Source organism: Miscanthus floridulus, chromosome 5, assembly GCF_019320115.1.
Source record: "Miscanthus floridulus cultivar M001 chromosome 5, ASM1932011v1, whole genome shotgun sequence".
Classification (NCBI taxonomy): Eukaryota; Viridiplantae; Streptophyta; class Magnoliopsida; order Poales; family Poaceae; genus Miscanthus; species Miscanthus floridulus.
The window spans coordinates 118908456-118980204 of NC_089584.1; the positions used below are offsets into that span (position 1 = coordinate 118908456).

The window sequence follows — 71749 nt, forward strand, 5'->3', positions numbered from 1 at the left end:
GCGGTCAACAGCATCGTCTCCTTGTTGGTTCTGAACACATCGGTATGATATGGGTCTTTTTCCCTCCACTGGGGTGTTTATCCGTGGACTAAGGATCTGTTTAGTTTCAAATAAGTCACCTACTTATAAGTTAAAAAGTAAAATAAGTGACTGATTTTGTCAAACACCATTAATTTATAAGGACAGTCCTAATAAAAAAAACTAGTAGTTTCTATAACATAGGATACCGCACCAAAAAAAAATACTGCTTTCCAACCTATGGTTTCTATAAGTAGTAATAATTATTTTCTCTTTGTCTCTCCCAACTCTATTTTCTTCCTCCAATGAAAGTGCGGCACGAGCCCCCTAGAAACTGGTGGTTTCTTTTCAATGACGATTTCATGGTTTCTTGGTGCATTGGGTCAAGAGAAGACCTGATTTCTTCATGAGGAAACCATTTCTAGGATTTTTGCTCTTTCTTCATTAATTACGTTGCCATGTCAGCGTTTTGCCTACGTGGCAAGTCATTTAACGAGGATAGAAACCATCATCAATACACCATTGGGACTGCCCTAAGTCACCTCTGCTTATAAGAAATTAGCTAGTTCACCCCTGCTGGTTCACCCCTGCTTAAAACTTATAAGCCACCCTTTTTCGCGTGTGGCCCACACCTTTCACTTAATAGGCATGAGCTTATAAGTCATCTACAACCAAACAGGCATGACTTATAAGTCACTGGTTTTTAGTCACCTGACTTAATAAGTCACCTGACTTATGGAAACCAAACAGGACCTAAAGTTTAGGAGATGTCACGTCGGATATCATATCTATTGTTGCATCGGATGTTCGGATATTAATAATAGAACTAATTACAGAAGCCCTGACTAATTCGTGAAACGAATCTATTAAGCCTAATTAATCTATCATAGCACATGTTACCGTAGCATCATATTATCAAATCATAGACTAATTAGATTTAATATATTCGTCTAATAAATTAGTCTCAATCTATATAATTAGTTTTATAATTAGTCTACGTTTAATACTTCAAATAGTATCAAACATGTTTACTATAGTCGATACGATAGAAACTAAATTTTAGATGATGGGAACCAAACACCCCCTCACACACACTCTCTCATCCAGTCATCTGTGCTGGGCTGGGCAGGCTGCTAGCGCTGCGAAGAGAAGGAAAGTGACCTGTTCGGCTTGTTCGGCTAGAGGGTTTTTTTTTTAAGGAAAGTGAAGGAAAATGGATAAAAAACACCGTTCCGAATAAAATGTTGCGAGAGGGAAACACTGTTTTGGATTAAAAAAAACGGATCCGGGTTAAGGGCACGCGATCGGGGCCAATGCATGCCGTGAGCTCCATCTGCAGAGCATCAGCACTCCGTCGTCACCTTTTCCCAGGATTCCAGGAATGTGAGGACGCTGAGCAAGCAGTGAGCACCGACTCCCTCCCGGGGATCCGAGTTAAGGACTGGACAGGACAGGAGTGCATGGGATCGCTGATCGTGATCGCATCACATTCAGTTGAGCACGCACGCTGAGTATGCAACCTTACCTTCCCCTGCTGTTACATTACACCTTTTTTACACACATCTGCAAGGTCCAAGGTAAGCTAGTAGCTAAAGCCAAGCTTTTAGTAGGAAACAGCAGAAGAAGGAAACAGACGAGCTAGACACAGAGAAAAGGAAAGAAAACAGAAGCCATTTCCATGTCGTCCTCCATCCATCCATCCATCAATCCATACCCACTTTGGTGTTTTTGCGTAAGCTTGAAGAACGTACAAACAAGGCAGCCTTCCCACCTCATCACTAGCAACTTACGCAAGTCAAACCACCCTACTTACTAGCTCTCTATCCGATTCCGAGGGGCCTGCCTGCGCTCGATCAATCGGATCGTCACGTCAGGATCAGGACTAGCTCAGAACCGGCGGTCGGGGCAGACCGGCCACCGCTCGCCGTAGACGGCCGGTGACGGCGACGTCGGGGAGGAAGGGTGCTGGCCGGGGAAGGCGAGGACGAAGCCCGCCGCCGCTTGAGCGGGGTGCAGGTGGTGGTGGGCTGGCACGGGCACGGGCACGGCGCCGGCGGGGCCGAGGGGCCGGTTCTTGCGGCGGCCGGCGCCGACGGGGACGTTGCGGAGCGCGCCGCCCGCGGTCCAGTAGCGGTGGCAGTCCTTGCAGAAGTGGCGCGGCTGGTTGACGTTGTAGTTGTTGAAGTAGCAGAACTTGGTGTTGCGGCTCCGGCACCGCGGGCACGGCAGCGGCGGCGCCGACGACGCGGCCGCCGCGGCGCGCGCCTCCGCGGTGTCCTGATGCTGCTGCTGATGATGATGCCGCGGGCGCGGCTGCTGCTGCTGCTGCTGGCCTTTGCTGTCGTCGCTCTCGGCCGCCTGCGCCGGCCCGCCGCCGGCGCCGGCGGAGTGTTGCTGCTTGTCCGCGACGACGAAGTCGTGGTCCGCCGCCGCCGCCTCCCGCTTCACCATCGGCTGGTCGCGCTCGTCCGGATCGTCCCTCTCCCGCGCGAAGGCGGCCGTGCTCCTCGACGCCGCCGCGGCAGCAGCCTCCTGCGCCGGCGGGGCGGTGTCGGCGCACAGCTGCGTGATGACCTTGCCGAAGAGCTTGAACCCGCCGGGCGCGGGGGCCATCTCGACGTGGGACAACATTTGGTGCTGCTTTGTCAAAGCAAGGAAACACCAGTAAATGGAAGTGCTAGTAGTAGCTAGAGAGAGGATAGGGATAGGGAAGGGGCGCCCGGACTCCGGAGCGAGAGCGAGAGGCTCGGCGGTGGTGACAGACCAGGGAGCTAGGGGGCGGGTACGAAGGGGTCGTTGCTACTTAAATGCCCTCTCGGCCTCGGCTAGGCCCGTCCAGGCACAAGACCAAGACAGACGGAAGCCGCAGCAGATGCATGCACGGATACACACATGACTGTCGGTCCGTTCGTTTGGCTGTGGCTTATCATAAATGATCGTAAATTTCTAGTCAAAATAGTATTTTTCTCTCACACAAACCAGTCAGCAATACTTCTTCATGAACCAGCAACGATACGAACCAGCCAACCGAACAGGCTGTGAGTTGGGTTTGGGTCGGGTTGGGTCGGCCTGCGGGGTGGTGAAAGTGAAACCAAAAAAAGGTTACGGTGCGGGTGGCGCGGGCGAGGGTTCGACTCGACTTCTGTGATCAAAGTCACTTCCTGTGATTTGGTTTGGTTTGAGGCTTGGCTTTGCGAGATGATGATCGATACCGATGGAGGCCCGGGCGAAGCTACGTGAAGGCATTGGGGTCGGCAGACACCGAGGACTTTGCCGTAGCCTGTTATAGCCAGCGATTTTTCACCACGTTGACCTCAGCTCAGTAGAAAAATATGTCGGACCCCAGCAAGTTGGTAGCCCAGCAGTTCAGCCCATCTTCTGCTTCCTATACCTGGAACGTGATTACAGTACGTGAATATAAATTGCAACCAGATACTGTACAGGCAGCAGCCTAGAAGGGCGAACGTTTGCCTTCAGCCTCCGCTACAGCTGTAACACCCCAGGTGTTTACCACCAGTTAAGCAATGTGTTTGAGCTCAAACATGGCATATTAAGTGATGATGAAAATGTTAAGGTCAAACCTATGAAAATGAGCCCCAACCTAAACTTGGATATTGCACCCTTGCTTTACATATAGGCCCTTTTCAAGATATATGCTTGGCTGGTATTATTGGAATATCTTCATGTTTCTCACATCAATACCCATCTATATTGATCCATGGAAAAGTTTCGTGAAGTTTGGAATCAAGAAGTCATATGAAATGACGAGTTATGTCCTTGCTTGAATTGTTTTATAAAGTGAATGGAATTCTCGATCGTCAACCAAATCTTGCAACCATGCCCAAATGATTCTAGATGAACTCTACAACAAAAGTCATGAAAGGTTCATGTTGGGCAAATGCCAAGAAAATGCTCCAATGGATCAAAAAGGATAATTTAAGCTTCATCGTGATCCTACTTTGGTCAAAGTAGAACAGTAGGTTCTATACTAGTTTTGAGGTTGGACCTTAAATGAAAGTTGTAGTCCATATCATGTAGAACAAACTTTGTTTTTAGACCAAGAGCTAGATCATCTTGGAAGTAAGTCAAATCGAGGTCACAAGATCGAATTTGCTGCTGATTTCAGCACTTAGAAATATTCTAAGTCTAGAAATTCATCGACATCGGCATTGACGTCTCGCGTTCTCCAAATTTTGTTAAGCAACTTGACTTGACCCCAAAATGGAAGTTGGTGCTAAGTTCATGGAGAAGAGCATGTAAAAAGATGGCACCAGTTTGACCTCGTTTTCACCATCAATTTGAATGTTTGCTTGTCGCTGTCAATACGCTGACACTAGCAGTTTGTGGCTTAATTACCCGCTGTTGAAGAGCTCTAATGACCTTGGTCTCTAAATGAAAAATGAAGAGCAGTTCGCGGGCTTCAAACTTCGTTTTAGGCCCAATGTCCAATTCGCACCCGAGACGGCCGAAATCGGCTCCCCACCATGTCAACTCCCCCGCGCGCCACGTGCTCGACAGTTTGTCTTCGTGGACGCCATGCATCGGAGCGCGTCCCGCCATGGCCGACGCGCGTCCTACCTCGTGCCACGCGCTGCTGAACGCCCTTCTCCTCCATAACAGAGCGCCAGGGCTGCCCCATCCCTCGCCCGTCCCTTCTCGCTCTCTCGCTCACGCTCTGGCCGCACCAGAGCGATGCCGCCATGGCCGCCGTCGCCGAACTTCCTTGCCGTCGCTGCTCCCTCTCCTGCAGCCCCTCCAGCGCTGCCACCGAGCATTCCTATGGCTCCACGACCGCCTCTCCAAGCCCTAGTCGTAGCCGAGCCCCACCGCGCGCTCGCTGCCGCCCTGCGCCCTCGCTGCTGCCGGCAGTGCCATCCTGGCACTGCTCAGCTGATGCGCTGCTGCTACTTGCTGCTTGGCCGGCCAAGGCTAGGCGCGGCCACGGCTGGCCGCGGCCAAGCCCCAACGCGTCCCCTCCTTGCCTCCGCCGGCCGCTGCCCCGCTGGCCGAGCCCTCCGTTTCCTCGACTGGCTGCTGCTCCGCTGTTTTCTGATGGAGGAAGAAGAAGGACCTCGTGCGGAAATAAGGGAAAAGGCAGGGGGTTATGTGAAGAACTAGTGACTCTGATGAATAGCGCAGTAAGGATATATTTGTCGAGTTTAATTTGTGTAAATTCTAGGGACCTCGATGCAAGATTTCCTTTCCCTGATTTTTACAAATTTGAATGCTCCACTTTGAAAATTCATAGTAATTCGCACAAAAATCGTAAAATAGAAAATGAGGACTTTTTGGAATCCTTGTGAAATTGTCTATGCATTAGATCTATAATGTGACATGTTTTAGTTTAAATATTTCTCTGTAAAAATAGATCTATGCAGCTAGGTTCCTGTTACTTGCCATGTCTTGTCTTTTTCATAACTGTAGTTTTTATGCTCAAATAAATGTGAATTTTTTGTGGAGTTCTACTAAGCTGATTGTTGTTGTCTAGTAAAAATTTCAGGAGTTTAGGATTTATAGTTTAAGAGTTATAAAAATAACAAATGCCCTGTATTGCTTTGCTTCTACTCTGAACAGTTCTGCCTGTTTGAATTAATTGGCTCAGTTAAGTTATGAATCAGGACTTGATGAAAATACATGAGTTGTGGTACTTTTCTTAAGCTTTCCAAAAAGTTAAATATTATGATTTTTGGCTAAGTAGATCTTGAGTTATACTTGCTTAAATCTCTGTGACTGTTTCTGCCCAAAACCAGAGAGGGTTTCCTTGTTCTTACTGTGGGGCCTTCTTAATAGTATAATTAGCTTTAGGTGTTTACAACAAAGTTGTTTAGAATTTTCTAAGATTTCTAAAAAGTCTAGAACCACATTAATTGGACATGTATAACTCTATTTATAGCTGTTTAAAGTGGCATGTCAGTTTCTATCTATATTTTGGATAGACATGCAATTATTGAATTAATTGACCCTTCTAACTATATAATCATTTCAATATGAGAATAAGAAAGTTGTAGGTAACTTCCTAAGCTTTTCAAAAAAGTTATGGTTCATGTTTGTTGGAGATCTAGAACTCCAGTTATGCTTCTCTGAAGTTCCTATCAGTTTTCTGTACCACTGCTGTTGGATTGCATTTGCAGTTTTGCTTGTGCAATTATTTTCGTGGTGTAAATGATGTTTGCTATGGTGGTAGTAAATACAAAAGTTGTAGCAAATTCCAGGGTCTTGCTTGTGTTCAAATTGTAAGGCCATAGGCCTGATAGTGTAGGAGTTACATGACTTTCAAGCCTCCTGTCAGGTTTTGATTGTATTCTAAGCAGATCTGAAAGATGCCAGTGTTTGATCTAGTTAGGATTTGAATGAGCTTTTGGTGATAATAACAAAGTTGTAGAAAATTCCATAAGCTTTCCAGAATGTCTTCTTGTAAGTCATTTGGACTTGTGTAACTCCAGTTATAGCTAAATCTTGTAGCTGCTGTTTGCATGTCCAGAAATTGACAGATTCCAATTATAGTTGTTTGCTTGTATATTGCTCAGTGTGGCTCATACCTTTGATGATGGTTGAGTTAGAGTACCTAAGATCTTGGGAAACTTGTGTCATGCTTGGTGTTGTCGTCTTCTTTGCTATCGTGGGATGATAAATTGTGCGATATTTAAAGCAGGCAATGCGAAGTGCTTGTGCATGTTAATGTAACCTTGTGCTTGTCTTACTTACTGCCTGCGATACATTGTCTATTGCACTTCCATGTATTCATACACTTGCATATTGCGTCTCATCTAGGTACGCTAGATGAACCACGTGAAGGATGTGATATTGGAGCCGAACCCGAAGACAGCGTTTGATGGATGTATCCCGAAGATGGAAGGACTAAGCAAGTGCTAGGACCGGAGATGTCACCAGGACGGTGCAAGCTAACTGAACTAACTTGTGACGGATCCCAGGCAAGCCCCGGAGCATTATAAGTCTCCTAATTTATAAACGCAATTCTTTCTATATATATGAGTTTATATATTGTTGCATTAAGTTGTAGGAGTTGATTGAAACCGTTGATACATTTATTACTATCCTTGCCTACCTTATTACCTTATTACCCTGTTAGGTCGGGATCAAATAACTGCTTAGCCTTGCTTAGACCGGTAGCGATCGGTGATATCCGGTCACCTACATTATAGGTGGTTACTGAAAGAATTTAGCTATGGAAAGAATGATATCCTGGAATTAACCATGTGTGATGGATAATTGGAGACCGGACGGAAAAAGTTGGAGGCAACCAGACAGGGTTCTGGGGTGCTGTTAGTTTCCATTTGTGTCGATTAAGGACCGACCGTTGTTGGCCCTCGAGTCATGTTGAACGCATGCCTTACATTTAGCTGGCCGGATAAAGTACCTTCCGACCGCGAAGCTAGGAGATTATTCGGGCCGAGTAGATTGCCCGCAGCGCACTGTGCCGGAGCAGGTGTGGTAGGACACGGGGGCGAGATGATAAGACCAAAATGCAGTCGGTCGGTCCCCGGGTACATGTGGTTCCTGGCAAACTCGAGATTCCTGGATAGTTGACTCGGTGATCAATATCTCACTTTAGCGGGTGAGTGAGGTTTGTGTAAGGAATAAATCACCAGCTGGTTAGGAATCGATTCGAATCGCCATCGCTCCTGGATAGTGAGCACTTGACTCGAGTTACGGCATCGTAGTAATTATTATGGAACAATGATGGTTATCTGGATGGTATGGGATATGCTAAATCTAAATTGGTAACTGGATGTTATTGGTTAATCAAGTGATTGCTATAGTACAGGTGCTTACCTAGATGGATAGGTCATAATAAAGATGATGCAAAGTACTTAAAATGGTTTCTTCATGATAGCTTATGCTTTTCGCAAATAAGTCAGCTAGCCCACTAAAGAAAGCCATGCATAATCCTTGGTGTCGCTTTATTTTGGTTTAAGACGGGTAAGTCTGGCTGAGTACATTCGAGTACTCAGGGTTTATCCCACCTTGTTGCAGGTGATGTTCTCGACCTGTTGATGATGGTGGCTAACCGCCGGTGGGCTCGGTGATTCTATACTTACTTCTCATCTATATGCTTTTGTCGGATGATGTCACTTATGCTAGCAATATATTTGGAACTTATATTAATGTAATCATTTGAAAGCTATGTTGTTTTCACTAAGCGGTTTTGAAACCCAAACTGGTACTTTTATTTGTGAACCCATTTATAATATTATTTCCGCTGCAACCCTGTGTATGTGATGTGTATTTGCTTAATCACGCGATCTTGGTTGTGATGTTGATTTATCGAGGTCTTTCGAGACACTCGGCGGACTACCGGGTTTATATGAGTGAAAGTATGGGTGTGTCAACGTGTTAGCGGGGACAACCGTACTTGATCTTGTATAAATTGGGCGGTTCTGTCACAGCAGCCTGGAGCCCTGGACTGAGTAGTCGTCGTTTCATCTTCCGATCTCCATTGTTCTAGCATTTGGCAAGCGGCGCTGGTGCCCAGCACCCAGCGGCCGCTCGTCCGTTCTCTGTCTCGCGTCTCAAAGACGCTTGGCGCAAATCACAATGACGACCCAGCGATGATAAACTCTCTGCCCATCTTCTGTCTACCTAAACAGGTACCCAAATACCCTATTCCGCAATTGCTAATTAAAACAATCTAGTCCGAAATATGAGGTCTTAAGGCTTTCCATGAAAGAGCGTGCTCTTTCATTCCGGCGAAATATCAGGTAACTATCTACTTTAGTATAGCTTGCATAGTTGTATTTCAATTATCACTAGTGACTTTTAATAGTAGGCTACTTGCACGTTAGTAATTTAGTATCTATTTGCTTTAATTTTTATTATGTGACTAATTTCATAGGTAATCAAAGCACGTTGAAAAGATTTTTTTAAAAGAAAATTACCCACAACTAGTGATAATGAGAATAATGATGAAGATACTTCAACATGAATAGTTCACTAAATATGATTGCCTAGAGTATAGTGAAAACGTGGATATGTGTTTTTGTTTATATTGTTACTTGTTTAGGGATTGCAATAAGGGATAAGGTGGGAATGATGCATTTGTAGTAGATGGCTAGAATATCTGATAGGTTTAGAGACCATGTAGGCAACAAGGGTAATTGTTTTTATAACAGCTACGAAAAGATATGATAAATTGTTAAAGCCCGAACAATCCATTAGTGTATTATATTATTACAACTTATAAACTACTTATATGAGACGGTGACCATTTATTCTGGCTTCGCCTGTGACGAGGCCTCGAGAGTGCGTGCATGTGGAGCTTGTGATTCGAGGAGAATCTGCCGGTTTTTATAAAGCACTGTTGCGCGCGTGTGGGGTTGGGACAGCAAGGGAGAGGGAGTGGACCGGGAGTAATCTGTTGCGGAGAAGCGAAGGCATGGGGGCGCTTCGCCCGAGCGTGGGTGGCGTGCCCTGATTCTCTACGCGCTTCGCTACTGCGGACTTCCTGGTAAGCTGCGGAGCGGTATAGGAGAGGAGTCTATCTACGGTGGCTCCTACCCCTGTAGTGATGGCGGTAGCACAGTAGCAGGGAGGAAAAAATCGACCCTCCATGACTCTTGTTAGCATGTTAGATATATGTCTGTGCGTTGTAACATGGGTCAAATTTTTTTTGAATTGAAGCTTGGTAATCGAACGTGAACGCGTGAGTTCTGAGGCCTTCGTATCGGACGACGTGGATATGTGGATCTGCTCTTGGTATCAGAACCGTATAAGATGTGGACATGTAAACTCCAAATAGAGTATAATTCATATCAGGCACGGACGCGTGAGTAGGATCAGGTTTCGGTATCTCACCGTGTAGATGAGAGATTGAGATAGAGATCAACAAACAACTTCAATAGATCTAGCATGGGGGATCCAGCCCCTCTTATTTCCTCCTCTAGCTCCATTGATATCAAAAGAGGAGAAGGAAGAAAAACACATGATAATGTTAAACAATGAACTTTTGGCTTTTTTATAGGGAGTGTAACTTTGTTTCATAGCCTGCGTGCATTATATATACAATCTGTTGCAGGCATTCCCATCCTTCTTCTTTGGTTGTTCGTCTGCCTCTTCCCTTTATTAATAGGCGACCTACTGTATCTTTCTAGCCAAACTTATCTACAAGCTTTCTGAGAAATTGCAGAAGTGCAGGGGAGCTATAAGACACGCTGAAAGTGATGGTCCTGTTCTGCAGCACTACTTCAGCAATCATTTTCAGCGAATGAACGGTGTTTTCATCTCGCACAAATCAGCATAAGCATTGGTATAGGCTAAATTTCAGCGAAACGAATAAGATATGCTTTTCAAATGCACTTTGAATTTTTTTTACTTACTCCTACCTTCTCGCGACCATCGGTGTCTAATTGGCCGGCCTGAGTGATATATGGATCACTTCCGTACCAGTATTGATCGTGCTGCAACATAGGAGTATTTCGCCAGCGCCGGCGCCTAATATAAACTTCTGCCCAAAACCCGCTCCCAAAAAAGCATCAGGAGGAAACGTACGTGTAACCAACCCAAAAGGAACGGGTGGTGGGCACTCCTGCGAGTACATGCTGTTTCCTTGCTTTTAACAAAGACTCCTCCTCTCATTGGGCCGCTCTGGGCGATGCAGTGATGATCATATGCAAAAGGCTGCCAGACCTCGGCTTGGCTTAAGAAATCTGCAGGGACAGTGCAGGAAAAGCAAATCCGAAAAGTACTTTAGAGAAAGCCTTGTTCCGGGAAAAAAAAAAGGAACTTCAGTGAAAGTCCACCAACTAATGGCAACTTCAAAAGGCTGTGGCCATATCACCTTTTGGCTCGGAAAGTGAGTTGAAGCATAGATTCTCTACAACAACCAGCACACATGAACCGTGACTCTCGCCGTTCTGGTGAAACGCGGCTACTACACGCCTGCAGCTTTTCATCACTGAAGCCTGGTGAAGGAGCTTTTCATGCCAGCATTCATTTCAATCATTCATCTGTGTACAGTGTCGCAACCATGCAGTACTACTCTTTAAACCTTTTCACACTGTCTTCTCTCCTACTCCCTCTATTTTTTTATATAAAAAATACAGTTAAAACTTGTACTGTCAAACAAGCTCAAATTTAACCAAATATATAATATATAATAAATAATATTAATATTTATGTCTTCAAATAAAATTATCTAGTAATAGATACTAACTATTAATTAGCTAATTATTAGCAGAGGCTATTTGGAACCACCTCTAATATATTGGTAATTGCTAATAGGTGGTTGGCACATCATCTATTAGCAATCTCAAAGTTGCTAGTGCAACTAGCTAATAGTTACTAGTTAGGGCCTGTTTGAGACCACTCCACGAACTTTACTCCACAAGCTCCACTGTGGAGCAGCTCCACGAAAAATCTGGAGTTTGTAGAGCACTTTTTAGGTGCTCTCATAACTCCACCTTTTTTGACTGAAACAAAGTTGTGTGGAGCTGAACTTGTTTAACTGAACGTAGAACGAGGCTAAAAAATGTGAAGTGGAGCGGTCCTAGACACCGCTTATAGTCCTGTTTGAACCTACTACTATTAATTTTAGTTACTAATTATTAACATCAATAGGTTCAAAAACACCCTTAAACTAGTCTCCTGGTTAGAATAAAGCAAAAGAGCGAGCACGTCAGTGCCCTTTCCCTGTCCCTTTTCTTTCTTTCTTTTTTCTAGGTTCCTCCATCCCACTTCCACCGTATCCAAGCATGTGCCACTATTTTACCCAAAAGTCCATGGATGCCCATCCAACTTTTTGGTCTTGTTTAAGCTTTTGGAATAATTTCAATGCGGGGTGCATGTTTAGCTCCGGGATTGTCCACGACTTATCTATCATCTTATCATCAGGGCATGTGTGATGCATCAATTTTTCTTCCTTTGGTACATTCTTATTAGCTCCTAGCTAAGAAACTTTTTTTCCTTCTAAAATGGCTTCATTTAACTAATTGAATGTGTCAACGAAGTCTAGCGTTAATTCTCATGAGAAACACTAGAGAAAATGACAAATCCTAAAAGTTTTTTTTAATCAAAAAATCTAACCATCATTTCGATAGACTCTAACCATCGTTGATAATAATAGCCACCATGTCTATTTTGATTTTCTAAAATTTACTCACCTCTGCTCCAAATCTATAGCCAAATTACCGGCCCATGCCATTATAAAACATAATACATATAAACTAACCACATAAATTATCCATCATGCCATTATGATAGATAATTTTAGTAATCCTCACAATTTGCATATGAATTACCATTTTATACCATTATGAAACGTAGACTAAAGTATCCCCTCAAAGTAAATTTTAAAGTATATCTAAGTACTAATATATGCTAATATGAAAATAGTTAAATAACCATAAATTATGATTATACGTGTTTCTAAATTACCCACTTCTATTACTATCAAAAATTTTAAAAAAGCTAACTTAAACCATATATAATGTTGTAACTCAAACATTACGCCATAGATGTATTAATAGTACAAATGTAAGCACTACTTTAAAAAAAAGATGACACACATAATCTTTGATAAGAAGATTCGATATCTTGAGCAATGGAGGTGGTTAATAGGCCCAAGATGGCTATTGCCCCCGTGCATGGTTTTAAGTATCCAAACATATTCAGTACCATTTCCACAAAGTCCTGCAAAAGAATACTATGTCTGGTTTATATATGCTTCCGTCTAACTAAAATGTAAAGCCTATATATTCTGTTTTGGCCAGAACGTTGGCTTCAAGTGTCAACGCGAACGCGACTTGTTTACTAAGAAACCGACCTACTAAAAAAATGCAAAGGCACCTTCCACACTTTCCAATGGATGGCTGCCTTTACGACATAAAACAATCCAAAACAAGAATCTATATATCTTTTTTCTTTATCGTGGAAAGAGAGAAGCTTTTGCCGTGCATTTTGCACTACCTTTGGCCCTATAAAAACGGCAGTGTAGTTTTTTTTTTTTTTTTTGGTGAGGACAAAAGAAGGTGTTGCTTAGTTGGAAATAAAAAGCCAAACCATGTTGCCTGTTTCTTGTTAGTCCAAAAGGCAAAAGCGATGCTATAGGGTTTTGCACTTTGGTTATGGAGAAGAATAAAACAGCGGCCAAGGCGGAACAAGTGAACAACCCCTGAACCCCAACGCTTAAACCTTTCAAATCTTCTTTTTCTTTCAACCATGGACTTGTTCCTTGCGTTCAAAAACCTTGGACTAAACTTGTGTGATGCAGTTGGTAGATTATTGTGTAAATGGGGTTAGATGCTAACATTCTCTTTTTAGGAACGCCCCGTCTGTGCAAGCTTCAGCTTGTATGTAAGACTAGACTAGAATCCACAACCCGAAGTTAAAAGACATGCCGTTAATTTTTGCAAACAATTCAACAGGTCACAAATGTAACAGTACTAGTACTTCTTTTGATCAGTCGCACATGCATGTCATCATTATATAACTGTCGGTGTTTCGGACCGGAGGTCCTCAACCAACTAGTAAATTTGTACTGCGTGTTTTCGATCCCGGATGGTGATGCAAAGAGACACAAGGCTTATACTGGTTCAGGCAATCGATGCCCTACGTCCAGTCTGAGAGATCGATCTTGTATTCCTTGCACCGAAGTGCTTGTAGTAGGGGGTTACAAGCTGGTGAGAGAGGGAGCTAATCCCAAGTCTCGGCGTGGAGCGGTGCGGGCTGCTTGAGACGTTGCTCTCAGGCAGCGGGGGAGTGTGTGTGTTACAGGGTGTTGCTTGTGTGCGCGTGTCCCCTAGAAATGGCCCAGGTCCTTTCCTTTTATAGTTGAAGGGGGGACAAGGGTAGTACGTGTGCTAACTACACGGCGTCGTGCGAACGGAGGCGGCGTGTCCGAGCCCTGTAGCCTATTCCTGTGGCGGCGTGGCCGTCGGAGTGGTCCGTCCTTGAAGTACTGGGGCGACGTGCTAGTCACATTCGATCCTGTGCGTCATGGGAGCTCCAGTGCTACCTCGAAGCGGGCGTGGCGTGCGGCGTGCGGGTCACTGTAGGTTGACTGCGCGCGAAGCCGAGGCTCGGTTGGTGCCTAGGCCGAACCGTGGTGGGGGGTCTCGGCAGACGTGAATCTCGAGATAGCCGAGGCCCTGACGTAGAGCGCCGAGGCTCGGAGGGAGCGGTTGATCTTGTACGCTGATTCTGAGACGATGATGACCCTGACTAGACTTCCCATGCCGCGTTGTCTTCGGAGCGGGGGTTACGGGGCATAGTGTAGTGCAGGCGCTGATCGTGGGCACAGCGCCAGAACACAGTGGCCGGTAATCCCCGCCGCACCTTGTCCTAGCCGATATGGCATTGATACGATTCCTTGTCCCGTCGGCCACTCCGTGGTGTCGAGCCGTCGTCCAGCTGAGATTGCGGGAGTGGTTGACGCATTAATGGAACGTGACGCGCTGTCGGGAAGACTGGTCGAGGCGGGAGCGACGGGTTATTGCCAAGCCAGCCTCGAGCGATACGGAGCATCGCTGTCTCGTTCGAGGCTGTACGCACGGGGCCTCGGGCGAGACGGAGATTGGGCTCCTTGTCGAGGCCTCCCGCAACAGGCCTCGCGCGAGGCAGAGATTCGTCAGGGCATCGAGACCTCCCGTGCGAGGCCTAAGGCGAGGCGGAGAGCCGGTGGGCTCGGACGGGGCCGATGGTTAACCCACGACTCACCTTCTGGCTTTGTTGTTGATGGGGTTTAAGTGACTCTTTTGGTGCATGCTCGGGGTACCCCGTTTTATGGTACTCGACAGTAGCCCCCGAGCCTTAGGGGGAGTGCGAGCATTCTCCCTGAGGGTTTGTCGAGACTTGGCTTGCGGCCACCGCTGTAGGGATTGTTTTTTGTTTTTTGAGGTTTCGGTGGGTACGCGCGAGCGCACCCGTCGGGTGTAGCCTCCGAGGCCCTGGAGGAGTGGATTCACTCCTCTAGGGGCTTTTTCCGTATTGAGTGAGAAGTTTTTATCGTATTTGCCGAGCCCACAAGTGCGAGTTCGGGTCGCGGGGTTTCGGCAAGGTCGCAGGAAGAGCCTCCGAGCCTATGCACGGAGCAAGAGGGCGATCAGGGGTTCCCCTGACTTTTTGTGTGACCCTCATGCTTTCTTTTCGCTCGGAAGGAGGGGGGGATATGCCAGGCTACCCTCGGTAGGTGCGAGCGATGACATCTCCGGTGAGCTGTTATCGGGTAAGTCCGAGTGGAGGCCCGTGCCCTGTTCGCTAGGGGTCGGCTAGTGGTCCGGAGACGCACTCCAAGAGTACCAGAGGGTTTCTCTAGTGGGTGCCGAGGCCGTTCGCTGGGCCTCGGTGGCTCGGTGCCTCCCTACGGTGGGATCCCATTCGGAGACCTCCCTGCCGGTCTCGGACGCGACTTAGGACGTCCCGAGCGATCATTCGCTCGAGCCTTGGCCATATGAGGGCTCACCCATAGTCGTCCCTGACTTTGTTGCCTTGGGGCGGCTGTCGAAACCCTAAGGGGCCCAGCCTTCGAACCCCTGGACCGTAACTGGCTCGGTGTCCTTTATCGTGTTTGTAACGAAACTTCTAGCGCGGGCTTAGGTCACTTGTCTTTGTCTTGGGCGCAGGAGGAGCCCCCAAGCCTCCGCACGGAGCGAGAGGGCGGTCAGGGGTCCCCCTGACTTTTTTGTTCGACCCTCACACATCCTTTTCGTTTGGACGGAGGGGTTGTTTGCCGAGCCCATTCGGGTGCGAGCCTGGGTTGCTGGGTTTCGGCAAGGTTGCAGGAAGAGCCCCTAGCCTCTACACAGAGCGAGAAGGCCGTCGGGAGTTCCCCTGGCTTTTTGTACGCCCCTCGCGCATGAGGGTTTGTTTGTCGAGCCCCCCTCGGGTGCGAGCCTGGGTCGCGGGGTCTCGGCATATCTGCAGGAAGAGCTCCCTAGCCTCTGCATGGAGTGAGAGGGCCGTCAGGAGTTCCTCTGACTTTTTGAATCGACCCTCGTGCGTCCTTTTTGTTCGGAAGGAGGGGTTGTTTTGCCGAGCCCCCTCGTGCGCGAGCCTAGGTCGCTGGGTCTCGGCAAGATTGCAGGAGGAGCCTCCTAGCCTCTGCATGGAGCAAGAGGGCCATCAGGGGTTCCCTTGGCTTTTCGTATGACCCTCGCGCTTCCTTTTTGTTCGGAAGGAGGGGTGGAATATGCCAAGCTACCCTCGATGGGCGTGAGCGGTGGCATTTCCGGTGAGCTGTTATCGGGTGAGTCCGAGTGGAGACCCGTGCCCCGTTCGCTAGGGGCCGGCTAGTGGTCCATAGACGCACTCCAAGAGTACCAGAGGGTTTCTCTAGTGGGTGCCGAGGCCGTTCGCTGGGCCCCGGTGGCTCGGTGCCTCCCTACGGTGGGATCCCATTCGGAGACTTCCCTACCGGTCTCGGACACGACTTAGGGCATCCCAAGCGTTTCGCTTGCTTGGGCCTTGAAAGGATCAAGATGCCCAAGAGGGGGGGTGAATTGGGCTAATTCTAAATTCTCTTGCAATAATCAAATCCTACGTATAGCCCAATTTACCCCTTGTGCCTAGAAAAATGTTTCTATCAAATTAACGCACAAAAGACTTGCAACCTATGTTCCAAACTTACTCTAGCATAGCAATTCTATGAATGTAAAGACAAGTATTGAATTGCTCAAAGTAAATACTTAAAGTAAATGCTCAAAGTAAATGGAGAGAGGAACGCGGCGATGTTTTGCCAAGGTATCGGAGAGTCGCCACTCTCCACTAGTCCTCGTTGGAGCACCCGCGCAAGGGTGTAGCTCCCCCTTATCCGCGCAAGGATCAAGTGCTCTCTACGAGTTGATTCTTCGACACTCCGTCACGGCGAATCACCCAAAGCCGCTCACAACTTGAGTTGGGTCACCCACAAGCTCCGCTGGGTGATCACCAAGCTCCCAATCACCACCAAGCCGTCTAGGTGATGGCGATCACCAAGAGTAACAAGCATGAACTCTCACTTGACCACGCGAAGCCTAATGAGAAGATGGATGCACACTTGTCTACTCTTGATTCACTAATGAGGTTTCACTCTTGGATTCTCAAATCACAAACACCTCACTAGGACCTTGCTCTTCTTGGCACTCACAAACGTGTTTCTCAGCTGTTGGAATGAGCAAAAGTGACTCCACACACGAGTGGAGCTTCTATTTATAAGGCAGCCTGAAAAACGAACCGTTATGAGCTTCTGCGGGATGACCGGACGCTCCGATCGTTTTGACCGGATGCTCCGGTCAGTTCAACCCGCACAACAGTTTTCAAGTGATGACCGGACGCTGTCAGGGTCCGGTCAGTACTGACCGGACGCGTCCGGTCGCTCTTGGATGCTTACTGTACTCGACCGGACGCTAGATACTCAGGGTCCGGTCAGCACTGACCGGACACGTCCGGTCACACTTTCTCAAGTATGGACCCTTACTGGAGTCGACCGGACGCTGGCTTTCAGCGTCCGGTCACATTGACCTTCCAGCGTCTGGTCACACCAGACATATTCTCCTCGGTCAAATGAACTGACCGGACCCTGTGGCCAGCGTCCGGTCGCACTAGAGCCAGCGTCCGGTCAGTATTTGACCCTTCATTCACTTCTAACTCTCGATCATATGTGAATGAAGTTTGCTCCAAGGGATCTAAGGCATTCATAGGAGCTACCTAGAGCTAGTTTTAACAAGTGTGCACCACACCTAACTCACTAGACTCAACTAGGTCAAGCTACCCGTCCATACCCCCCTTAATAGTACGGCCAAAGGAAAAAATAAAGTCCTAAACTACTCTAAGTGTCTCTCCAACTCCAATCGACACTTAGAACTAGTCATCCTTAACCTTGTCGTCCATCCTTTAAAAACCGAAATGATTTCCATCGTGGGGGCATGACAACTTTGATTTGCCCAATCGATCTTCATTACCATTACCATGACCTAACTTAATTGCCTCTGCAAAACACACGTTAGTCATAGTAATCTTGTATTGTCATTAATCACCGAAATCCAACTAGGGGCCTAGATGCTTTCAATCTCCCCCTTTTTGGTGATTGATGACAATACCACCTCGAGTATGTGAAAGAGTGAGGTTTTGGACGGGCTTGATTCATATAAGCTTTTGTCGATAAGAACAAAAGTGTTAGTCAAGCTTATATGACCCAAGCCAACACAATGTACTCAAAGGATGTGAATTAAGCATGAGTACGATTAACAGAGCTCATTTGTATCAGAGTATAAACGTGGAAGCAAAGGCAAATGAGCAATAAGACAAGTGGTATGCCATATAAATAAAGAAAAGTAGAGAGCACACATGTCATATATCACAATCACATAGATAACACTATCACATAGATAGAATGATATGCGTGAATGTAAACACACGTATGCAAAAGTAATAGTGTATCACACAAATGAACCTCCAAATGTATATAATAAGCTAATACTATATAACTAGCTCCCCCTAAATGTCGCTCCCCCTGAGTCTACATACTCGAACCCTCTCCCCCTTTGGCGTCAAACACCAAAACCTAGGGGTCAGTTGGTAGGGCTGCAGCGGACGAGCCGAGCGCTGAGGTGCGAGGAGCAAGCTAAAACTGAGTGCCATCATCATCTGACCCTGAGCTCTAAACTGACTGACCCTCTGTGGCAGGAAGTGTCGCTGAAGCGGTCTGGGTCTGAGCTAGGACAGGTGCTGCCTGTGGAGCTGCTAGTATGTCTGTCGTAGGATCTGATGAGGCGACAGACGAGGGGAGCCTCTGAGTAGTCACAGCGACTGGGGCTGCTGTAGATGGACCGGCGGTATGCATGTGAGGCAGAGTAGGCATGCCGGTCAACTCACTGTAAGATGCTCCAAGACTCCTGGAGACTGACGTGTCAGGCACGAATAGCGAGGAAGAATGCTCTGGTGTGAAGCCCGTCTGAAGTGGAGTGAACTACGGGGCTACCACGGGTGAGGCTAACCACTGGGACACCTGTACAAGAGGTGAAGCAAACTGAGCTGGAGGCTATCCCTGACCCTAAAGCCCGCTGGGCTATATAGCTGGAGTCGTCGTGGTGGAAGCAGGCTGAGCAAGCTGGGGCAAAGTCTGTGGCTGTGGGGCCCCAAGAGCTGTCACTATGTGCTGCATGAAACCCATAAGCTGCTGCTGCAAGAGTATCTGCTACTGATGCATCTGCTGCTGCTGCTGCTGCATGGCCTACTACTGCATCTAGAACTCGTCCTATCGAGTCTGAAACTAGGCAAAAGTAGCAGCTGTCTCCTGTGCCTGTCTATCCTGTGTCTGCTGCATCCGCTCAAGAATAGCAATGAGAGCAGGGTCTGTTTGCGGAGCAGGTGGAGCAAAACTGGAGCTACCGGCCTCTGCATCATGTCTGTGTGGAGGCATCTGAGGAATAGGCAGATAGTCATCATCAGAGCTGTCACTGTACTCGCTCACCTCTTGCTTTGCCTCTAGCTCCTCCTCCTCAGTGGCTGCAATCTCTCTGATGATCTCATCCTACTGAGCTGCGGATTTTGGCACGTTGGGACAATGGCTAGGCTGTCTGGATGCCTGAGGAGTGGTGTGTCTGATCCTCTATGACAGGTTGTAAGCTGGGAACTCTGTGGTGGCACCTCTATACTCATCCATCATACCAGGGGGCTTATCAAGCACTACTCTGTGGATGAGGAACATGATCCAATGAGCATAGGGAAGCTGCCTGCGACCCTTGAATCCCTCAGCTATAGTATCCTCCATCTCTAAAAGAAGGAGGTCCCAGATATCAAATACTGTCTGCTGCATCAGGACATTAAGAAGCCAAAGCTATAAGCGAGTCAAGCCCTCTCTATATCCCAACCTGGGAAGCAGTGTCCTCCTAATAATGGCCTCTAGCACTCTCGCTGTAGGAGTCAAGTCACTAGGGTTCCTGCTCGACCCCTTTCCAAAAGGCTCCTTGAAGCAATGTCGCACTAAATCTGTAGGAGGCACCAACCCTCCATGAGGACGCCTGGGAGGCTCCTGCTGTCCAAAACAAACCTCATGCATCTTGACAGGCTGCTCTTGTAGCCTCAGTATCTCTCTGACCTTGCCACTCGTCACTCTGTAGTCTTTGCCTCTGAAAGCAAAGTGAATGAATCTGTGATGTGGATCAATGAAGAGTGAAGCATAAAACTGACGAACCCAAGATGGTACATATATCTCCGTCTGTCCAATCAAATCTGTCAGTCCTGGAAAATATGATAAGTAAGGCCGAATGTGCTCTCCGGCTGCTGCCACAATAGACTCTATCCGACAGACTCTCTGAGATCGAAACACTGCCCCACTGTTGAGATAAGCATTGTAGAAATCCTCCTGCAGTGGCGTGTAGAAACCCTCAGCTGCTCTCTCATCCCTCCTCGGAGGAAACCAAACCTCAAACTCAATAAAACACAGCTGCTGAACCTGCCTAGCTGTAGCGGCCCTCAAGTCGAGGTGTACCACTGGAGGTGGACCCTGTGGTCTAGGTGGAGGACGTGATCCCCTCCGTTGTGTCGATGGCCTCGGCGAGACTGGTACACGGGTCCATCCAGAGCGGCAAAGCTAGGGTGCCGGCTCTGTCTCCTTGGCCTCCTGAGTCTGCTGGGCCTGCTCATCCTCCTGAGTCTGTTGAACTGGCTCCTGCTCTATTGACGGGCCTTCCTCAATGGCAACTCGTCGTCCTGCAAACGTGGCAGTCCCAGCTGGACTATCGTGACGACGCTCAACCTCCTCAATCGCAGCTCTGACTGCTGGTGAAACCGGCTGATCTACAATGACAACTCCGCTGTGGGCACCACCTCTCTCGGCACGCTCTGCAGCCTCTGCAACAGCTGCTGCTCTCGCTGTCTCTGCGTCGGGGTACTTCCGCTTCTTGGATGTCACCTGCTTGGTTGACTTGCCCTTCGATCCGGCTGGCTGGCGAGGCAGGGGCCTCGGATCATCATCACCTGGGCCACCACCAACATTCTTGGTGTGAGCCATCTGAACTGACAAGATGATGAACTACCGCTGATGAAGATCAACTGTCAAACTGCCGCTTTCGAGGCTTGGCCTCGGTCTGTACTTGCGAGCTTGGCTCCGAGTTGACTGCCAACTACCACAAGAACCACAACAGAACCGACTCGCTGCACGATAGAATAAATGGATATACAAATAAATACAATATGTCTAATAGATGTGAAACCCTAATAGAGAAAGCAATGTAGATGCGAACTTGAATCGAATGGCTTTCTACCTGACGATCAGCGATCTGAGAAAAGATAAGATGCGACACGCGGGGGGAATCCTCGGAACCGGTAAGGGCTAGGGTTACAAGGAGCAGTGATGAACTGGTGGCCCTAGAATTTTTGAAATCAGCGCATTGTATTGCAATTTGATCTAAGCAAATTGAAATTGAAACAAGGAGCTAGCCTTACCGAGAGGAGATGGGGCTAGAGCACACGGCGCTTCGCGGTGACGAGAGGGCCGGTCGAATGCAGTGGCACAGTGGCGCGCGGGGAAGCACAGTGGCGCGGCGAGCTATGGTGGCGCGCGGTTGGCACAGGGGCCGGGCAAACGCGGGCAAGGGAGGCGCGGGCTATGCTGGCGCAGTGGTGCTGGCGTGGGTGAACAACGGTGGTGCGGCGAGGCAGGAGCACGGCGGCGCGCGGCTGGCGAGCTGTGGAGGTGGCGGCAAGGACTAGGGCTAGGTCACGGGGAATCAAAAACGAAGGAACGGCCGAATTAAATAGATCCCCCGACGCGACAGAGAAGGAAACGGAAAAGAGTCCTGAAAACGCGCGAGATCCATTGACCGGACGCTCCGGTGGTAGCAACCGGACGCTACCACCCAGCGTCCGGTCGATTCCAGAGAGGTCCAATTCCTCTGGAATCGGGACCGGACGCGTCCGGTGGGCCATGACCGGATGCAGGCAGGGTCCGGTCAGTACAACTTGGTCTTCCTCCGATCGACCGGATGCTGAACCCTTCCTGACCGGACGCACAGACGCAGCGTCCGATCACTCCTTCACCAGTAGTCCACCTCCTGTGAACTGACCGGACGCTGGACAGCAGCGTCCGATGCAGCGTCCGGTGCACCTTTTCCAGCAAATCTTCAAACTTCCTCTGCGCTGTCTGTTCCCAATCAAGTCCCAACTTGAATAAGATCCAAATAAACATCAATTGGGACTGATGTGAGTGACCTCTCTCAAACCCTCATACTTTTCAAAATATTTTGCCTTAGGCTATAATTCTTTTTAAGAAAATAGGCAACAAGAGGGCAAATTGAACAAAACGACAAAACAACATTCATGCATATGCAATACTTGTAAGTAAATCTAGTTGCTTGTCAAGTTTGATCCAAGGTTAAGCTTCTTCACACGCTTTTCGGCGGTTATCTTAACCATGTTAGACAAGCCCTATATGCATTGCCACAAATTAAACATGTTGTATATTACAATGAATGCAAGGGACAACACAAGCTCAATTTTTAGTGAAGTTACTAAAATCAAGTACATTGAGCTCATTCCGCAATCTACAAAATGTAGCCTCATCTAGCGGTTTCGTGAAGATATCCGCTAATTGATCTTCGGATCTTACACCTTCTAGTAATATATCATTTTTAGCCATATGATCTCTTAGAAGGTGATGGCGGATATCTATATGCTTGGTGCGAGAGTGTTGAATCGGATTATTTGCAAGTTTTACCGCACTTTCATTATCGCACAAAAGAGGTACTTTCTCTAGAACTACTCCATAGTCTAGCAAAGTTTGTTTCATGTATAATATTTGTGCACAACAAGCACCCGCGGTAATGTATTCCGCTTCGGCGGTGGACAAAGCCACACTATTTTGTTTCTTGGAGGACCAAGACACAAGTGATCTACCAAGCAAATGGCACCCTCTAGATGTGCTCTTTCTATCAACTTTGCATCCGGTGTAATCCGAATCGAAATAGCCAATTAATTCAAATAAAGCTCCTTTGGGATACCAAAGGCCAATGCTTGGTGTGTGCTTAAGATACCTAAGGATTCTTTTTACGGCAATTAAATGAGTTTCCTTAGGACTAGCTTGAAATCTAGCACACATACACACACTAAACATGATGTCAGGCCTAGATGCGGTTAAATATAACAAGCTACCAATCATAGAACGGTAGAGAGTTTGATCAACCGGGTTATCTCCCTCATCTAGGTCGAGATGTCCATTTGTAGGCATTGGTGTCTTGATTGGCTTACATTCATCCATCTTGAATCTCTTGAGAAGATCTTTTGTATATTTCTCTTGAGAGATGAAGATGCCTTCTTTCATTTGCTTGACTTGAAAACCAAGAAAGAATGTAAGCTCACCAATCATTGACATCTCGAACTCCTTCGACATCAATTCACCAAATTCTTTGCATGAGTCTTCATTTGATGATCCAAAGATGATATCATCAACATATACTTGACAAATGAAGATATGCCCATCAAGCTTCTTGGTGAATAATATGGTGTTGACCTTCCCAATGGTGAAGCCCTTCTCAATGAGGAAGTCCCGAAGGCGCTCATACCAAGCTCTTGGGGCTTGCTTAAGCCCATATAGTGCCTTGGACAACCTATAAACATGATTAGGATATCTAGGGTCTTCAAACCCAGGAGATTGATCAACATAGACTAGTTCATTAATAAAGCCATTTAAAAATGCACTTTTCACATCCATTTGATATAGTTTCATTTCATGATGTGATGCATATGCAAGAAGGATACGGATGGCTTCTAATCTTGCAACCGGTGCAAAGGTCTCTCCAAAATCCAAACCTTTAACTTGAGAGAACCCCTTTGCAACTAGTCTTGCCTTGTTCCTCACAACAACACCTTGATCATCTTGCTTGTTGCGGAACACCCACTTCGTTCCAATGACTCTTGCACCTTTTGATTGCTCTTCAAGAGTCCAAACTTCATTGCGAGTGAAGTTGTTCAACTCTTCATGCATGGCATTGATCCAATCCGGATCTTTAAGTGCTTCTTCTACCTTGGTAGGCTCATAGCAAGAGACAAAAGAGTGATGAGCAATAAATGACGTAAGTTTTTGAGATCGAGTCATTACACCCTTTGACGGACTCCCTATGATGAGATCTTGAGGATGATCTTGTAGGAGAGGTGTATTTCTTCTATTGACCACTTGAGGAGGAGGTTGTGGAGCATCAACATCTTGTGCTTGTACCACCATTTGCTCATGGGAGATATGAGTATCTTCATTTTCTACTCTCCTATCTTTTTCACTATCTTGTGGTATATTTGATGAAGAAGGTTGGTTAATGACTTGTACATCATCTTCATCATCTTTTGGCTTGATGTCTCCCACCGGAATATTCTTCATAGCCTCCCTCAATGGTTCATCACCTACATCATCAAGATTCTCATGTGCTCCTTGGGAGCCGTTAGATTCATTAAATTCAACATCATATGTTTCTTCAACCAAGCCGGTGGCATGATTAAATACTCTATATGCTTTGGACTTCAATGAGTAACCAACAAGAAAACCTATATCACAACGTCTTTGAAACTTTCCTAGGTGTTGCTGCTTCTTGTAGATGTAGCACTTGCAACCAAACACCCTAAAGAAGGAGACGTCCGGCTTCTTCCCATTGAGCAACTCATACGGTGTCTTGACAAGGAACTTTTGAAGAAATAGGTGGTTGGATGCATAACATGCGGTGTTGATTGCTTCCACCCATAGAGGTTCGGGGGTGTTGTACTCATCTAGCATTGTCCTTGCAAGAGTGATCAAAGTCTGGTTCTTTCTCTCAACTACACCATTTTGTTGAGGAGTATAGGTTGCAGAGACTTCATGTTTGATTCCAACTTCATCACAATAAGCTTCTATGTTTGTGTTGTCAAACTCTTTGCTATTGTCACTTCTTATCTTCTTGAGCTTCACTTCAAATTCATTTTGAGCTCTCTTGGCAAACTTCTTGAAACAAGATGCAACTTCGGATTTGTCATGAAGGAAGAACACCCATGTATACCTTGAATAGTCATCCACAATCACAAGACAATAGAGATTTTCTCCCAAACTCTTGTATGTTGTTGGTCCAAATAAATCCATGTGTAGGAGTTCTAGCACTCTTGTGGTTGACATGAAAGCTTTGGTTGGATGAGTGTTTGCAACTTGCTTGCCGGCTTGACATGCACTACAAAGCTTGTCATTCTCAAACTTCACATCCTTCAACCCTCTCACCAAATCATTCTTCATAAGCTTCTTGAGTGAGCTCATCCCAACATGAGCAAGTCTTCTATGCCATAGCCACACAAGTGTTGTTTTGGTGAATAGGCACGTCTTCAAGTTTGCATCTTCGGAGGTGAAGTCAACTAGATATAAGTTGTTGTATCTAAATCCATTGAATATCACTTGATTGTCATCTACCTTGGATACAACAACCTCCTTCTCGGTGAATAAGCATTGAAAGCCAAGATCACACAATTGCCCAATGGATAGCAAGTTGAAGCTCAATGATGCAACATAGAGTACATTGGAGATGGAATGATCATTTGATATTGCCACTTTGCCCAATCCTTTAACCTTGCCCTTTGAATTATCTCCAAATGTTATTTTCTCTTGTCCATCTACCTCTTCATCTAGTGAGGTGAACATACGAGGATCACCGGTCATATGTTGAGTGCAACCACTATCAATAACCCAATGACTTCCACCAGTCTTGTAGTTCACCTACACATAAGAGATTCAAGCTTTAGGGATCCAAACTTGTTAAGGGCCCTTCACCTTCTCAACAAGTGACTTAGCCATCCAAATCTTCTTAGGCCTACTCTTGTTGGGGGGTCCTAAGAACATGACTTTCATCTTTCCACTAGAATCTTTTCTAAGCATATAGTGAGCATTGAAAGCAAAGGGTCTAGCATGCTTGGACAAGGGTTGTGGTGGTGGAGTTTGACACTCATGAGCAAAGTGGCCTTCTTGTCCACACTTAAAACATCTCTTTGGCTTTAGCTTTGGCTTTGATTGTTGGTGTTGAGCTTGAGCCTTCTTCTTCTCTACACTTGCCATATATCCAATGCCACTTCTATCCATCTTCATAATGGTATTCATGAGTAGCTCACTTTGGAGATGCTTGCCTCTAGCAAACTTGCTCAATCCCACCTTGAGATGCTCTTTCTCCATCTTGAGCTTCTTGTTTTCTTCCTTGAGAATATCATTGTTCTTCTCTTCCTTAAGTTTCTTGTTTTCTTCTTTGAGCTTCTCATTCTCAAAGATCAACTCTTTGTCATGATCAAGAGTTTCTAGCACAATGGTGTTGTGACTTTTCATCTCTTCAAGATCTTTCTTGAGCTTCTCATGGTCACTCTTGAGCTTGACATACTCATCATAGTCATTGCACTCAACCACTTGCTTGCCTTTGCTACTAGATCCATGCTCAATGCTCTCATCAATTAAATCATCACATGAGGTAGCTATATCAATCTTAACAACATGGTTAGTAGCAACATGTGGCTCATTTGGTAAGAATTCTTGTGCAATAACACGGGCATCATAATTGATCTTTAGAGTTGTATATTCATTTTTTAGCTTGTTGTGACTAGTGATAAGCTCATTGTGCACCCACTCAAGTTTATCATGTTTATCTTTAAGCTCTTTCTTAGAAGATTTGAGCTCCTTGAGTTTGGATGATATAGAGTCATTTGTTTCTTTGAGCTCATCATTAGCCTTTTCTAATGTATCACACTTAGCTAAGAGTGAATCATTTTTAGCATCAAGTTTTTCATTTGTAGCTCTACTCTTTCTAATGATCTTAGTGTATTTTCTTAATATTTTGACAAGATCATCATATATGGGTGAATCATCATCGCTATCGCTATCATCATCACTAGCTTGCTCATCATCACTACTATCATCACTCTTAGTTACCTTGCGTTCACCCTTGGCCATAAGACAGGTGTGTAGAGGATGATAGTGATGGTGGTGGTGAGGATGCAAGATCAATAGCAATGGCGGCCACCTTCTCATTGTCACTCTCATCATCGGATGATCCACTTGAAGAATCAATGTCTGTGAGCGAATCACCGACAATATAGGCCTTGCCACTCTTCTTCTTCTTGTAGAAGTCTCTCTTTTTGCCATCTCTCTTCTTGTATGGCTTGTTCTTTTTCTTTTCATCTTCATCACTTGAATCATCTTTCTTGCCCTTGTTCTTGAACTTGTCTTTCTTGGGCTTTGTGCATTGATGAGCTAGGTGGCCAAGTTCGCCACAATTGTAGCAATCCATCTCAGAGATTGGCTTTCTTCTTGAGCTAGTGAAGAACTTCTTCTTCTTGCCGTCAAACTTGATGCCACTCTTGTTTAGCTTCTTTAGCATCTTGGCGGTCTTCTTCACCATGAGAGCAAGACTTTCTTCATCATCTTCATCACTTGAGCTCTCATACTCAAGTCTTGCCTTGCCCTTATCTTGGCTAGCTTTGAATGCTAAGTCTTTCTCCCTTCTTCTTCCCGGCGCTCGCTGCTCTAGCAATAGCTCAATGGGGGCAGAGCTAACGTAGGCATGGTAAGGTGGGGAGGGGCGAGGCTCGTTGTGTATTTATGCAGGGTAAAGGCAAAACGGATGGGCGACGAAATCGGGGAAGTTTCCCCCAGATCCGGTACGGTTAACCCTGATCTGATTTTACCGCCCACGTGCCCATCTTTTCCTCATTAATCGCGGGAATAGACTCACCGCCGCATTTGAACCCTCCACCGCACTCATGGCCGGCGACATCGTTGTCATCGAGGCGGACCTATGAGATGCATCCGACATCACCATGGAGATGCTTCAGTCGCTCGTCGACGGCGGGCTCCTTCGTCCGGTGACTAACCCCAATAGGCCAGAGTGGATCGCTCCGTCGGGCGAGCCAGAGCCGAGGCCTCGCAACGGTTACGTCATGAGCTTCGTGTCCTTTCATGAGCGCGGCCTTGGTGTTCCGGTGAACCGGTTCATGTGGGCGCTCCCACACTACTATGGCGTGGAGCTCCACAACTTCAACCCCAATTCCATCGTGCAGGCGGCCATCTTCGTCGCTGTATGCGAGGGGTATTTGGGGATTGCTCCCCATTGGGAGTTGTGGCTCCATCTCTTCCGAGCGGGGCATACCACCAAGCCGACGGGCACGTCGGGCATGAGGAAGGCGGTGAGGGCCGGCGGCTGCACTCTCCAAGTGCGCCAGGACCGCCAGCACCTCTACATCCTGGCCCAGCTCACGTCATCCAATCGTCGATGGTACACGAGCTGGTTCTATCTCCGCAACAACGATGGCGGACTTCCCGCCTACACTGGGCGGATTGTGGGGAGCTGCCCGGAGAGATGGAAGTACGGCGTCCCGAGGGAGGATCAGCCCAAGCTGCAGCCGCTCCTAGAGGGGCTGGAGAGGCTACGGGGCCGTGGCCTTACTGCGGCCGTGGTCGTGGCCGCCTTCCACCATCGGAGGGTGCTGCCACTGATGGCTCGGCAGCAGCACCTGTTCGAGATGAGGTCGGATGAGCCAAACGAGGGCATCCGGATGTCCTCCTCCACCCTTTCCAACGAGGAAATTCTTCACCGGGTGGGGGAGACGGTGGAGGCAAAGCTGAGGGGCAGTAACCTGACCCCCTTCGCGATGCGCCCGTCGCGGGGGGTTCTCTCGCTGGTAAGTCACGTACTACTATAACCCCCGGGGCGTCCACATTTCTCATTGCTTGTTGTTCCCTTATCTGTGTTCGCCGTACCTACAGGGGATGAGGGACGTGCGAGCCTCCCCGCCGCCCGTTCTTGAGGACGCAAGGCGGCGGGCGGCTAACCGGGCGCATGCCGAGGCACAGAAAAGGAGGAAGGACGCCAAGGTGGCGAAGCGCACGAAGAAGATCCTTGCGCACGAGGAACTGGATAAGCGTCGCCGGCAGCAAAGGAAGGACGACCTCCCGTTGGAGGAGTCCCCGTCGCCGTCGCTATCGATGGATGCCTCGGACGGAGATGACGGGGGCGAGATGGGGCGGGGTCCCCTGGATCATCTCCCTGACGTAGGGGAGACAGTGCTCGGGGCGTCGGCAAGCAGCCCGGTGCTCCCAGGAGGTGGAGGAGGAGGAGCCGCCCTGGGGTTGGTGGTTGCCCGCCTCGGGGCCGAGGCCGACACGCCCGAGGAGCAGGTGTTGGGCAAGCGTGTCGTCAGCCTGGTGGGCTCGGTGGCAGCGGTGGAGCAGGTGGTGGCGGGGGCGACACAACTACCCCGCAGAGGACCGAGGGGGCGCCGGGGTCCGTCGAGGACCAACCGGCGTCGATGAATATGGAGGCCGTGCCTCTGCCGCCGCCACCGCCTTTGCAGACAAGGGTCGCCGTGCCAAAGCGGTTGCAGCCCCGCTCGAGGTAGGTGTATTTTTGGTGGAGCCACAGTGCTTTCCGTTCGTTCTTTTGTCTCGTGCTGACCCTATAAACGTTTTGTCCTTAGCCGGAAGCGACCTGCCGAGGTGCCTACCTTGGCGCCCCTCAAAGCGCTCAAGGTTAACCCCGGCTCCACTGCCCACTGGGTGGCGGAGGCGCAAGCCGCCCTACAACGTGGCGCAGCGTCGGCGAGGGCCGACCCAAAGGAGCCGGCCACCCAAGGAGGGGCTACCGAGGCAGCCCCAACACATGCAGGGGAGGGAGCGCCTCCGCCCTGTGATGGCAAGGCCCGTGGGTCAGATGGGGCCAAGGTTCCCTTGGCTACCGAGGCCACCGGGATCGAGGTCCCCAGGGTTTCATAGGCCGGGGCCGAGGCAGCGGAGCCCGGGGCGCCCAGGACCATCGAGGCCGTTGCGGCGGGCGTTGGAGCCCCCGCGACCACCGAGGCCATGATGGTGGAGGCCGGAGCCCCCAGGACCATCGAGGCCACGATGGCGGGGAGGCCATCGGCCCAGGAAGTGGAGACGAAGGCGGCGGAGGCCTCTATGGCACCCTTGGTTCAAGGCCCGCCGTCGTTGCGGGAGAGCGCCCGAAAGGTGGAGGTCCTTCCGATCTCCTCCGATGATGTTTCTCAGGCGCAGGAGATGGCCGACACCGAGGTGGTCGGTGTGGTGGAACAGCCGGTTCTGACCCCAGGCGAGGGAAGCTTGGCCCTCGCACGGGTATGACCCAAGCCCCATAGATAGGATCACCCACGTGTCCTATGGCAGAGCCGAGACGACCCTGAGGCGGAGCCTCTGTTTGCCCTTGAGGACGCAGCCGAGGGTGGGCGCTGGGACACGTTCGAGCAGTACCGCCAGCTGGCGGAGCGGTCACTACGGACGGCGCTGTCCGTGGTGGTCGACGATCTGCCCGGAGTCGCCTAGGTTCATGCTTTCTTTTCTCATGCGGTGGTCTTTTTCCGAGTTTTCTTTGTAGGGATTGACCCCTGCTCTGTTTCCCCTAGGAGCTCGAGACCCAGTCCCTTGGGAAGTCGGTCTTTCTCTGACGGGAGAGGGACGTCTGGGACCAGCTTCGGCAGCAAAAGGGCCTTCTTACCGGTGCCAACGAGCTCCTGTCGGCGCGGAGCGCAGAGGTGGAGGACCTCCGCCTTCATTGTGCCAATGCAAAGGTCGAGGCGGTCACGGCCCAGGAGCAGGTCACCCGTCTGGCGGCGTGGGTCAAGGAGTTGGAGGAGGAGCTGACCCGTGTGGCCGGTGAGCGGGACGCCTTTAGGTCCTGGGCTGGAGAGCCCACGACCTCGGGCAAGGTCCTTGCTGGGTAGCTAGGGGCGGAGCAGAGTGCGCACTAGCTGACGAAAAGCACCTTGGATGAGGCCCTTATGGTGGCCGAGGCCTCGCAAACCGAGGCTATGGTTTGGAGGGGAAAGACCAAGGGTGAGTCCTATTCCCCTTATTTTATTCGCTTTTTCTTATGTGTCGCTCCCTAACTCCTTGGTGTAATGCAAAGCTGGGGAGTGAAGCTTCCAGGGCGGCCGAGGCTTCTCGGGTCGAGACCCAGCGCCTAAAGGAGGAGGCCAACGTTTCCCAGGCCGAAGCCCTGCGCTGGAAGGAGAAAGCCGAGGCCCCTCGGGTGGAGGCCCGACGCTGGGAGCAGAAGGCCAAGGGTGAGTCCCATAGGCTTCCGTCCCTATTTGGCTTGTTTTCCCTCACGCTCAACCCCATTTTTGTTTCATGTGGTGCAGAGTCGGAGGCGGAGGTCACCCGGGCAGCCGAGGCTTCCGTCGCGGTGCAGACGGTGCTCGAGACCGAGATAAGGGAGCACGACGCGCTGAAGGGTGCCGCCCGTACTGCCTGCAAGGCCCTGGAGGTCGAGGGGGTTCAGTCAGGCAGCTCCCTTGGGAGCCGTCTGATTGCACTGAGCGGTCAAGTGCGTGAGCGGCTCCGAGGAGCGCTGCATACGGGCGTCAAGCGCGCACTGGCTGTCATCGCCTCGCACTACGTCGGTGTTGACCTCCAAGCCATCAGCGATGGCTACATCTTGCCTGATGATGACGAGGAGGCCAACGAGGCGGTGACAAAGCTGTTAGAGGTGGCGGAAGGCCCCGGCACGGCGCTGGCAACGTTGTTTGAAGAGGAGGTGGTCCCTCCCCCGCCGTCTGCCAATGCTGGAGGTCCTGAGCCTTGACCTGGGCCCAAGCGGCCATGTAAATAGAATAGGAATTAACTTTGTATCGTAACACTTGTGGCCGTCGAGGCCTTTCTTTTAAAGTACTCGTGTTTCTTAATCGTTTGTCTTGTATTTCCGAGCCTCTGCCCTCTTGTTGTCTCTGATCAGATTTCTTCATAAAAAACTTCCTTGGAGCCTAAGCCGTCCCCTGGGCGAAAGGTGGTGAGGGAGCACCGTAGCCCAGAGGCTTAGGCTGTCTCGCGACTCTACCGGCCTTCCGGCCCTGAGACGGGCTTTCGGTCCTTGGGTTTTTCGCAACCGATTTGTCAGAGCGTGCTAGAGGGTTTGGCGTAGGAATTTTTTTTTGAAAAATGACTAAAAAATGGTGCGTGGGACTTAGGGGGGAATCCCCCATCTAGCCCCCGAGGGAGGCTCGGTTTTGTGGAGGCAGAGCCTAGTCTCGCTTACAGTGTTATCGTATTGCCGAGACCCACGATGGGCTCAGGGGGGGGTTTCTCAAGAAATTAGAACAACTAAAGAACGCTTCTCAATTGTATTCCGAGAAACAATATATACAATGCTTGGAAATTTAAGGGTAAAAGCGACGTAGCTATTCTATGTTCCAAGCGTTGGTGAAGATTTCGCCCTTCTCGTTGGCTAGCTTGTAGGTCCCAGGCTTCAGCACTTGGGCGACGATGTACGGCCCTTCCCATGGTGGGGTCAGCTTGTGGCGGCCCTTGTTGGTCTGTGTCAGCCTCAACACCAGGTCGCCTACCTTCAAGTCTCGGCTTCGAATGCGCCGGGCTTGAAAGCGCCGTAGGGCTTGCTGGTATTTGGCCGAGTGCAGCAGCGCGACGTCTTGGGCTTCCTCCAGTTGGTCAAGGGCGTCCTCGCGGGTGGTGCGGTTGCTTTGCTCGTTGTAGGCCTGTAGCCTCGGGGATCCATATTCCAAGTCAGTGGGGAGGATGGCCTCAGCTCCATAGACCAGGAAGAAAGGCGTGAACCCCGTGCCATCGCCGGATTCCGCTTTGCCGGAGCCGACGCCTCAGGAGGTGGCGGAGCAGAGCTCGGTGATGGGGCGTTGTAGCACGCCGCTGGCGTCTTTCCCTTGCCCGGGCTCAGGCCAGACAGGTCCCCAACCAGGGACCTTGTGCCAACAGCTGGGCATGGGGTACCGGCGGAGCGCGGCGTGTCGTCCTGGGTTCGCGTGGTGTCGGCGTGACCCCACTCGCGTCGCGCCTAGCGAGCACGACGAGAGCGGCCGCCCAGGCGCCGCCTACGCCTGGGCTGTGGGTGCATGACGTCGTCATCGGCAGGCGAGGCTCGGGGTGTGAGGAGTACCATGTCGTACTCGTGCCCTAGAGACATGAACTCTAGGCTCCCAAACCAGACCATCATGCCGAGATGCAGTGGTCGTACGGGGTCTGCCATCCGAAACTTGTTGGGATGACGAAGCTGACACGTAGAGGCCCCCTACCTGGCGCGCCAACTGTTGGTGTTTCGGACCAGGGGGTCCTCAACCAACTAGTAAATTTGTACTGCGTGTTCTCGATCCCGGATGGTGATGCAAAGAGACACAAGGCTTATACTGGTTCAGGCAATCGATGCCCTACGTCCAGTCTGAGAGATCGATCTTGTATTTCTTGCACCGAAGTGCTTGTAGTAGGGGGTTACAAGCTGGTGAGAGAGGGAGCTAATCCCAAGTCTCGGCGTGGAGCGGTGCGGGCTGCTTAAGACGTTGCTCTCAGGCAGCGGGGGAGTGTGCGTGTTACAGGGTGTTGCTTGTGTGCGTGTGTGTTCGTCCCCTAGAAATGGCCTAGGTCCTTTCCATTTATAGTTGAAGGGGGGACAAGGGTAGTACGTGTGCTAACTACACGGCGTCGTGCGAACGGAGGCGGCGTGTCCAAGCCCTGTAGCCTGTTCCTGTGGCGGCGTGGCCGTCGGAGTGGTCCGTCCTTGAAGTACTGGGGCGACGTGCTGGTCACATCCGATCCTGTGCGTCATGGGAGCTCTAGTGCTACCTCGAAGCGGGCGTCGTGGTCGGCGTGCGGGTCACTGTAGGTTGACTGCGCGCGAAGGCGAGGCTCGGTTGGTGCCTAGGCCGAACCGTGGTGGGGGGTCTCGGCAGACGTGAATCTCGAGATAGCCGAGGCCCCGATGTAGAGTGCCGAGGCTCGGAGGGAGTGGTTGATCTTGTACGCTGATTCTGAGACGATGATGACCCTGACTAGACTTCCCATGCCGCGTTGTCTTCGGGGCGGGGGTTACGGGGCACAGTGTAGTGCAGGCGCTGATCGTGGGCACAGCGCCAGAACATAGTGGCCGGTAATCCCTGCCGCGCCTTGTCCTAGCCGGTATGGCGTTGATGCGATTCTTGTCCCGTCGGCCACTCCGTGGTGTCGAGCCGTCGTCCAGCTGAGATTGCAGGAGTGGTTGACGCATTAATGGAACGTGACGCGCTGTCGGGAAGACTGGTCGAGGCGGGAGCGACGAGTTATTGCCAAGCCAGCCTCGAGCGATACGGAGCATCGCTGTCTCGTTCAAGGTTGTACGCACGGGGCCTCGGGCGAAACGGAGATTGGGCTCCTTGTCGAGGCCTCCCACGACAGGCCTCGCGCGAGGCGGAGATTCGTCAGGGCGTCGAGACCTCCCGTGCGAGGCCTAAGGCGAGGCGGAGAGCCGGTGGGCTCGGACGGGGCCGATGGTTAACCCACGACTCACCTTCTGGCTTTGTTGTTGATGGGGTTTAAGTGACTCTTTTGGTGCATGCTCGGGGTACCCCGTTTTATGGTACCCGACAATAACAATTTCAATAAGGCCTGGTTTAGTTCCAAAAATTTTCACCCCAAACTATCACATCGAATCTTTCGGCACATGCATGGAGTATTAAATATAGACGAAAAAACTAATTGCACAGTTTGGTTGGAAATCGCGAGACGAATGCTTTAAGACTAATTAGTCCATGATCAGCCATAAGTGCTACAGTAACTAACATGCGCTAATGATGGATTACTTATGTTTAATAAATTCGTCTCACAGTTTTCAGGCGAGCTATGTAATTGGTTTTTTTATTAGTATCCGAAAATCCCTTCCGACATCTCCAAAACATTCGATGTGACATCCAAAAATTTTCATTTTACGAAATAAACACCCCCTAACTCTCGGTGCTTCGCTCTCATCCAGCAGTCAGTGCACACTGATGGCTACTGTAGTGCTCAAACCTTTTCCTGAACGGCGGACTTGGGTCTTGGGCCAAGAGAAAATGTTGTTGAAATGTAGGTTCATACAGAAACAGTCGTCTACTAATGAGATCCAAATCAAACCTTGCTGTACAGTTGTACTCCTTTTGTACCGTCAGTCATACTGTTTAGAACATTAACGTTGTTATTCGTAGCCCGACCCACAATCTGCGTAGCCAGTAACATTCACCCTGTTCGTTTATGGTAAAATTTAGCTTATGCTGATACTGAAATATTGTGAGAGGAAAACACCGTTTCATAATTGAAAAGTAGCTCAAGCAAACATTGTGATTGATTAGATGCTAGAGATCACTCCCTCCATTCCAAAATAAATAACGTTTTTTATTTTTGCACTTCTCGTTTGACCGTTTGTCTTATTCATTTTTTATGTAAATAATAAAATAAATATGCTGGTATTAAAATATATCTAATGATAGAATAAGTCATAACAAAATAAATAATATTTATATAAAATTTTAAAATAAAGACGAACCGTCAAACAAGAAATCTTAAAGTTAAAAAAAACGTTACTTGTTTTTAGTACGGAGTGAGCATGGACAGAGCAGTAGGTGCGCGGTGGGCATTTCATGCTGGCGGTCCGTCCAACAGTGCTTCCGTGCTAGCACTCGTAGTACCACACTGAGCAAGCAGAGCTGTGACCCGTGAGCCTGCGTTATCTCCTCCGTCTCATGCAGTGCCAGTGGTAGAGCTTGTTTTCTCTGGCTCCAAACAAAAACCAACTGCGGCGTGGGCGTCGTCGCCTCGGGTGCGTCCGTCCAGTCCATCGGAATCGGATCCATATCCATTGATGCGGTGCGGGCAAGGGCAAGAGAACGTGGGCGCGTCATCGCCAATAAATGGAGATCTCCGCCGCGGGTACGGCCGGGCCGGCGTCGGAGCTAGCGCGCGGAGAGCAGAGGCCAGAGGCAGAGAGCATGGCATGGCCCGGTCCGGCGGTCCCGCTGCCGCTGCCACGCTCTGGCCGTCGGGTCCGGCTGCCTCTTTTTGCCGTGCGGCCGCCCGTCAGGCTCGGCGCAGAGGTAGCCTATCGCGGCGGGATGAGTGAGAATCAATGAGTGAGTGAATGAATGAGGGGGACACGTAGTCAACATCTGAGGCTGCCGCGGATACGGTACAGTGCAGTGCTCCGGAATCCGGTCGCGGCCCGTCCGTCGTCGGTCTCACGCTTCACGATGACACGCTACGGTCCATTCCGCTCGCCGGGCGGTCTGGTCTGCCTCGTCGGGTCGGCTGCGCCTGCGCGGGCGCAACAGTCCGCCCGCCCCCAGGCGGCCTGGCTGGCCTCCCGGGCATCGGCTTCCGCGATGCGCCGGTGCCGCGAGACGGGGCCGCCGGGCGCCAGGCCCAGGCTATCCATCCATCGATTCGGAGGGAGGTACAGTACCTGTGTGAGAACGGTCGTCGGATCTCCTCTTCGTGTGCTGCTGTGGTTTGGCATGAATGGACTGACCTGTAGACGTGTGCATCGACGGCACGGTTTGGTCATGCTCACCGACTGCGCCTACCTACCTCGCGCTCGCCAATGATTTGGTCATGCTCACCGCTGTCCGCCGGCCCGGTACTGTACAAGTGCGATCGAACACGAGCGAGCGAGCGAGTTATGATAGTGTAGTGTGGCAAGTACGGGCGGGAGCGCCGGGGACCCCAGAGACTTGGAGCCATGCGAGAAGGGCCCAAGAGGGCAGGCCGCATAAATTCGAGCGCAACGGAAACGCACGACATTATCATTCCTAGACTAGATACGGGCACTCCTAGAACTCAAACCGTATAGGTAAAGTACAATGATCAACTTTGGAATAATAGCAGTACTACGTCGCGACTGTTTTTGTGTTTTAAACACCGAGGATAAAGAAGCAATGGGGCTTCTCCCTCCGTCGATCCGTTTTAAATTACATAGATCACTTTGTTTTATGCTAAAAACCCAAATTTGATATTAACATCTACAGGTTTAAATAAATAATAATACGTAGTACATTATTAGCTCTAGCTGATTTCATGTTGTAGATGCTAGTGTAAGTTAGAATAGAATTAGAAAAAAAAAATGAATTATGACAAAGCCCCTGTTGCGCGTGCACGTCCACGGGCTCCGGCCCTCCGCAGCTTCCAGGGGCCGCCGCGCGTGCGTGATACACGCCGCGCGCCTGTCTAGTCTCTACAGCCTGTCCGTTAGCCCAGAGTACGTAGTACTATTCGACAAGATACCACACGACAGAGAAGATACAATGATCCAAGCAATTCAGTAGACTCCTCGGCACAAATATGCCAGCAGCCCAGCACCAAGCACAGCAGAGTTATTTCACCGTAACAAGATGATCCAATGATGGATGTGCATACATAGCATTACTTAACAAGCTATGATCCAATGATGGCTGTGCATACATAGGAGTTCGATATAGCATAGCGTATAGTAATACTACTACTGCTAAACAGGGAATCCCCCATATCCAGGTGTGCACCCCGTCTTGTTAACCGGTTCACGCCATGATCCCCTACGACTACGATAGATACATCAACTCAGAATAAAGAAGGCACTCTGGATTCCTGTTCTTTCAGCCGGTGTTCTGCATTCCGGCAGCGATGCCCTTCATGGTCAGGATGAGGGTGTCCTCCAGTCCCGGGGCGTACTCGCTCGTGGTGTTCAGCTTCACGAGCTCCGAAGCTGGCTTGCCCATGTCCATGATGTCCTTCGACAGGTGAGGCCCCGGGTTCACCTGGAAGCCAGGGTCCCTGATGCGCTTCAGAGTGTAAGCTTGGCAAACGTTCAGCGCGGTGATGTAAGAGTCGCGGATGCGCAGCCTCTGCTTCAGGTAAGGGTCGCCCTCCAGAAGGTCTTTGTGCCCAGCAACCTGAAATTCACCAGGTCACAATGCACTGGGTGAGACAAGAAAAGGATGCAGTGAATGAACATCCTATACTCCTATTGCCAGAACCATTTTCTCCTTGTTTATCTACCAGTTTGAGCTTTATCTAAACATTCTCTGAAGTAGTTGGGCATGATGTGGCTGAATTAATCTAATTATCTACTCATCCACACGCACAATGTTCAAGCCTGGTAGAGGCATCACATAGTCTACATGCAACTCTAGCAGTCCGTAACAGATGCAAGAAGATCTTAGACAATCACCTGTAGAAGAAGTTGCTTTGTTTCTTCATAGTTGGCTCTAAGACGCTTGCCAAATGACCACAAATCCTCTGAAACTAGAAGCTTGTCATACAGAGCCGCTATACCAGGGTCACCTTTGGCAAACACCATCTCAACCAAGTCTATTGTAACCCTGAAAAATGGCCACAGATTGTACATCTCTTGAAGGGTTTGAAGATTCCGTATGTCCTTACCCAAGACATGCTTGAATGCTGCGCCAAAACCAAGCCACACTGGTAGGTGGAACCGAGTCTGCGTCCAAGCAAAGATCCAAGGGATCGCACGCAGTGATTCAATGCCTGCACTTGGCTTTCTTTTCGATGGTCTGCTTCCGATATTCATCCTACCATATTCCATCTCTGGTGTTGCCTATTTGAAAGAAAGACACAAATGCCAGGATTAGTTACACAGAAAAATTGACCTATTACCAAAAAATAATAAATTTATAGGGTACATACAAGGAGTAATGACATGACACGACAGTAAAAAAAAACGATAACGAAACAGTACATCAACCTTCAGGACTAGCTAGATGAAATCCCAACTAACAAAAACAAGAGTGAAATGCCAAGGACTAAATAAAAGCTAGAATTCAAATCTCATAGTGGGCATATATAAAACAATATAAAGACAAGTGAAGGTGTGTAAAAAAGGAAGGCACAAGCAAAGAAAACTGAAGACTTACAAGGCGGAAATATTCAACAAAGCGTGGTTCTTCAAATACAATTGATCGGTATTCCTTTGTGGCAACAATAGCCATTTCATCCATTAAAGCACGCCATTCTGGTTTTGGCGAAATTGGAGGATGCATACCATGTTCAAGAGTAGCAGCTGTGAAACGTTGCAGGGTTCTAAAGCACAAATGCTCCTCTCCAAAAGATTGCTCAATGACTTCACCTTGAACAGTTACCCTAAGTGATCCATGAATAGTTTCTGGAGGTTGTGACAGTATAGCAAGATGGGTAGGGCCGCCACCTCTTCCCACAGTCCCACCTCGTCCGTGAAACATAGTTAACTTAACCCCATACAACTTAGCAACATTAATGAGCTCCTCTTGAGCCTTGTACAGTTGCCAAGCAGCAGAGAAACGACCAGCATCCTTGCCAGAATCTGAATACCCGATCATCACTTCCTGCTTGCCACTGATCCTGTTTCTGTACCATTCAACAGAGAACAGCCGAGCTAAAGCTGCTGGTGCTGCCTCAAGATCTGCCAGTTTTTCGAACAATGGCACAACCCTCAGTGGTTTTTTCACATGACATTCACGCTGCAAGAGCTCGACAGCAAGAACATCTGAGGGAGCTGTCGCCATAGATATTACATATGCACCAAAGCTGTCTGAAGGAAGTTCAGCTAATACGTGTAAAGTATCTAGAACATCAGCAATCTCATCCGACTTGGGAAGGTCAGGACCAAATAACGGCCTCTTTCCATTAAGTTCCGATAGTAGCCATTCTTGGCGTTTCTCCTCTGGCCATTTACGGTATGATCCAATGCTGAGGTATTCAGTTATAGCATCCATAACATCAGTATGCCGGTCAGATTCTTGCCTGATATCAAGTCTAACAAGGGATAGTCCAAATGTAGACACTTGCCGTAAGAAGTCAAGAAGGCTTCCATCTGCAACAGAGCGATCACCACAGGCACAGAGAGATCTGTAACAGAGCTCAAGCGGCTCCAAGAACTGCAAGAGAAAAAAGATTCAATCGAGACATGAATCCATAAAACATAATATATCCCGAAACAGTTACAAAGATCCTTTATCTTGGGGATGTTTCAACCTGTTACAGCACACCATAGAATGATAGAATCCAATCTTAATATAGCACTAAAAGTGTATGGTACAGATGAAATTTTTTTATCCTAGCCAGGAACATCAAATGAACACTACTGTTTTCACTTTACATACCTGTTCAACATCGGTGAAGGTTGCTTCCTCTTGAATTTCAGAAAACCCACTAGCTAATAAATGGCGTGCTCGTTCACGTGTGTTGTAGAGTTTATCTCTGACATCACTCAGAATCACACGGTAAGGTTCACTGGGAGGAACTTGTTTCCAGAACTCTGCATCCAGGAAGAGCATGTCAGCATGCATCAATATCATGTCAGCAGCTGCCAAAAATGTCATACTAAATATCACAGTCTGCATGAAAATGGCAAGAATTTGTCTTTAAACAAAATCCATAGTGATATGGTTCTCTCCAATATATTAAACATAGTAGACCGACAGAAACAGACATCCACGCGTCTCAGAAACAAATCCAGAGAACGAAACATGATCCAAATGCAGCCTATCTATGCAAGAAAGCACATATATCCATGCAACTCCTGATGACATAGCTGTTTCTTGATATTATATTGCTTCATGATCATATTTATTAAGCTAACTACATTAGTTTTATTGCATGTTTCAAATCCTTAATGTTTCTGATTCTTTTTTTTTGTGAGGTAACCGTTTCTGATTCTTACAGCCCAAGCCTTTTGGAATATGGATTTGCCTGCCTATTTCCCCCCCAATTGCTGACTTGGGTTAGAACCACTTAGACTAGAATCCTGATCTGCATGTCTCAGATTAGTCTTCAGCAGCATAGATTCATGCAGTTTATTGTAAACCGTGAATGAACTATCAAACTGGAACCACACTTTTATGGTTATGATGAGGATCCATATTAATCATAAGCAATATGATACTCCCTCCTTCCGGAAAAGAGTGCAATTCTAGCATTATACCAAGTCAAACCATCTCAAGTTTGACTAATTTTGTGCCAAAAAAAATATCAATATTCATGATACCAAATAAGTATCATTAGATTTGTCATGAAATATATTTTCATAGTATACTTACTTGGTGTCATAATTATTGATACTCTTTTCTATAAACTTTGTCAAACTTTAGATTGTTTGACTAAGAGTAGAACTAGGATTGCATTCTTTTCTGGATGGAGGTAGTATATAAAACGTATAGCTATTTCATCCATTGGAAGAACAGGTTGGCGACTAGTTTGGTCAAATATTTTGCAGCAAATGATAGGCAAGGATGTGTAAGATATATATGTTAACAAAAATATCATAATATAATCTGCACCTATATAGTGTTTTGTTGTATCTTTCTTGGAGGAACGGTATAACTCATCGACCTTTACACGTAACTCATCGCTGCAGCGCCACATAGATAACTGCATGCGATAAAATTAAATCTTGTGAGACTCATATCACTACAATATTAAAAAAAAAGTGCCCTTATTTTTACCTCAAACATCAGGTCTTCTATCTGGGCATTATACAAATTAGCAGCCATCATTCTAGCCAACAAGCATACATCCCTTGTAACCTCTGGCGTCACTCTTGGATTCCCTGTCATGGATATCAGTTCAGAGTTATATTTGCACTTCTTTCTTGTGAACTACAGTTGCATGATTCGGCATATCATCAAATATACTATCCGAAAAAAAGGGAGAGAGAATGCCATGTACCATCACGATCACCACCCATCCAAGAAGAAAACTGAATGATAGGGGCATTATATGGCAACCGCTCATTTATGCCAATGTTCTTAAGAGCAGTGTCAACCCTGCGTAAGAACTTGGGTACACCCTTCCATATAGTCTCATGAAAATAACTCATTCCAGCACGCATTTCATCTTGCGGAGTAGGAGGCGCCCGCCTGATTTCATCAGTTCTAAAGGCAGCTTGAATCTGTAGATAAGAAATGAAACAGTATATTATATATATATATATATTTGGTGAAGGTGACAAAGATTTCCTGATTACATAGATAGTATTATATAACACTAATATACCAAAATATCTAAGCAAATTACCTCTCTTTGAAGTGCTTCATCAAGTTCCTGTTTCTCATCTGGAGTGATGTCCTTTGCATAAAGTTGAGTTAAACAGTTTCTTATCCTGCACATTGAAAGGTGAAGAATCTAAGGCATCGAAAAGGCACATATAACATATGATTCAACATGCCTCGAGAAATATATTTTTTTCTATTGCTGTTGTTTCTTAAAAGGCAGACTACCGCAAAACCATGCAAAGAAGACTTGCACATTAAAAAAGAAAAAAAAGTGGTCAAATAAACATCAGGTTTTCTATGAAAGCGGTATGTCAGTGTGAACAAACTGCATTGCTTTGGTGCATAGTGCATAAAGAACAAACAGAACCAACATTTCTAATATTCAATTCCATCGATTAAATCTCATCCTGAGATCTAACAGTTCAGAAAGCTTCAAGACAAACCTGCCATGCTTTTGGAGCAGTGATCTCCGGACTGACTGAGTTGGATGTGCAGTCAGGACGAGGTCAACAGTTTGATTCTTGAGAGCATCAAATACCTCCAGAGGGGACTTCTTAAGCTGATGCATAAGCCTCTTTAATGTCTCCTCGATGTCTGATTCAGTTGTTGCTGAGTTCTCGTCAACAAAGTCACCCTTCTTCAGTTTTATTCTCCTGCGGTATGCAATTTGTACCTCCTCAGCCAAGTTTGCCAGGATAAGCATGTGTGAGAATGACTTGGTTATGACAATGGAGTCTCCAGGATCCAAGCTGGTCAGCACGTTCCCAATCTCATCCAGCATTTTGGGGTCAAGCTTATTCTCATACTCAGCAGCTAACTCGTAACATTCTTGCACCTGTTCACGAAAAGGGAAACTTTATAGCATTTGCAAAAAATATAAATTTCCATCGAATGTAGAGTGAGTTGGTGAACAAACTGGAATTGCTGTGTAACGAATGAGCACAGAAATCAAGCCACACATCAGAATGTTAATCAAAGATTGGCTAACAGATATCCCAAAAAAAGTGGGCAAGGAGAAGGGACTTACTTGAGTGGAAAAAGGATAATGTAAAATAGCTTATGTGATAGGACGATGGCTCGATGCATTGAAAAAGGCAGCCTTTTATCATTTTACCATACTAATTATGAATAGAAAAGGCAATAACTCTAATCTGCAAACTAGCTCGTATCAGCAACAACAATAGTTCCAAGGGCATAATAACCCAAGAGTATCAAAAGGCCATAATTATAGTGCAAGTTATCCACACATCATGATAACCCCACCAGTTTTGAACATCATGGTGGTGTACCAATTTCAAAGGCTAGAAAACACAAAGTGGGAACTAGTACAGTATTGATCAGCAACTGCAGAACAAATGGGTGGAGCCCCAATGCTACTACGATTTGTTAAATGCAGCACTAATTTCCATCGCCAGAGTGCAATACCAAAACAGATGGGAAGAACATCACCATAGAAACACACAACGGACAAGGCCCAGATGCTCTGTCTGATTTCTCCTGCTATCGCGACCCATGCATGCATGACAGTATAAACAGATTTTCAAGCATGATCGAGCTATATACCACCTAAATCAATTGCCAGCACCGAAAAGAAAGGAACAAATAGCACCACGGGCAGGAATCAATTGGAGCATTTACATACCGTCTCCCTGATGTCCTCGCCGTGCAGGTCCTGTAGGATGTCGAGGAACCGGTCGAGGAGCAGGGCGTCGTACTCGACAAGCTTGTCGTCGTCGGAGAGCTTCTGCGGGGCCAGCAGCCGCAGCTGCGCGTCGATGGACGTCGCCTTGTCCACCGCATTGCGCGCCATCTCCTTCTCTATCCCCCAAGCACTCCCCTTCCCTTCTCGCCCCCTGCAACAGAATCCACACAGATCAAAACCCAGAATTCCAACCAAAAGAGAAGAGAAACCCCCCACAAATCCCTCCAATCCCACGGATTTAGACATGTTCTTGAAGCGAGAAGACGATCCACCCAGCCCTAAACACGCGGATTCCAATAAAGCACGGAGTTTTCTCCAATGCAAAAAACAAAAAGCACGATCAAAACCCACAGCAATCAACCGCTGTGGGAGCTAGGGACTTTGCCACTCCAAGATGGACAAATGCCTAAACAAGATCTAGGAAATAGACTGCAAACCTACTGGATCGAAGGGAGAGGAGAGGAGAGGAAAGCACCTCACCTTTTTTTTTTCTGGGGTGAGGCCAGGAGGCAGGGACGACGGGGCGAAAGGGGAGGGAGATCAATCAACACGACAAAAAAACGTTCCTTGATGCTATACCGGGTTTCCTGGGACGGAGCGGAGAGGGACACCGGACACACTCTCTCTCTCTGCTGCGGTTTCCTATTTATAGGACGGGACGGGACTGTCGCTTGTGCTAGATGGATTCGTCGTATATACCTTCCAACTCGGACTGTGCTGGTGAAAGCCCATCAAAGTGGAGCGTTACTCCCCTCGGCCCTCGCCCACAGATTTCATGGTGGAGGCCCGTCCAACGCCACTAGTTGGCCAACGTTCACGCAAACAGAATTAAACGAATGATTTTAGACATCCCGTAATTTTCCATTTTTGACAAAAAGAAATTCCATAACTTTTTTTTTGAAAGTTTTTTATTTTTAGAAAAAAAGGAAAGTTACAAAGTTAGACGCATAACTTTTACGTATAATTTATCCATCTAACTTATACACCGGCCTATCTAACTTATACACATGACTTTAACGTGACAAAGTTACGCGTATAACTTATACATATAACTTATTACGTGACAAAATTATACATATAACTTTTATGTAAAATATTTTGTGAAACTTATTATCAACATAATTTTTTGGGAGGTAAAAAATTATACACAAAACTTTTATGTATAACTTAGATATATAAGTTTTATGGTATACGTTATATGTCATAAGTTAATACACATAAATTATAGTAGAATTATTTACCTCAAGTGTACGTACCAATGATCCATAGCAACAAATTTGTAGTAATAAGTTTTATGGTTATTAGAAAGCATCTTCTATATATGCTCAGCATAACCGAGTGCGTATCATGCGACAAGATATCATGGGCAATTCCCACGATTGTAAGACATGCTTATATGCAAGCAGAAGCCATCCGAGATAGTAACAACGCTTTGCCCGGCGCGGATATCCAAGGGTAGAACCGTTGCGTGTTGATTATTGTTGATTCGGATTCTTTTGACAACTGCTCACCACGAGAATTGATAGGTTCCTCCACTTTGGGTATTCAAAAAAAAAAAAGGAAAGAAAAAGAAAGGAGCAACATCTGTGATTCAAGTTCCCATTTCAGATAATCAGGACGACGGATCGCCATGTGAACCTTATCGGCTTTTCCACCTCCTTCGGAAGGTGCATGGATGATTATAAGTTGCACTTAGAAAATACGCAAAGAATGGCAAACATACCAGATTCTCTTTTCTTGGCAAGATTTTCAATCAACTAACGCAAGATTTTCTTTTTCTTGGCAAGGCCGTCGCCAACACGGTGTCCAATCCCTAGCTGATCTGGAGGTGCGAGCATAAAAGAAAAATAAAAAGCATGGATTAGTCATTTACAAATATATGAAAGAGCTACTCCCTCTATATCACAAAAAGATATGTAAGACAAATTTTCTTAAATTTAACTAAGTTTGTAAAAAATATTAGCAATATTTGTATCTTCAAATAAACCTATTATAAAAATATATTGACAGCATAAGGGACTATAGCCTAATGGTTACAAGAGCTTAAGTGATAGGTGACGACCCCGCCACCGATGCCTGTGATAACTTCGTCAATCTCAATAATTTACCGACTCAGTCTTTGAAGATACTCGTAGGGTTGAGTGTAAAAGCAATGAACAATACCCCACGCTAGTGTCATTCTTTTTAGCTCTATGCTGTATGTCGAACAGAAGCTGTAACATCAGCTTGCGACTTTATACAGTGACATTAGCTGGGCAATTGGAGACCCTAACCACGATGATAAATATGCCGTGGAGCCTAATGGCCGACAAGAAAAGATAAGGAAACAAGAACTAGCCCTGCTTCATCTTATATTCTGTGAATCCTCGAATATTTGATCTGAGGCCGGCACCACCAAGTGATAAGAAAGAATAAAACTTTCAGGTCCCCTTTTACAAAGAGTGCAGAAATGATGACAAGGGGAGTGAATTAGGCAGCGTCAGTGGAGAATGAATAAAGAACCTAAAACCCATTCATTCTCGCCATTCTACCATTCTATACAATGGTTTGGGCAAGGACTCCGTATCACGGTATATTCATGCCATGCTGCTATACATGAGCTAGAGCTACAGAATGAGCCGAAGGCTTAAATACACAACATATCATGCATTTCACAAGCACACTAACTCTCAGCTTTGCACCAATTGCCTCTCATGGAACATTTCCCCAAGTTGTTCATAAAGGTATTTTTGCTCCTCATAGGTCAGGTTTCTTATAATCTGAATGAAAAGAAGGTAGACATTGGTTAGAATGACAAAAGATAAATTGCTTAAAAAGGGGAGAATCACTCAAGATAAAGAAAATTAAGTCATAATGATCCTCACCTGATCCAAGATTATCTCAACAGAGAAGTTCTGAGGTGCAATGAATGATTGGTGGTATATGTATGCAAACACTGCCATAACCATCTGGGGAAAAAGCAAGCAGAAATTTATGATAAGCTAGTGTACATACTGGTATTAAAGTATGGGTTTTCTTCAGCTTGGCAGGATTTTTTTCCCAACAAGTATTTAACAAACATCAAACACATTTATACTCAATAAAAGGTAACATGTATGCATAAAAGGAGAAATACAAAAACGATCCACAGAAATGAGGTTGCTACTCCTGCCATCATTAGGCTTAGATATTTGGTTAAACTGATTGTTCTGCTCATGGTTTAGATTAGCCACAGCACAAAGGCCTCCTCTTACATTATTTCAATAGAATGAGAATGTTAAAAGCTTGCAAAACCATAGGTCAGTAGCATTACCCTAAAGCTAAAATGTTTCTTGAGATACTTACTTGACAATCCATTCTATCAGTAATTCCACCATGCCCAGGTATGCTATCACCAAAATCCTACATTTTTTGTAAAAAAAAAGATATATCATTTTGAGTAAAATAATTTTATTGATGCAAACAATGAAGTGGTGTATACCTTTATTTTGAAAGCCCTCTTGAAGCCACTCGCAAAAAATCCTCCAAATGGTGCTATTATTGATGCAAATAAACCTAGGGCTAAAGCATGCCACTGCACAGGCATAATGGCTAGTTCTTTCCATGGGAACTGTTAAGAGACGCATGTAATCAAACAGAGTACAAAATCAAACATCTAGAAACTCTAGAAAGATAACACAAAACCAATGATGATGCAGTAGAGTAAATATCAGTAATTGTAATATATATAAGTAACACTGGTAAATAAAAAAAAAGAGAGGATGTTAGCTGGTAAAATGAATCGAGCAAACCTCAATCTGCCTTTTCAGTTGAGAACAAAGGGCGTACCCAGTGCAGAGAGCTCCCTCTCTATGCGGGGTCTGGGGAAGAGTGTCAGTGGCAAGCCTTACCCTCGCCTGTGCAATGCGAGGAGACCGCGACTCTACCGCTTGCACCAGGCCCGCCCTTCTTTTCAGTTGAGAACATCAGAGTAAAATCAACCAACTAGGAGGAACTAGGTGGCATTGCATATATGAAGAAATAAGCACCCAAGTTCGAGTTTGAAGGAATCGAACCCGGTTGGTGAGTATGTACACCTACACCTCCCACCAACTGAGTTAGATTTAGTTCTTTATTAGAATTAGAATTTAGAAAGAAGCTAGGGGCCTGATTATGATTATTTGACCATGGTGCAGGCATATCAAAGTAACTTCTCCATTGATCTATCATCAAGAACTAGCCTTGATCTTATCATTGATTTCAGAGAATAACCAATTAAAAAAAAAGGCAAAGCATTGTCTACTACTGTTCTTAAAATCTGTGCTACTCAGAACACGTGTGTGCCACCCATCACATACAACTCACTGTCTTATTACGTTGTTTATAATAAGATGTGTAATGCGTTGCATTGCAAGATGGCTATCTTTTATCCAATTGCAAGTTATTTAAACTGTGTTCTACACAGCAACATTAATAGAAGAGGGGTTATATCAATGACACTCTGACAGAGTAAAATATCTACAAAAACCTTCCTGGTCGCTTGGGTCCAAAAGCTTTAATTTCTAACCCTCTCTGTCAACCTCTCCCTTCCCTCGAAAAAATTAACAGAAGAGATCTATGGTCAATCATGGCTATTTTCTGACTCCATAAATATGATATGTCATCACATATAGTGGCCATATATCATGGAGACGATATACGTTATATTTGTCAAAGTATCTATCTGAATATTCTGAGTGAACACAAATGTACTAGTATATTCTACAATATGCTATATCAGAAAAGGATTGCAGAGTTAACACAGTACTTCCATCCCCTTTTTTTCAAGTTCCATATACAATAAGAACCAGCCTTTTCCACAGCAATGCGCAGAAAAATAATCTGGAAGGAAAACTTTGTTTCTTTTGGAATGACTTGTTGATTAGGGATTACAATCAACAACCATGCAAAATGTCTAAGTGCAATACGAGCTAGTATAAGGTTGAAAAGACCATACTGCAATTATTTTGAGGAACCTTTATGATTGGGAACATTGCAAAGATGCCAGAGTACAAGAAATAAAATTAAAATGAATAAATTGAGCAAAAAAAAAAAAAAAATCCTCACCCAATGTGGCACCCACTCTCCCAATGAGTAATGCTCTGGCTTAAACATTGGACCAGGATCACAATAAAGCCACCCAGTGGACAGATCCTGAAATTATTTGCAAAAAAATTTAGCAACATAACAGCAACTTAGCCATACAACAATCATATTCTGAAGAAAATCTACAACCTTTCTTGGGCATGTCAACCATTGGGAACGGCCCATTACATTTGCTAACTGCCACAGAAAAAAGGAAAGTAAGCAACACATCATCTTGAACTAAAAACAAATAGCAATTCTTTTACAGACAGAAATTAATAATGGATTATTATTAAAAATCAACCCCTTAAGGGTTGTATTCAGGTGTATTCCCAGGAGAACATAAACCATGAGTAGTCAAATAAATCTTCACCTTGCAACATGTTTTAACTTGTAAGGTTGATAATGAATTGGTTTTGTCCCACAAGTCATCTTTGGATCAAAGGCAGGTCTAGATTAATTGCAATGTCACCAGGTTCATTATCAGACTGCAATAGTTCGAGTGTCTCTGACTTTCAGTGTTTCTACCTTTACCGGTTTGGTAAATATGGAGGCATGAATGCAACATTGAGTCACAGAAAATGCGCTGAGGGTTTCCTGTTTTTTCTCTACGTAATGGACAAAAAACATCAAAGGCTTCAATACATATCAAAAGCTTCTGTGAGTTCCGCAAGGGAAAAGCATTTAGTGCACGAGAAATATATGAGTACATAATTGAAGTGCAAGTGATCAATGAGAAGGGAGATCAGAGTTTTGCTGGTGACTGATAACTAACAAAACAAAAGGTGGGTGCTTAGTAACCTGTAATTCAGTAACTGACCACACGTGCATACATACAGAAAAAAACATAAGTGGGCAATACCATAACACACCAGTAGGACCAGGGAAACATTTAGTGTTAGAAGATAGAAGTAAAGCCTCTAATTTAGACATGTTCCCAAGTAGGCCTATACTCCAAGATAACGTGCCATTACACGTGCATAAAAACAAAGGCGTAAGGCTATAAACAAATGTCATCATTTCAAAAAAATTAAACTTTGCTATAAATTATCCTGATGAGAAATCGGGAATTTAACAAAGTCTCACCAGAAACGCAGAGATGATAGTTGTCACTGATGCACCAATAAAACCTTCCCAAGTTTTCTTTGGGGACAACTTGATTAATGGTGTTCTCCCAAGAAAGAACCCAAATAAATAAGCAAAAATATCGTTGATCACAATAAGTGAAGCAGGCAAAAGAAACCTGAGTAAACATAAGATTGTAAATGCACGGAGTTCATTAATTGTAGCATAATACAAATTACTTGTGTAAGTTAAACAATCAGGACAAGTATCTTCCACAATATATATTTACAGATATGCATCACTGACAGGGGCAGGGCAACCATAAGATATTCTGCAACATCTAAAGTGTTACTAAGTCGTCCGACGAATCGCCGTTAGTCGCAATTAGTCAAGCTTATTGGTCCATGGACCAGAAAAATACACAATTAGGCACTCCAAGGCAACTAGTGCAATTAGAAATCTGATCGTCGAATTAATCAGAGATTAATCATGATTAGTCATCTTATTAGCTCAGGGACAACGAGCCAGGAGAGAAAATTGTGAGCTCGCCAGCTGGTCTTGGGGTTAGACACTGGGATATTTTATTTTGGCCCACAAGTAAATGACCATGCTTGATGCTTGCTTTGTTTACCAATTTATGATAGTATATCCCTGTGCAGTTTGCCGTTGTGCACTGGTGCTATAGTCTAGTAGCAGTACTTAACTACTTAACACTTATAAGGTTGGCAAATAGGCTGCTCAACTAGCCGACTAGCCACCGACTAACCGGACCTGATCGACTAATCGGGATTAGTCAGCTGATTGGTAATACCCATATGGCTAAGAAATTAGAAAATGCTGGATGTAATTACAAGCCTTTGCTATCACACAAGCTCATACAAGCCAATACAGCCAACCGAGAGCGTGGTACCAATGTTGCTGAAGTAACAAATGCAGACTGTAAATGCTGTAAACAGGCACAAATTGTCGGACAATGGAAGTGCAAAACTTTCCTCTTAAGTTGAGAGGCTCAAGGTTACTATACTTTTTACAGCTGTAGAAAAATAAGGCAGAATTAAGTCCAAAAATTCTAATGAATCTGTAAGTTTAGAGCAGATGAAAGACAATTGCACAGATTCCTTTTCCGGAAGACAAGAAATTTTAAGATGATGGTGGAAATACCAAATAAATACATGTAAACTGAACAAAATAGCTAAGCACTCCATATATCCCAAAAAGTTGAAACTCTAAACAGGTTATTCATAAAGAAACGAATCACTCACCAGAATATCCCTTCAAATATGTTTGCTACAGTGAAAGCAGACTGTGCAAAAACCGTTAAAAGTATCATGTGCGTCCAGGCATACTGTTTGAACTGATACTTGTATGTCTTTTTCTTGAGAGTCAAAATAAACCATACAAACCCTGAATCAAAGGAGCCATAAATACTAACTTTTTGCTAGATAGGAACCAGAAATTCATGATAAGCAGGTTATCTTTTATTAAAGCATGACTGTCAACTAGACTGTCAACACATGCAATCAAGTTAAATTCATGGTAACCAGAAATACATGATACTTCCAAGATAACGAGTATGTATGCAAGTATGTAACAGTAATCACTTACGCAGGCATGTATGATCACTTAGTCACTTAGGCAGGCATGTATGATCACTTAGTGGGGAAAAAACAGGCAGACATTTGCAGACTCAAATGCCCAGTATCCATCCAGAATAAGTAAAATGAGGTGGTATGTCCAATAATCAAATCTAACGAACATAAAATTTTCATCCGCTAATGTTCATATGAAGAATAACACAAAAGCCCCAACCATGAATTCTCCCATTAAAATAAAGTGGACAACTACTGACCGAACAATAACTAGCACAATTTGCGGAAAAACATTGAATCAATTATGGGATTCCTTGAACGAAAATCTAGCATAGTAGACTATAATATGTTAAATATTATTGATAGGAAAGGATAGGATATAGTCTGTTTTGTCCCCATCCACTCCAATTTTTAGGCTGTTTTGGTAATGTCCTAAGTTAAACTTCTCTAACTTTAACAAAGTTTTTAGAAAAATATATTAACATCAGCAATACCAAATACTTGAAATATCAAGAACATTTCATGATGAATTTTACGAAACTAATTTCACTTTGTAGATGTTGGTATATTTTTCTATAAACTTGGTCAAAGTTAGAGATAATTGACTTACGACAAAACAAAAGCGGCCTACATTTTGGAAGGGGGAGTATAAGACCTTTTAACGCAAGATCAAACTAGAAAAACAGAATCACTTTGAATATTCCAAATTGAATATGAAGTTTTTGTAACATATTTACTAGCGGAAATTATTGCATGTTCCATGGGATACTGAGCCTACCTGCAATATAAAGAAAATAGCAGATAAACATCTGATACTTTATTAGGCCACTGACGACCTTATAAAGCAAGTGATCTGAAGTCACTGTATTCACAAGCTGCCGACTAAGAAAGCGCCCATAAGTGTACAGCATTGCCGTGAAAAAGAAGTGCCTACAATAGGAAATAACACTCATGCATAAACGACACAAGGAAAAAATACTGTTGAAAAGCATGGCAGCTGTGAGACTGACAAATTTCTGTTTAAACTTAGTAGAATCAAAATGACCCATAGCTTACCAATTCAGCAGCCTGAACCCTGGCAGTTGTTTCTCTTCACTGGATTTTCTGAGTAGGTTGAAAAGCTCTCTTGCCATGTATATTTGAATCACAACCACCATAGCCCAGATATATAGATGACCCATATAAATAATAAAGGCAAAGCCTCCAATCATCCATACTGTAGAATATGTACGGATAAGCATTGATTTATACTTGTTCTGATCATTGAGAAGCAACGGTTGTCCATTAGCTCTATTCCCATCTGTGGTAGCCTGAAGAAAATGATCATGATTAATTAATTACGAAAAAGAGCACCTGAAACAGGCTGCTGCTCTAGCTTGAACCATGCTTCAGTGTATTAGCTGAAATCTAGAGAAAGAACAGAGCGCAATAAAGAGCAAAAGGAAGAAAAAACTACTAACCTCAGTTGCATGTTTGCGACGTCGTACACGGCCTACATGAGAAGCAGAAACATCGCTAGAGCTAGTGTCCCCTTGCATCACTGGTACTCCAAAGTTACTAAAAAGAAAAAAAGAAAAGGCAAACAGTCAATCAGACCAGATTTGATTATAAGATGAATACGAATAGCGTAGAAATCAACACATACGGATAAATCAATGGGCATTAGAATCAATTAAAATTCCTTGGAACAGAACGCTTGATCGATGCTCTGCTAAAATCCAACGGTACACTGACTGAACACCGGGCAATCAAAATTCATTGTAACAATAAATCCGAAGAGGTCTGAAACACAGAGCGTGTGGACAGCCGGTTCAGCTGAAACTGAACCCCAGGCAGTTTCGGGAAAAAGGACACAAACCAGTACCCAAAAGGCAAACTAATTTAGATGAATTGGAGCACCAATCCCAGGAAGGAATGTTTGGATTTCGGGGACAGCAAAGGAACTAACAAAACAAGCAATCATCCATCCAACTCCAATCAATCTAGGGTTCCTCACCCCACCAGCAAGGTGGGGTGTTTTAATTTTTAAACGGAGGAGACGCGCAAAGGCGGGCTAAGCGCGGCCCCGCCGGCGCCGGGCCAGGTTACGGGAAGAGGAATGGAGGAAGGGGATTGGTGAGGACTGAGGACTGAGGAGGGACTTTGCCGTTTAGGGCTGCCGAGGCGGGTGAGTACTTTTTCCTCGGTACAGTACAGTCTCCCGCCGCAACCCACAAAAATACGTATTGCTTCCTTCCTGTGGGTGTGGCACACTGGCACGGGAAGTGCTTCGTCAAGTCTACGGGCCTTTGCCTGTTCCCGCACCGGCGCAACAGACAAGCACGTCGCTCTCGCGATTATTAATGGCTGCGCGCAACCGCTCATCTAGAGCCATCCCAAATCGTCTCAATTAACAACCGAGGCACCCTCCAGCTAACATAATTCGACGGGTGGACAGCTGACAATTGCGTCCGTGATGACATATTCCCCCAAAGCAACGAGTCGCCGCCGGCGCAACAACACCGCCGTGAACTAACCACCTTTGGCGCCAACAATCCAGAGCAAGCACGCCATAAGCTGAAGTGCTAAACCGACGCAGGAATCCTGCTGGCGCAACGGCGAAAAGTAGCGTCGCTGGGAGACGGAGATACCTCGAGGTCACCGGAGCCGGAGCAGGGGAGTACGCAGCAGCACCGCCGCCTCGCCGGCGACGGGGGCGGCGCGCGTGGAGCGGGATTCTCTGGAGAGAGCGCTGCGTGCAGGCGTGCTTCGGGAAGGGCGGACAGGGGAAGAGAAGCCTGCGAGAGAGTCGTGGCGCTCGATCTCCCCAGCTGCTGCTTGTATGTCGCCGCGGGAACTTTCTTTAACCCCTCTTTGGCACATGGTTCTCCACCGCGGCTTTTAAGGCTATCTCCGACGACGGCACTTAAAATATAAGACGATAAAATGTTCAATATATATATTTGGTATCTTCTTTAACAACAAGATCTTAAAAAGAATTATTTATATAAATAGATTTCTAGGAGAGAGGATGCCTATATTTGGGTTATGCCTCTCAAAGGTAACCCAAAATAGATCTCCCATATAGGTACTCTGTTGGAGGCTAATTTTGGATCTCTTGCTACTTATTTTAGGTTTGGGTGCCCATACAAGTTCTTGTTGGAGACAGTCTAAGCTATCCCAATCATGAATTTCTATTATATTCGTTAATTAAGATGTCAGTTAAACAAAAAGTTGACACGACACTCCAAGTAAAAAGAGAGAAAATATTTTTAAAATAAAAATCATGCTTATAAAATAACCAAGACATGAAGAGGTGTGATAGATAGATGACAGAGAGAAGACATGTGATTACGCAAAAAAGAGTAGAAACTATCCATTAAGAATATATTCCCGCCGTCTTAAATTATAAGTCATTTCAACTTTCTTGAGAGACAAAACATCTTAAGTTTCACAAAAATTTATATAAAATATTTATGATAGCAAATAGTAAGTACCATTGGATTCTCCATTAATTATATTTTCATAGTATATGTCGACGAAATCTGGTCAGCAGTCTACCGAGGGGTATATCCACTGTAGTAGATAAATCGATGGGGGTGCGCGTGATACGAACTAGATTGTAATACAAGCACCGAGATATAAGATTTAGACAGGTTCGGCCGTCAGTGTGACGTAATACCTATACACTGTATTCTGATGTATTGCATTGAGATGTATGTCGATGTCTACTAGGGAACCCCTGCCTCTCCTTATATACTCTGGAGAGGTAGGGTTACAAAGAAGGTATCATATTTGATACTATACAATATCTTGCGGTGCACGTCGATCAGTGCCTTGCATGCCTTGTTCTTGTGGGTTGGGCTACCTCTGATAGTGCGGCCCATGTCTTGTCTTGTGGATATCAGGCGTCATATCCCCCACAGCCAGTCTCCGAGCGCTTTGTATCCTTTGAGCAACGTTGTCTTGAACAAGTTCGAGCACTTTGACGTGAAACCGATCAATTTAACTAGTGATCCGAGCAGTGGAAGTCAAAGCCGACTAGTTAAACTGATGACCTAGACGGTGAAAGTCGTAGTCAACCCGTGTAACCGGTGACTTGAGCGGTGAAAGTCAATGCCGACCAATTTAACTGATTAGGAGATCTCGGACTTAGCTAAGTAAGGCTTGCTAGAAGGATGTAAGGGGCTCAAGATAAAATTTGAAAATTATTTCTCTTAGGAGAAGTGTAGCCACTTAGACTCTGTCAATAAGGAGGGTAAATCAAGAAATAAGCACTACATTCACCGTCAAGTGAAGTGTAGCCACTTAGTCCCCGGGCCTGCTGGAAGATGAAGAATGAATCTTGTAGAAGGGTCAAAGAAAAGAAATCTAAAAGCTTGCCGACGTCATCTGACATGCGCATATCAAGACCCCAAACGTGCTGCCCAAGATCAGCACCCTAATCCGAATAGCATAGAGCAGCTTGATAGCACACTGATGAGACGTAGCAAGATTCGACCACCAAGAGAGTCCTCAGTTTAGCTGACGATGCTTGCACGAAGAATTTGAGCACTAAGGAGTCCCCGGCGTAGCCGGCGATGTCCGAGCACCGAAGAGTCCCCGGCATAGCTGGTAAGCCTCCAACGTAGCTGATGATGAAGCACGGGCGATGAACAGTCCAATCAACTGGTGAGCGACGAAGTGAGCATTGAGTAGAAACGACTGACGAACAGTCCGATCAATTAGTCGGCAACGAAGTCCATGAACCTACTGGTTCGACCAGTTGATCGATGGAGAAGTTTGAGCACCAGGTGGTCCGATCACCTAGACGATGATCCTGCAATACAAATATGTAGAACGGGTAGTATATGTTGTAAAAATATATGAACTCCAGAGAAGAATCAGCAATGGTAATAAAATAGTGTATGTAGCTCGACGATCAGTTGGTGTGAACACTTAGTGTTATTCTGAAGATGTATTTATATTTAATATAAATCGCTCGACCAGTTAGTATGTAGTTGGGTCTCCAGCCCTAGCTAGCCTATTAACCATAACATAGAGCGTAGAGCCCGTGTGCGCGTAGGAAGAACAAAGCGTCGCTAAGGAGCCGCTACCGACCACCCATAATGCAGAGGGCAAACACTCGTGCACGTGTAGGGAGAAGTCGGAGATAGAGCCGTCTCTGGGGATATCCGAACATCAATATGACTGTTCGGGGATTCATCTTAGACTTAGTTGTATGTCATCTTTAAGATGGTATACATGAAAGAAAATTATTTGGAGAGCAAACATGGAGAAAACAGCTCGGAGAAACATTATGGCGATATACGAAGATTGAAGAATATTTAGAAAAATATTAAAGCGTGACTTAGCTTTAGACAGAATGTCTGGTCGGCGGCGTATGGAGTTATCTGGTCGGCATTGACGAAGTTGCTCGACGCTCAAGCTTTTTGAACTGTCGTTATGGCGTGGGTCGTGGTTGTAATGACGTCGTTCTTCGCGACGATCATGAAAGCTCTAGTTTGGTTTTGGTTAATTGATGAAATCCTAAGTGCTAACCTAATTTATCAAAGTGATTATGAGATAGGTAGCACTACTCCAAGTGGTGAAGTAAATGAAGATCATGACATGATGATGGTGATGCCATAGTGATGATCAAGTGCTTGGACTTGAAAAGAAGAAAAAGAAAAAGAAAAGGCTCAAGGCAAAGGTATAAATGGTAGGAGCTATTTTATTTTGGTGATCGAGACACTTAGTGGGTGTGATCACATTTAGGATCGATAGCCATACTATTAAGAGGGGTGAAACTCGCATCGAAATGCGGTTATTAAAGTACCACTAGATGCTCTAACTCATTGCATATGCATTTAGGATCTAGTGGAGTGCTAACACCCTTAAAAATATTTATGAAAATATGCTAACACATGTGCACAAGGTGATACACTTGGTGGTTGGCATATTTGAACAAGGGTTAGGAACTTCACCGGCGGAGTGTCCGCCCGTAGAGTGTGGACAGTCCAACGGTACCACCGGCACCCTAGATAGAAAAGTTGGAGGTCACCGTTGAAGGGTCGAGATGGTGGACTAGAGGGGGGTGAATAGTCTTTTCTAAAATTAATTGCGTTGACTAACCAAAACAAGTGTGGAATTATAACTATCGGTCTAGCCAAGACTACACCCCTCTATCTATGTTCTCTAGCACATTCCAAAGATACTAATCAAGTAACAAAGGTACCGGGCTAGCTAAAACTCACCTAACCAATTCTAGAAGCAAGGTCACACAAACCTATGCCACTAATACTTTAAGCAACAAGGGAGCTCCTACACATGCTAGTAAGCAAAAGCACAAAGCTAACTAATGCTCACTAGCAATGCTCAATAACAAGGTAACCAATGCCAAATTAGAGAGCGCAATTACTTAGCTACACAAACTAAGTAATATGACTAACAAGGTTACACAAATCAAATTAGCCACGTAAGGGAGTTACTTCTATGCTACATAAGCAAGAAGGTAACTAGCAAGCTACATAAGCTAACTAATTACAAAAGCAACAACACAAGCTCAATGTATATGAAAGTAATCGCAAGCTTGTGTAACGGGGATGCAAACCAACGGGAAGAACAAGGTTGACACGGTGATTTTTCTCCTGAGGTTCACGTGTTTGCCAACACGCTAGTCCCCGTTGTGTCGACCGCTCACTTGGTGGTTCAGTGGCTAATTAGCATCACCCGCCAAGCCCACACGTCAGGCACCGCAAGAATCTACCCCGGAAGTGAGGGTAGCTCAATGACACGCTTTACTAAAGTTGCTCTTCGTGGCTCCCGCGGGGCGAGCACAATGCCCCTCACAAGCTCTTCTCCGGAGCGCCGCACAAGCTTCTTGCGGGCTTCGACGGAGACCACCACCAAGCCGTCTAGGAGGACGCGATAGTTAGAAACAGACCAGACGCTGAGCCTCAGCGTTCGATCGAGTATAGTAAGCATCCTCTGACAACCGGACGCATCCGGTCACACCGGACCGGACGCAGCCAGTGTTCGATCGACTGTAGTACCGAACACCGTGTTTTCTGATTCACACCGAACGTGTCCGGTGTGGCGACCGGACACGTCTGGTCGCTGAGTACGTCGCCAAATACTGGACGTGTTCGGTCTCCATACTAGACGCGTCCGGTCACACTGTGACCAGCGCGACTAACTCCTCTTTGACTCTAACTTCTTCACCCTTGCTCAAATGTGCCAACCACTAAGTGTATCACCTTATGCACATGTGTTAGCATATTTTCACAAACATTTTTAAGGGTGTTAGCCACTCAACTTGCCACGCCACTCGATCCTAGCGACGATGCAAAGTTAGATCACTCGAGTGGCACTCGATGACCGATATGCAAACAAGTTTGCCCCTCTTGATAGTATGGCCATCTATCCTAAACCCGGTCATAAACTTCTCTACACAACTATGACCGGTAAAATGAAATGCCCTAGGTTATACCTTTGCCTTTTGTATTCCATTCCATCTCCTCCAATGTCGATGCAACACATGCACCAACACGATCAACAATGATATGATCCACTTCATATCATCACATGATCATATTGGTTCATCGATCTTGACTTTACTTGCTCTTCACCGTTGCCATCGTTCATTGGCGTCAAGTCTTGCTCAAGCTTCATCGCCATGTGGTCAATCACTCCAAAGCCTTCGACTTGCCCTTCACGCTTGCAACCGGTCCATCAAGCCAAGTCTTGTCTTGATCTTCTCCACCTTGATCACATGACTCAGTGTCATGTCTCATGTGCATTTAAGCTCCTTCATCATCACATGTGTGAGCTTTGCAACATCTCTAAGCCATTTTCACCTTCATGGCATATGTTGCTCACACACATGTACCTATGGACTAATCACCTGTGTATCTCGCATAAACATAATTAGTCCACCTAGGTTGTCACTTAATTACCAAAACCAAACAAGGACCTTTCAATCTCCTCCTTTTTGGTAATTGATGACAACTCTACAAAGATATAGAAATTAAGCTCTTTTGGATTCATGTTGCTTGCCCAAGCAATTTTACCATGTGTAAATGATTTTGGACAAGTACCATAAACCCGAGATGGTAGTATTAGCTCCCCCTACATATGTGCTAGAGTATTTGATTTGAAGCTCGCACATATGCATAGATTAAAATTGTGGGAGAGTAATTACTACAAAATGATGCTAAGGTGTATAGAATAAACCTTTGAAGCGTGTACCAATCGGAGTTGCACCTTTAAGTTCATCCTTAGCACCATGGTTAGCTAGATATCACTTAGAAATAAAAGCACTAGATACCTTGTTTGATCAATATTAAAAGCAAGGTACTAGCATTACTTGAAAAGCATACCAAGTGTCTAGCTATCATCCTATGCATGCTAGTTATCAAATCATCATTCAAGTTCTACAACTAGCATACACCACACAAACATGCATATTGAATTTGAAAGCTTATGCAATGCAAGCAAGCACATGAATATGCACATATCAAATGTAATCAATCAAAGTTTATGAGCTTGCTCCCCCTACTTGTGTGCTTCTCTTGTCCAAGAATTTTGATCCATCTCTTTTCTTCAATGTTGCTCCCTCTTTGTCCATGTCCATGTCCAACCTCTATTTCTTTTATATCATAAGTCTAGAGCATATGTAGGGGGACCTCTATTTCTCTCCTTGTACAATCTTAATCTCTCCCCATTCAATCAAGCTTTCATATCTTTGTACATTTTCTCCCCTGTTGTCATCAATTTCCATAAAAGGTGTGCTTCTTATTGATGCAAATGTATGTATTTGGGGTAGATGGTTGAGGCTTGAATCTTGTATTTTTATGGACATCACTTGATTGTTGGAATGACACCACTTGAAGATACCACTTGTAACTTATACCACTTGTATCTTGTGTAGGGCTTCTTGAGATACCACACATAAGATTTTTGATCTTGATATCAATTTGTGGGACACCTCCCCCTATGTGATAGCATGGGTCATCCATTTAATACACTTGAGCTCTTGTAGGTGAGGGATGCATTCTTCATTTGATGATCACTTAAAGTTGAGGATCATTTGTGGAACCATCGTCTTTCATGGTTGATATTATATATAGATGTAATACCACTTGTATGAAGTAGATACCACTTGAAAGAATCTTCTAGTTTGGAACCACTTGTTTGATTTATCAATAAAGACCATTTCTTGAACATTTGCTATCTTCATGAGTACCACTTATAGGATATCACTTGTGAGTTGATCTAGACAATATTTGTAGTTTCTTGATAAAATACTTGAGTCTAGATACCACTTGAAACATACAAACTAGATATCCATTTGCATTATTGTCTTGTGCTTGTACTTGTACTCTTATCACTATCATGAGCTTCTATGATTGACTTGAACTAAATTAATTTGCCTAAGCTTCCAAGTCCGGTTTGAACCAATGACAAGCTTCTTCACACCTCTTGCAAGGGTTATCTTGCCAATGTTGTACTTGTCACTTGTTAGCAATCCAAATTGAGTCAAGTACTTGGGTTTACTAGCTCATGAACAAATTCATATACTAACCACTAGATCAATTAATCATTCAAGCAATAGTGGTAGGCTATGAATTTAAACATTTCATTTGTTATGCATGATCCTATGAAGTATGTACTATATGCACTAACTGTATACTAGTAAGGGATAAAATGATCATGCACATTACAATGATACCTTTGCTATGTTGGAGTAGAGGATAGTCACATAGATTCCAATTCATTACTCCAATAGCAATATGAAGTCCAATTATAAGCTTGGTGAAGACCAATAGATACCATGTTGAATTTCATTCTTCACCCATATGAAATGAATACCACTTATGATCAAGTGTACTTTCTTGTTGTGGTTGACTTGCTTTATATTTTGATCTTTGCTTGCATGAGAGCATCAATTTGAGAATACCACTTGAAATACCATGACTAGCTCTCTTTTGGGTGTTGCTTGCTTTTCTTGATCAATCCTTTTGATTGCTTCAACTAAGCATCTCAAATGTTCCTTGGATCACTACTTCCATATTAGCTTTCCAAGTACCACACTTGGTTCACCTACACATAGGTGGCAAGCCCCTACACTAGGGAGAAGTGACCTCTCTCCAAGAACCATTGTTGATACTCATTTGAAATAACTTGATTGGTTGATCCAAGTGATGGACTTAACTTGATGAGTAACCTTGATTCCTTCTTTAAATCCTTTTTTTCTTCTTGTTTAAGTCCTTTTCTTTCTACCAAATGATTTCCAATAGTCACTATAACTTAAACTTTCATCTTCATCTTGAGTTTGATCTTGATCTTTTAATTTGAGTACCGAATATGTGCAAAGTACACTCCACAATCAAATAGCCTTGTACTCTTTGCTTGTCATGCTTCTAGATCATCTCAAAACCAAACTTAGGTACCTCAAACACTTATAAACATATTTCCAACTTGAGGACCTTTCAATCAAAGTGACTCTAGATCAATCCAACGTTTATCACTTTTCTGACAGATTTTGTACCCTTCAAAGAAATAAGCATATCTCCCAAAGTACAAATCCAAATACCACAAAATTTGGTGAAGATGTTCTTTACAAAGTTATCTAGCAGCTGTAAAAATTTGAGCTTCATTTGACTTCTAGATTGCTGCCATATATCAATTCTTCTACCACTGCTACATGCTGAAAACTGCTGCACTATAGCTGACAAGATCCACTCCAAAACTGAAGCATTTCTTATCCAATTCTCATGAAAATTTTACAGCATCTTATACCATAAGTCTAGAGCATGTATACCAATTTTCATGCTAATCCAATAAGTTTTGATTACTCAAACATGGCTAAGATCACAGCTAGCTCAGATTCTCAATTATAGGACGGATTTCAACAATTGAGCTATACTTCATCAAATATGAATCAAACTTGAAACTAACTTGTTTAAATACTTTCATAAGACATATATCCATTCAAACCACTTACTAAAAGTCATCTCATGAATTTATCCAACACAAATCAATCCAAACTTGACTACTAATCAATTATCCATTCAATCATCTCATAGCAAGCAACATTGCATATTTATCCAATTCAATCAACTCATATGCACCCAAATGAAATGATCAACAAGAGATATACCTTGGTTAGCTCATGATCATACAACTAGCAAGCTTCAACTCAATTATTTGCAAGTCATCAAATATATTCAATGAATCACCAACAACTTGAACTTGACACTTGTATGTTATAGCACATTTGGACTTCACTTAATTTTCCCTTGGCATTGGGTTTAGATGTGCACTAAGCTTCATAACTTGATTCAACATATGATGAACAATGTGAGATTAATTGAATCAAGTCTCTAATGCCAATGGTACCTACAATCAATCATCCACTTTTTGATGGTACCCAAACAAGTTTGGGTCCTCTTAAGTTAGGAGCAACATATCTAGGCATAGCCTTAGTATGAATAGCGAGATGTTTTGCAATTGCAACCAATAAGGTACCATTGCCATCCTTTCTAAGCACATTATTATCAATAATTGAAGTAGGCTTAGAAATATCACCTAGGGGACATGAATGTGCCATGTGTCCCATTTCCCGGCATGAGTAGCACTTTCTCTTTGATTGAGCCTTCTCTTCTTTGCTCATGTGGTGCTTATCATTGCCTTGCCTCTCATGGATTGCTTGAGCCTTCTTCTCAAGCTTGGTAGGATACTTAGAGGCAAAGTGTCCCGTACTTCCACACTTGAAGCACTTGATGTGAGCATAATCTTTCTTCTCATCTTTATTCTTGCTCATCATCTTGGCATCTTGAGTTTGCATTGGATGCCTCGCCTTTCCACCCCTTCTTGTTTTCTTCTTCTTTATCATCAAGTCACCACCATCTTCATGGTTGATCTTGATTTGAACTTGGGGTGTCTTCTCTTGCTCAACTTGTGGCTTTGGTTGAGGCTTCACTAATTGCTTCACCAATTGCTTGGTTGGGCACATTGAGGTAAGATGACCCCAAGTGTGGCACTTGAAGCACTTCACATGCCTTAGCCTCTCTTCTTCTTTCTTCTGTCGCAGAACCGACCAATTTATAAGAGTACAAGTACAATGGCAGCCCGCAAGCAGTCGCACTGTCATACTTGAACCCATATAAACCCGGTAGTCCGTCGAGTACCACGATGGGTCTCGATAAATGATTTACAACAACCAAGATCATACATGATTCAACATACATGCCATATATTACATAAAGTTCACAGATACATTTTCGTCATCAGAGTACGAATAGAAGTTATTACAAACCGAGTTTGATAGATAAAGCGGAAGCAATTAAGTTCAAAAATAAAGTTTCCAACATAGTTTGATACAGTGCCAAGTAGGATCACGGTCCACAAAAGCAAGGATAGGGATTAATAAAGAAGCCTTCCCAAGGCTTACTCCTCATCCACGGTGGGATAGAAGCAACTCTTGCAATAACCATAATACACAGTGCCATCTGCAACAATGGGAAAATAAAACCCTGAGTACAAGAATATACTTAGCTAGACTTACCCATCATAAACCAGAAATAAATCGACTCCAAAGATTATGCAAGGCTGTATAAGTGGAGATAGCTTGACAACATTTTGCATAAAGGCAATTGACTTAGTTATACATTTGGGATTCCTTTATCAATTAATTATAACTATCCATCTCTAGATTAGCAACTATCTTGTGCCAAACATGTGGTATATTAGTTAAAAGCATACAATAGTAACCATAGCAGGTATTGTACTTCCATATTTATTCGAACCATCATGTTCCATAATACAGTTACTACGATGTTGGGACTAGCCAAGTTTCTCACTATCCGGGAGAGACGGTGATTCGAATCGATTTCAACCAGCTAGGAATTTATTCCTAACACAAACCTAGGCATACCGCGTGAAGGCAGCCTTAGGTCACCTTTGGTACAACTCAGGTCCACATTTCATGGGTCCATACCATGCCGCACAATCTGGGACACTAGATGCCAGGATGTTCAGGCCTAGCCTGCCCTTGGGCTCAGTCTGATCGTCCCCCAAAAGGAGCGCACAACAGAACGGGTCCCGGCCTGAGTTGAGCTACTCGGCTTCGCGGTCGGAATGAGTTATCCGGCTAGCTAAGTGAGAGGCATGCATTCAATCTTGTCAGAAGCGCCAACAACGGTACGGTCCTTAATCGACATAGACGGGGATAGATCCACACCCAAGACCTCCATGTCTTGTTGCTTCTCTATCGACATCCCGCTCGGTCTCGATTTTCTTTTACCCCATGGTTCTGTTCCACGATAGCAAATATAGCCAACCGTGCTCCGGTATCCATCTATATCTCGCAGGTGATAGGACATCACCCGACTTCTACCGGTCTAAGCATGGCTAAGCATATATTCGATCCTGGACCTATACCGGTTAAAGGTGTAATATCTAGACAAGGAATGTATATGCATCAAGTGGTGCCATTCAACTCTTATAACCTAATGCATCAATCATAAGTACTTAAGTAATCATTTGTAAAATATTGGGAGACTTAGAATGCTCCAAGGCTTGCCTCATAGAAAGGAAGTGGGGCGGTGGTCAGGACACTCCAGAAGCTCTTCAGGATTCTACTTCACGCCTTCGAGAGCTGCGACTTGAGGATTCTCCTACTGGTCCCCTTCCTCTACTTCATCGAATTCCAGCAACGTTATTTCTTCTTCCGATCCTAGATGCATGAATATGGCATAAGATATCGTGAATGCATATATGTTAACAAGTGCATCATGTTCTACTGAGTAGGTGCATATCTTTTCTTGATTATGTAACTAATTACTTCTACTTCATGTAATCATTCAAAGTTTTGACAACACAAAGTCTACCAACAGTTTAAGCATACAAAATACATCCAAGAAAATATAATGGTGAAGCCCAAACTATTTCTTTATATGACTTTATTATTTTATTTGGATACCTAGGTTAAATAATAAATATATATCAAATGTGCATCAAAAATTCTTAAAAATTTATAGTGCCTTACTAATGCTACCAAAAGACTACTGTAAAAGTTTCATGCTGTTTTATTCAGTAAAACACCCTATACAAAAAAGACAAAGCATTCTGGTGTCCATTTGTACTTCTCATCTTTCTGAAGTAGCCTGGTCATAGGCTTAGATATCTTTGAGAAATCTGGAATGAAACGACGATAATATCCTGCTAACCCTAGAAAACTCCGAACTTCATGAATCAAAGTTGGGGCTTTCCAATCCATGACCTCTTGTACTTTCGATGGGTCTACCGAGATTCCATCCCTTGATAAGATGTGACCTAAGAAAGGTACTTTGCTCAACCAAAATTCACACTTGCTAAATTTCGCATATAGCTTATGCTCCCTCAATCTGGATAAAACAATCCTCAGATGCTCTTCATGATCTGACTCATTTTATGAATAAATCAATATATCATTTATAAACACGACCACGAACTTGTCGAGCTCGGGCATGAATACCGAGTTTATCAGGTACATGAAGTAGGCTAGAGCATTTGTTAGTTCGAAAGACATAACCAAATACTCGTACAAGCCATATCTAGTAGAGAAAGCAGTTTTAGGTATGTCCTCTGGTCTGATCTTTATCTGATGGTAGCCTGATCTCAAGTCAATTTTAGAGAATACCTTTGCCTTCGCTAGCTGATCGAACAAGATGTCGATGCGAGGCAACGGATATTTGTTCTTGATGGTCACAACATTGAGTGGTCTGTAATCTACACATATTCTCAGTGACTTGTCCTTCTTTTTTACAAACAAGGTTGGACATCCCCACGGAGATGAGCTAGGTTGAATAAGACCCTTGTCCAATAGATCTTGCAATTGAACCTTAAGTTCCGCTAACTCATTGGGTGGCATCCTATAGGGCTTTCTTGATATGGGTGCTGTACCTGGTACCAACTCAATCTTAAATTCCACCTCCCTATCAGATGGTAAGCCTGGTAATTCTTCTGGAAATACATTCGGAAACTCACAAACCACGAGGATATCACAAAGTGTGGTGGTTTGGATAGCACAAGCTAAATGTTGGAGTTCGAAATTGTGGGAGAGTGGTACTAGAAAAGCATTCCCTCCCATGGGTTCTCTCACATAATAGTATGGGTGCTAGTGTCAATAAGAACACCATGATCCTTCATCCAATTCATGCCTAAGATTACACTTATTGATAACCCGGGCAATATTATCAAATCCATTGTGTACTCCCTCCCTTGTATAGAGATGAGCACATTTTTTACTATCTTTTTGGTAGAAATAGTACCCCCTGCTAAACTTATATTATAACCCCCTTTGCTTACTTCAATTATTTCTTGATCATGTCTAGATGCAAATGCTTGACTCATAAATGAATGAGAAGCTCCCGAATCAAATAAAACAACAGCGGGATGCTTGTTGACGAGAAACATACCAGCCGTGACAACTTCTCTAGCGGGCACTTCCTCAACAGCGGTATAATGCACGTATCCCAGACGTGCCCTTGCGTTCGCCTGCCTCTGATTGTTCTGATTTGGGTTGCCATTCTTCTTGGGGTGGGGGCATTCCTTGGCCCAATGACCCATTTGGTTGTAGTTGAAACATGGCTGATTATTCCTAGGTCCTGTGGAGCTTCCCTGACTGCCAGTCCCTTTTGGTAAGGCAATAGTGAATGCCTTACGAAATGGTTTTTATGGCCTGTTATTCTGAGCTTTAGGTGGTGGAGGCCTAAACTTGGGTATAGGTGGATAGAATTATGGCCTAGCTGTGATAGGCGCTTTTGACTGTGAAGATCCGGAGGCACCTGCCTCATATGCCCTCTTGCGACCCTTAGCAACCGCATGCATGTTATTGTGGTTCTCTTGGGTCAAGGCATCACTAATAAACTCATTGTATGTGGCACACCTAGAATTGGCCATGGTCTTCATCAGTTTGGTACCCAGACCCCGCTTGAAACTCTCTATCTTTTTCTCTTCAGTATCCACAAAACCTGGAGCATATCTAGACAGCTTGTTGAATGCGTGCATATATTCTGTGAGGGTCTTCGTTCCTTGAGTGAGCCTCATAAATTCAGCCGCTTTCATGCGCATTAGGCCCAGGGGAATATGATGTCCCCTAAAAGCCAGCTTGAACTGTTCCTAGGTCACTCACGCATTAGCAGGCAGAGACGACAAGAAATGTGTCCACCAGATCCCTGCTGGTCCTTGCAGCTGATGAGAAGCATACTCAGCTTTCAGATGCTCTGTGACCCTCAGCAGACGAAATTTTTGCTTAATGGTGTTGAGCCACTCGTCAGCCTGCAGTGGTTCCTCAGCCACCTTGAAGATTGGAGGCTTTGTATCCAGAAATTCCTTGAATGTACTGTGCTGATTTGGCTCAGCCCCTGGTTGATGTGGGTGGCCACGAGCGGTGTTTTGCGCGATGAGGTGCAAAGCTTCTTCCATTGTCCTTTGGCTCCCCAAGAACTGGGTAAAGAACTCCTGAGCGGACGGTGGCGGTGGGGGTGGCAAGTCATCATTATTGCCATCCTAGCTGCCACCAGCTCCAGCACGGGTGCGCGTCATCTGCGAGGTTACAACAATAAGCGATTATTGGTTAATGCCACAAGATTGCAGATGAATCATAATCCTGCCAAACTGAAATTACAGGAGAAAATTCTCAAATTCACAATAAAAACAGAGGCATAACAATTCATTCTCGCAACATGACATCACCAATTTGATCGCTCGTCGGACTCACAGCACGTTAATATCCAAATTAGGAGCTTAGATAGATCAACTGGAATTAGAGTTTTAACTGAACGTGCGATAGTCATGCAAATAACCATATTACATGATAGTTCAAATCACCAATACTAAATCCAAACTACAGGTCCATTACATAACCAACGGTGATACATTAAGTACTTATACTAAGTACTATGTGATCTAATCCTTGTCATGATCACTATTGACGTCAGAGATAGGATCATCTCCTTCCTCAGGCTCCTCATCATCATCCTCTTCCATATCTAGACCATCCTCTTCCCCATCAAGGATAGGGTTCAGCTGGTTGTTCAAATAGTGCACTTCATGCTGAAGATTCATTACTTGAAGTTGAGCTTGTGCAAGCTGTTGCTGTAGGCTCCTTTCAGCATGATCCTAAGCATGGCTCATGTCGTGGTGCCTATCTCGCTCTATCCTTATGTTAGCGACACGATTTTCTGCTACATCACGCTGACGTCTAGCTGTGGACACCTCCGCACTAGCGATTTCTAACTGCTCCCGTAGTCCTGTAAGTACAACTTGATCATTAGCTCTGGCTTCTTGAGCTGCTGCTCTCTGCTGATCCACTTGTTCCATTTGGGCATAAAGAGCGCCCAAAGCTTCATAAGCTTGGTCAGATTCCCTTCGGGCTTTACTTGCGGCTTTCTTTTGCTTGCTCACCCACTTCTTGAGCTTGTTTTGCGCAGCTTCAGCTCTCATGAGTTTGTCCATGCAGGTGGCGTATGATTCTTGCCAGAAATCCCTAGTGTCCTGACGTGCACAAAACATCTTCATCATGGCAAATATTGCACTCATGGAAGGACTAGAGCTATTCACGCGCTCATCCCGATCTCTGATCAAAGCATTTTGGCTTTGTTGTTCCCAATTTGTGGTGGATGGGTCCACCCATGGAAACACACTCGCTGCACTGCCGGTAAGTGCATCTCCATGTTGCTGACAGATTTGACTTAACATCTCGAAGGCCACTACTTGGGCAGCCTCCCAAGGAGTCTTCCCTTCCAATTCTGCCTTCCACTCCTGCCAGAAGGGCGATTGTGTGTGGGCTAGAATAGTGAGCCGCACCTCGTACCATGGCTGTCCTTCCACGTACTCTTCGATCCAATGATACTGGGGCAGTTCATGGTACCCCGCAAAGTGCAGAACTCTCCACAAGAGGGTAGGTGTTCCAAAAACATTCAGGAAATTCTCACATCCGACGGGTGTTGCCATCTGTACCATCAACATGTACACTTGGTGAGACAAGGCCATAATGGATAAGAGTTACATAACCGAGTAAGAATTTTATAAGGGGAGGAACAATTTAATTATGTGAATGGTAATTATCATGATGCATGCTTGTTCCGTATGTCCTCACAAACTTAGGAAAAATTTGTTTCTAACGGTAGACACGGTGGCATACATACATTCTCTCATATATCGCGTAACTAGTCGAGCTACACGTTTCGTTGTTAGTGTACCTGCATAAAATTTCATTTCAGCCCAAACCCATAATGAAATATGCAGAATATAAATTTAAATACTTCCATATATGTATATCCATACATATACTTCTGTATCAAGCTACCCGACAATAATTTAAACCCACAATTAAATACGTACCATATACACATGAAAGCATGCATACATAGCCGTACCAAAGCTAACTCTCCCCGACCGAATGCTCATATCTTGCGATCATACACTCATCATCTTACCTTGGCGTAGAGGCAGTTGATCCATACATTACCATTCCAATGAATGGCATCTATACAATAGCACGCCGTATGGACGACGAAGTAAAAACCCCCATGTTAGTACTTAAATAGCCACCTAATAGTCCTTAGTTTAGGCATAAGGAAAGTGATCATTGGCACACTTTAGATTTTAAATACCTATTAATATAACTATTAGTTGCTAGAGAAGGGTTTTTGGAAAAACAAAAACTTTTGTTTTAATTACACATGTGACAATTAACGTTAAATCTTGCTCTGATGCCAGCTGTCGCAGAACCGACCAATTTATAAGAGTATAAGTACAATGGCAGCCCGCAAGCGGTCGCACTGTCATACTTGAACACATATAAACCCGGTAGTTCGTCGAGTACCACGACGGGTCTCGATAAATGATTTACAACAACCAAGATCGTACATGATTCAACATACATGCCACATATTATATAAAGTTCACAGATACATTTTCATCATCAGAGTACGAATAGAAGTTATTACAAACCAAGTTTGATAGATAAAGCGGAAGCAATTAAGTTCGAAAATAAAGTTTTCAACATAATTTGATACAGTGCCAAGTAGGATCACGGTCCACAAAAGCAAGGATAGGGATTAATAAAGAAGCCTACCCAAGGCTTACTCCTCATCCATGGCGGGATAGAAGCAACTCTTGCAATAACCATGATACACAGTGCCATCTGCAACAATGGGAAAATAAAACCCTGAGTATAAGAAGGTACTCAGCTAGACTTACCCATCATAAACCAGAAATAAATCGACTCCAAGGATTATGCAAGGCTGTATAAGTGGAGATAGCTTGACAACATTTTGCATAAAGGCAATTGACTTAGTTGTACATTTGGGATTCCTTTATCAATTAATTATAATTATCCATCTCTAAATTAGCAACTATCCTGTGCCAAACATGTGGTATATCAGTTAAAAGCATACAATAGTAACCATAGTAGGTATTGTACTTCTATATTTATTCGAACCATCATGTTCCATAACACAGTTACTACGATGTTGGGACTAGCCAAGTTTCTCACTATCCGGGAGAGACGGCGATTCGAATCGATTTCAACCAGCTGGGAATTTATTCCTAACACAAACCCAGGCATACCGCGCGAAGGCAGCCTTAGGTCACCTTTGGTACAACTCAGATCCACATTTCGCGGGTCTGTACCGTGCCGCACAATCTAGGACACCAGATGCTAGGACGTTTAGGCCTAGCCTACCCTTGGGCTCAGTCTGATCGTCCCCTGGAAGGAGCACACAACAGAACGGGTCTCGGCCTGAGTTGAGCTACTCGGCTTCGCGGTCGGAACGAGTTATCTGGCCAGCTAAGTGAGAGGCATGTGTTCAATCTTGTCAGAAGCGCCAACAATGGTATGGTCCTTAATCGACACAGACGGGGATAGATCCACACCCAAGACCTCCATGTCTTGTTGCTTCTCTCGCCCGGTCTCGATTTTCTTTTACCCCATGGTTCTGTTCCACGATAGCAAATATAGCCAACCGTGCTCTGGTATCCATCTATATCTCGCAGGTGACAGGACATCACTCGACTTCTACCGGTCTAAGCATGGCTAAGCATATATTCGATCCTGGACCTATACCGGTTAAAGGTGTAATATCTGGACAAGGAATGTATATGCATCAAGTGGTGCCATTCAACTCTAATAACCTAATGCATCAATCATAAGTACTTAAGTAATCATTTGTAAAATATTGAGAGACTTAGAATGCTCCAGGGCTTGCCTCGCAGAAAGGAAGTGGGGCGGTGGTCAGGACACTCTGGAAGCTCTTTAGGATTCTGCTCCACGCCTTCGGGAGCTGCGACTTGAGGATTCTCCTGCTGGTCCCCTTCCTCTACTTCATCGAATTCCAGCAACGTTATTTCTTCCTCCGATCCTAGATGCATGAATATGGCATAAGATATCGTGAATGCATATATGTTAACAAGTGCATCATGTTCTACTGAGTAGGTGCATATCTCTTCTTGATTATGTAACTAATTACTTCTACTTTATGTAATCATTCAAAGTTTTGACAACACGAAGTCTACCAACAGTTTAAGCATACAAAATACATCCAAGAAAATATAATGGTGAAGCCCAAACTATTTCTTTATATGCCTTTAT

The 71749-nt window shown here is 45.3% G+C and overlaps 3 protein-coding genes and 1 pseudogene across 5 annotated transcripts; 1 reads left to right on the top strand and 3 right to left on the bottom strand.

The window, feature by feature from the left end:
- Window positions 1-1594: 1594 nt before the first annotated feature.
- Window positions 1595-2797, bottom strand: LOC136453271 (dof zinc finger protein 5-like). Its single transcript, XM_066453850.1, has one exon. The coding sequence runs from the start codon at window positions 2647-2649 to the stop codon at window positions 1906-1908; it is 744 nt and encodes a 247-aa protein (XP_066309947.1). The 5' UTR covers window positions 2650-2797; the 3' UTR covers window positions 1595-1905.
- Window positions 2798-29830: 27033 nt separating this feature from the next.
- Window positions 29831-31526, top strand: LOC136455225 (uncharacterized). The gene is made up of 5 exons (XM_066455347.1): window positions 29831-30022; window positions 30412-30648; window positions 30849-31005; window positions 31084-31272; window positions 31360-31526. Exons 1-5 carry the CDS (start codon window positions 29831-29833, stop codon window positions 31524-31526), a joined length of 942 nt encoding a protein of 313 aa, XP_066311444.1.
- Window positions 31527-36991: 5465 nt separating this feature from the next.
- LOC136450586 (phosphoenolpyruvate carboxylase, housekeeping isozyme-like) lies at window positions 36992-45596 on the bottom strand. Of its 3 annotated transcripts, XM_066451090.1 has the most exons (12): window positions 45449-45596; window positions 45135-45233; window positions 43352-43562; window positions 42153-42544; window positions 41732-41816; window positions 41384-41606; window positions 41161-41264; window positions 40996-41086; window positions 39820-40022; window positions 38596-39594; window positions 37893-38279; window positions 36992-37614 (listed from the first exon to the last, which is right to left on the bottom strand). In XM_066451090.1, the coding sequence occupies exons 3-12, from the start codon at window positions 43517-43519 to the stop codon at window positions 37318-37320; spliced, it is 2949 nt and encodes a 982-aa protein (XP_066307187.1). In that variant the 5' UTR covers window positions 43520-43562; window positions 45135-45233; window positions 45449-45596; the 3' UTR covers window positions 36992-37317. The 3 variants fall into 3 exon arrangements, with proteins under 3 accessions (XP_066307187.1, XP_066307186.1, XP_066307188.1); XM_066451089.1 differs by lacking the exons at window positions 45135-45233; window positions 45449-45596 and adding an exon at window positions 43892-44534; XM_066451091.1 differs by lacking the exons at window positions 45135-45233; window positions 45449-45596 and adding an exon at window positions 43892-44528 and having other exon boundaries at window positions 39820-39974.
- Window positions 45597-45736: 140 nt separating this feature from the next.
- Window positions 45737-54021, bottom strand: LOC136450587 (phosphatidate cytidylyltransferase 1-like; annotated as a pseudogene).
- Window positions 54022-71749: the final 17728 nt, after the last annotated feature.

Excerpts from the sequence above, each read along its gene's own strand:
- LOC136450586 (XM_066451090.1), bottom strand. The coding sequence starts at position 43,519 with ATGGCGCGCAATGCGGTGGACAAGGCGACGTCCATCGACGCGCAGCTG. Across the intron at positions 41,607-41,731 it reads ATGAAGCACTTCAAAGAGAG|ATTCAAGCTGCCTTTAGAAC; the intron begins GTAATTTGCTTA and ends TCTTATCTACAG. Across the intron at positions 38,280-38,595 it reads TTGTTGAATATTTCCGCCTT|GCAACACCAGAGATGGAATA; the intron begins GTAAGTCTTCAG and ends TCTTTCAAATAG.
- LOC136453271 (XM_066453850.1), bottom strand. The coding sequence starts at position 2,649 with ATGTTGTCCCACGTCGAGATGGCCCCCGCGCCCGGCGGGTTCAAGCTC.
- LOC136455225 (XM_066455347.1), top strand. The coding sequence starts at position 29,831 with ATGGCGGGGAGGCCATCGGCCCAGGAAGTGGAGACGAAGGCGGCGGAG. Across the intron at positions 30,649-30,848 it reads AGCCCACGACCTCGGGCAAG|CTGGGGAGTGAAGCTTCCAG; the intron begins GTCCTTGCTGGG and ends TGTAATGCAAAG. Across the intron at positions 31,006-31,083 it reads CTGGGAGCAGAAGGCCAAGG|AGTCGGAGGCGGAGGTCACC; the intron begins GTGAGTCCCATA and ends CATGTGGTGCAG.